Source organism: Sciurus carolinensis, chromosome 5, assembly GCF_902686445.1.
Source record: "Sciurus carolinensis chromosome 5, mSciCar1.2, whole genome shotgun sequence".
Taxonomy (NCBI): Eukaryota; Metazoa; Chordata; class Mammalia; order Rodentia; family Sciuridae; genus Sciurus; species Sciurus carolinensis.
This window is the reverse complement of record NC_062217.1, coordinates 120,716,458-120,788,222: the sequence shown is the minus strand read 5'-3', so window position 1 is coordinate 120,788,222 and position 71,765 is coordinate 120,716,458. Positions and strand designations below refer to the sequence as shown.

The 71,765-nt window shown below is 43.8% G+C and overlaps 1 protein-coding gene, 3 non-coding genes and 2 pseudogenes across 4 annotated transcripts in view; 2 read left to right on the top strand and 4 right to left on the bottom strand.

Annotated features, from left to right (window-relative positions):
- Window positions 1-7,387, bottom strand: part of Srgn (serglycin) — a 13,266-nt gene extending 5,879 nt beyond the window's left edge. Inside the window, exon 1 of the mRNA XM_047554075.1 lies at window positions 7,232-7,387. Within this exon, the coding sequence (XP_047410031.1) occupies window positions 7,232-7,310 (79 nt within the window). The 5' untranslated portion in view covers window positions 7,311-7,387. The remainder of the gene's footprint in view (window positions 1-7,231) is intronic.
- Window positions 7,388-44,442: 37,055 nt separating this feature from the next.
- Trnaa-cgc (transfer RNA alanine (anticodon CGC)) lies at window positions 44,443-44,516 on the bottom strand. Its single transcript has one exon. It is a non-coding gene; the product is annotated as a tRNA-Ala (tRNA).
- A 2,661-nt stretch (window positions 44,517-47,177) lies between these two features.
- On the bottom strand, window positions 47,178-47,251 carry Trnat-ugu (transfer RNA threonine (anticodon UGU)). The gene has a single exon. It is a non-coding gene; the product is annotated as a tRNA-Thr (tRNA).
- Window positions 47,252-52,667: 5,416 nt separating this feature from the next.
- Window positions 52,668-52,741, top strand: Trnag-ccc (transfer RNA glycine (anticodon CCC)). The gene has a single exon. It is a non-coding gene; the product is annotated as a tRNA-Gly (tRNA).
- Window positions 52,742-67,049: 14,308 nt separating this feature from the next.
- Window positions 67,050-67,612, bottom strand: LOC124985723 (protein MIS12 homolog; annotated as a pseudogene).
- A 45-nt stretch (window positions 67,613-67,657) lies between these two features.
- Window positions 67,658-71,185, top strand: LOC124985722 (eukaryotic translation initiation factor 2 subunit 2-like; annotated as a pseudogene).
- Window positions 71,186-71,765: the final 580 nt, after the last annotated feature.

The window sequence follows — 71,765 nt, the reverse complement described above, 5'->3', positions numbered from 1 at the left end:
TGGCCTCCCAAGTTGCTGGGATTACAGGCGTGCACCACCAAACGCAGCTAAGACTCAACTATTCACAGAGGAACAGAGAGGTTGGAATGGTTAAGTATCACTGCTTCTTTTGAATTTAATTTCAATAGAAAAGTCTTCAAATTTGGTATTCTAAGGCTATATGAGACCCTTTATTAGTTCATGAAATACTTTCTTCATGACTCAGTTTAGCAAGGACAGAAACTTGGTGGTGAGAAATACTGCACCACCCTTCAAATAGTTCATGTCCTCCCCCCAAGCACATATTTTATTCAAACAAGTGCTTCAAGCACTAGTAACCACCTAGCAAGAAGAAGCTTGTCTGCAATTCCTGCCAAGCAGAGAAGCCCAGCACAAAACAATATAAACCCTTGGAAAAATGACAAGGTACCCTTTCGAGAGAAGATATTAACCAAACAGTTAAAAAGTAGTTGTTGCCAGATGCCCAGGTGCCCATAATCCCAGCAACTCAGGAGGCTGAAGCAAGAGGATCGTAAGTTCAAAACCACCCTTGGCAATTTAGCAAGACCCACAGCAACTTAGTGAGACACCGTCTCAAAATAAAAATAAGAAGGGCTGTGGATGTGGCTCAGTAAACCCAGGTAAAGCACCCCTGGGTTCAATTCCCAGTACCAAAATAAATAAGTGAGCAAATAAATAAATAAAAATGTGTGAAAATATGTTGGGGGAAATGGGAGAAATTGCACAAAAATGACTGGTGGTAGAGTCTTTGGTGATTTTTTTCCCTAACTTGCCATAACAGACAACATTACTCTAAAATATAAACATTTAAAAGACTGATTTGGAAAGAAAATAAATATTCCACTTTTAGCCAGCCAGTTTGTCCCTTTCTCTTTTTTAGGTTTGCTATTCTATCAGTCTTCCCTACGGTTCCTGAGTAAAGCTTACAGCGTCTCGTGTGGGAACTAGTTATCCAAAGTGTTCTGGGAACGAGGCAGGCAAGATGGCATCACAAGATCTGCCCATTACCAGCTGTGTGACTTTGGCTGACTTAACCTCTCCATACTTCGACTTCCTCATCTGTAAAATGGGCACCATCGTGGATGTAAACATTAGGTTCTTAGAATGATACCTAGCACCATGGCAGAGCCCTTCGAATGCTAGTTTCTCTGATGAAAATGAAAACAAACTACCTCCAATAGTAGAAAACGTGTAGAGACACCAGAATTTAAAAATCTTAGTTGTCATTCTGCTATTTAGTACCTTTCTGATTCTCAAATTATCATCTTTCAAACAGATATTGGGGAAAATGGGAAAAATTACACAAAAATATGAGAAATACTACAGTAAAGAATTCCCAGTTAATTGGGCATGGTGGTACACACCTGTAATCCCAGCTACTCAGGAGGCTGAGGCAGGAGGATCGCAAGTTAAGGCCAGCCTCAGCAATTTAGCAAGATACTGACTCAAAATAAAAACAAAGGGGGCTGCAGATGTTGCTCCAGGGTAAAGCATCCCTGAATTCAATCCTCAATACCAAAAATAAATGAAAAAATAAAAATACGAGTTCCTGTTTAGGTGCAATAAAAGTATGTGAAGCATCTAGCACAAAATTTTACACATGGTAGATATCAACTACATTTTATCTCCTTTTCCGATTCTTTCCTGAGGCAGTAATAATTTGGTATCTAATTACTGCTTAGGAAACTCTGTTGGTAAAACGAAAATCCAACATCTCCTCCAGCAGAGGGCGATGTCTTCACACCTATGGGATCCAGACAGCGCTGTCCAATAGAAACATGAAATCAACTAAAGCGGTGTGAGATGTGTTAGCAGGCATATTTCAAAAAATAAAAAGAAGCAGGTAAAATTAATTTTAATAGTCTTTTTAACTCGCTATTCTAGGATATCACTTAACACATAATCAATATAAAAGTTTGTGGGGTTTTCTTTTTTTTTTTCATTACTGGAGGCTGAACCCAAGGCCTCGAATATGCTAAGCCAGTGCTGAACCACCAAGCTATACCGGAGGACAAGACAATAGTTATTAATGGGGAATTTTATATTCTTATTTTTCAAACTAAGTCTTCAAATTAAAATATATTTCACATTCACAGCATGTGTCAATTTGGAGTTTCATATTTCAAGAGTTTGGTAGTCACAGGTGGCTCCTGGTTACAGTATTGGACAAATTAGTCTAGACAGTTGCCTCTACATGTAGCTGATGCACTGAATATAAAGGTGAGAAAATGTTTTATTGGATGGGAAATTTAACAGAAAAATTGAAAAATTAAATAATGCTATTTGTTTGTTTGTTTATTTATTTTTCTAGTGCTAGGGATCAAACCCCAGGCCTTTTGCATGTGAGGCAAGCACTCTACTCCTGGGCTACACCCCCAGCCCTAAATGAATGCTTTATGAGGGGGCACCCCAGTGAAAGACTGCATCTTTTCACTAGTAGGACAACTACAAGTTTGACAAATTAACAACATATATTCCCAAAATACAAAACTACCCCCCAAGTTCAGAATCTCAGTTTTTAAAATTTATAAAGAGGAGTTTCTTTTGGGAGGGTTAGAAGATGTTTGTATTTTTTGTTTTTGTTGTTTGCTTGTTTTTTTGGTATCAGGGATTGAACCCCCAGGGGTGCTTAACCACTGAGCCCCATCCCCAGCCCTTTTTTATATTTGTTTTAGAGACAGGGTCTCGCTGAGTTGCTTAGGGCCTCGCTAAGTTGCTGAGGTTGGCTTTGAACTCGCGATCCTCCTGCCTCCTGGGATTACAGGCGTGTGCCACCATGCCCAGCTTAGAAGATGTTCTAAAAGCAACTATGATGATGGTTGCACAATTCTGTGAATGTACTAAAAACAACTGAATTATATCTTACTTTTTTCCCCCCAGTACTGGGGATTGGACACAGGGCTTCTGTATGCTGGGCAAGTGTTCTACCTCTGAGACACGAACCCCAGGTCAAACCATATACTCCAAAATGTGAACTGTATGGTATGTGAACTCCCTCTTAATAAAGCTGTTAAAAATCAGAGATAGAAATCCTCCCACTCCAAAAGTCTATTGAATTTGTTGAAGATATTTTAAAATAATGAACATAGTTTCAGACACAAAATTCCTGACATAGCTATCTACAGGTGCTGGCAGGATGTGAAAATTCAAGGTTCTAACTCCTGAAGTTGTGAGAGTATCTTGACTTTCTTATGTTTGAGGTAAACGTCTTATGATTATCATAATTTTAAAAATAAAAGGGAATGCCCTCATGGTCAGAAACATCTTCATAAAAGGCCCCAATGACAGAGGATCTGCTGGGTCACTGTGTAATGGATTCCAGGAGAAAGGATGATTTTTATTAAGAATCCCTTCCAGGGCTGGGGAGATAGCTCAGCTGGTAGAGTGCTTGCCTTGCAAGCACAAGGCCCTGAGTTCAATCCCCAGCACCCAAAAAAAAAAAAAAAAAAAAAGAAGAATCCCTTCCAACTGGGCAAGGTGGGGCACATCTCTAATCCCAGCAACTCAGGAGGCTGAGGAAGGAGGATTGCAAGTTTGAGGCCAGCCTCAGCAACTTAATGAGATCTGTCTCAAAATAAAAAATAAAAAGGGAAAAGGGCCAGGGGTGTAACTCAGTGGTAAAGTGTCCCTGGGTTCAATCCCCAGTGCCCCAAAAAGAAAAAAATCCCTTCCCTCACCACCCTCTACTTCCCCTGTACCCACACACATATTTTCACCGGTTCTGTTTTATCAACACACTTTCTATGAGTAAATGTTACCAAACAACTTTCTCCACTAGATCTTTGTATTTCTTTTATGTAATGCTACCATTTTTTTCCCTAACATAATCACAATTTACTAACTTCTTATTCTTAATGGAAACTTATTGCAGGTGTGTAACAGAAGTTTAAGCAGAAACTGTCATAGAGAGAAAAAAAGACCATTTGATTCATTCAAAATGGGAGTGTTTAAGCAACTGTCATTATCTAAGTGGAAGTTACTTCCTACTGGTGTACCAATTCCACAAGCTGGATAAGCTTCTCCGACTCTTGCATGGTTTTTCAAGTTATAAAAAGCTCCAAGTTTAGTTTCAATTTCTCCCTCAAGTCAGTAGTAAATATAGCCAGGCTATAGTCAGAGGAAGGGCTTTGGTGTTGTTTTTTTGTTTTTGTTTTTGTTTTGTTTTGGTACCAGGGATTGAACCCAGGGACACAGAACCACTGAGCCACATTCACAGCTCTTTTTTATTTAGAGGCAGGTTTTCACTAAGTTGCTTAGGATCTCACTAAATGGCTGAGGCTGGCTTTGAACTTTTGATCCTCCTGCCTCAGCCTCCCAAGTTGCCAGGATGATAGGCATGTGCCATTGCGCCCTGAGATGTTTTTGTTTTAAATTTTAAAAAACCTCTTAGCCACAACTTGTAGTAGAAAGTCAAGGCTGGACTTGACGTTGGATGACTAGTTTTGCCATGAGTTAGTTGTAATGGGCCTTGGGCAAAACCCATGCATAGTTTGCAAAAGGCTCATATAAAGAGCAAAAGAGATGATGAATTTTAGATCCAGTTTTTCCCTCTATCAATTGGTGCTATTTCCTCCTCCTAGCGAATGCGATCATTACCAGAGAATCGGTGTGAATTCCCTTTACAAACAGCTGCCCGTGTGGGTGGGATCAGTGCTGTGATCTAGGAGACAATATGGTGTGAGCACACGGGCTGGCCCTGGCCCCTTGGTCACACCTGCTCATGGATTTTCCATTTTCTCTATTTATGGGCATCTTTGAAAAGAAAGGGATAACACACTGCTGGAATTCAGACCTCATCAATAATGCCCTGGAGCCTCCAGGACATAGACACCCATCTGCTCTCTCCATCCTCTGTCACACGTCACTGCCCTTTCATTTCTTTCCACTCAGCAGACAGTTTTACATCACTTGTATATTTGGGTGTTGAGAAATAATCATGCTGTAGCTGAATGATATCCCTTGCAAAATTCACATGTTGAAGTCCTAACCTCATAATGTGACATGATTTGGAAAGAGGGTCATTGCAGATGCGGTTCAGATGAAGTCATTAGGGTGTCCCTAATCTGACATGACAGGTGTCCTTATCAGAATAGAATAATAGAACACAGATCAAGAGAGGCCACTTGAGGACCAAGGAAAAAGGCATCAGAAGGAAACCAACCTGGCAACACCTTGATCTTGGATGTTAGACTCCAGAAGAGAGAGGAAATGAATTTCTGTTGTTTAAGCCACCTGGTCTGTGGTACTTTGTTTATGGTGGGCCAAGCAAACTAATGCAGGAACCTAAGAGGGCTTGAATGTGCTCAACAAAACACACCAAAAGCCTTGTTAATCTGAAACCAATAAGTTCAGTAAAGTGTTTTTTTATTTTGGTGGGGTTTTTGTTGTTGTTGTTGTTGTTGGTACCAGGGATTGAGCCCAGGGACCCTTAACTACCGAACCACATCCCCAGTCCTTTTTATATTTTTAAATTTTGAGACAGGGTGTCACTAAATTGCTTAGGTTCTCACTAAATTGTTGAGGCTGGCCTTGAACTTGCGATCCTCCTGCCTCAGCCTCCCAACACTGGGATTACAGGCATGTGCCATCACGCAGGGCTTGGTAACTTTTTTTTTTTTAAAGGTGGGAGAGAATGTTATCCCATTGTATCTGGCATCGCGTGGGACTGAGATGGAGTCCTGGCTCTGCCCCTCAGCCTCTTACTGCATCACTAACGCAGGCAAGGCATCTCTTTTCCCCTCATGTTCAATGTGAGCACTAGTCCTTGAGCCCAAGCCCAAGTTCCCTTTGGAAACACCCTAGTTTTTCAGTTCATTCATTTGTCTCCTTCTTGGTTTCCTTTTCCACCAAAGAGTGAAATCTACATAAATGTTAGTACCTTCAATACTTTCATGATGGTTTCTTTCTTCTGAATACATATAAAAGGAAAGGTTTTATTTTTCATTCTGGACTTACCTATTGAGTCAGTGCAAAAATGTGACATTTCTGGGAAATTTTGAAAATATAAAAACTTAGATGACTCTGGTAGGAATATACCCAGCACCAACTGGTCACTCACGTCTGTGCCACAAATATGTGCTTCGCTACTTTTAACCTTGTCAAAGCACATGGTTATTAGGGAATTATTACATCAGGCTGTAGATTCTCCCCAAAGGATCCAAGAAAAGCTCATTCTGTACATTTACACTTTAAAAATAAGTAGATTAATGGAAATGTTTCAGTAACATTACTTGCTGTTTTTCCTCCAATGCATAACTAGATGATTTTACGAATTTCCAATATATGAGGAATTTCTCTGAGATCATCTGTAAGATTTCATTTCCACAGGAAGTAAGAACATGACAGTTAGAAGTCACTTCGAAGAAGCAAATCCAGGACATGTGTGTCACTGTGACTCAACATTTCCTTTACCATTTGAGGGAACTTAATGTTTTTCTACTATAAGTTCTGCCTTCTACTTATTAGGCTGGGGTCTTCTGCCTTATTTAGACAAGATTCCTTATTTACCGAAGGAAAAGAAATTGCATTTTTCTTATAAACTGAGCATTTTCATTTTCTTAGTCATTAAAGATTTCAAGTTGTTTCGGTCCAACAAAACAACCTAAATCATAGACCAAGCTAAGAAGATATTTTCAAATGTGATGTTTATCTGAGTAAGAGCACAAATCCTAACATTCTTTGGGCTTTCCTTAAAATCTGAGATTTGCATTAACTATGTCTAACCATAATTGAATTTACAATGACAACTGAAATAGAAAAAGAAAAAAATACACTTCCAAATTCACCCTAATTAAAAAATAGCATCTCCCAGTGTCGAAATAATGACACCTCCACAATGCTTTCAAACTTGGAGTTGGTATAGATATCCAGGAATAGGTAGAAATTCCAGAACATTCCAAGGTGCCATCTCCATGGAGCAGGCACATGGGTCCTTTTCCTAATTCCTTTCCTGGCTTCAAAAATTAATAAATTGCACATTTTCATCCAAAAATAAACAACACATCTCAATCACTGTAAGAATTGACATGGCTGCACCTGCCTCAGAGTTTAATTTTTCTTGGTACCAGATGCAACTGAACCCACACAAAGGAGTTTGGCCACATTCATTAAATCCTTCATCTTTGCTCCTTTCCTACAATATGATAGTCTGCCTGTACCTTGTATTAAAATAGTTACAATAATTTGCGGCCTCGGGGGCTTACAGAAAATGTTACAGTTTCCTGAGTCTTACCTTGGACTGGAGATTCCAAAACCAGGATGAGAGTGAGAGCCAGGACCAGGCTACTACACTTGAGAACCTTCTGCATCATGACCAGCTCACTCCAGCACGCCAGCCCACAATTAGGAAATGCAGCAGGGTGCTCTCTGTCCCTTTTAGAAAAGGTTCCAAAACCTCAAACCCTGCCCAGAACACACGTCACAGTTTCCTGAACAAATAGAAAAAGATCCACATCAAAACCCAGAAAGAAAGAAAAGGAAAGCAGCAAAAATAACTATTCATACCCATTATGAAACTGCACTGGACTCTCCCCAGGCCTGCTTTTTCTAAAGTACTGTTGTTTGCCATTTGCCTATTAGAAAAAAAAAAATTTTTTTTTTTCTTTTTTCCATCAAAACAGCAGAATCAACATTCAGGACAGTTTGTTTTTCCTTTCTTCAGGTGACAATCTCAACACAGGTTGGTGACTGTAAGAGCGTACCACACCACTAATGAGAACAGAGGGCCAGGTGTCACCTTCTCATCTCTAAGCACCTTCCACACAAAAGTTCTCGATTTTCTTTTCATCAAGGAGCAGCCTAACTCATGAACCAAGCTCGAGAAGTGGAACTTCCACACTGAGTCTTCGTCCACCAGAATGAGTCGTCTCATTTCAGATAAACAGTCTCTTCTTCACTCAGTTTTTGCATTGGCTTCCCTTCTGCCCCAAAAGTATGGAGAGGATTTTTGATTTAAAAAAAAAAAAACAAAACCAACTTAGTTAAACAAACAAATTATCTTGCATTCCTCTGCTCCTTTATACCAACTATTATGATTTGGTTCCACGCATACTTTTATCTTTTCTCCAAGTAAAAATCATCAACTTGCCTTTGGGTCACCTGGCCTTGAATAACCAGAAATCAGGAACAAGGGGTGGTTTTCCTCCCATGGGGGCTGTAAGTAAAAACATGTAAGCCACTGCTCCCACCCCTGCCCTGGGCACAGAGGAGCAGCCTTTTTCCCTGGTCCTGGGGATGCTGTGCAGAGTTCTGGAAGACTGAGCCTCCTTATTACAGCCACAGTGATTTCTGACATATTGTCTCCCTGGGAGCATGTGCCCTGTCCCTAACACTCCCCAGACACTTTAGAGCACATGTTCCACTTTCCATTTCATGTTCACCCTTGCCTGTCCTTTGACAGAGGGAGGAGTTTCCCTTCCCTTGTTTTGAGTTTCCTGCTGATTCCTTCCCATTTCCTGCTAAGGACTGGGCCTTGGAATCTAATCTCTGAATAGCTGGGGTTCACGAACAAAAGCCTGCCCGTCATACTCCCTCAGAAGCCCCTCAGAATCAGCCAGAAGTGGGTCCTGCGCCCGGACTCCTCTTTGGAATGCAGGAATCAGCCCCCAAACTCACAAACCCAGCAAGTTCTTCACCAGGGAATACTGGTTTCAGCCTGAAATTTTAGTCCTCCTCTTTGCTCCCTTTTCATCCTAATCCCCAATTTAAAAACCCTGGCACCAAAACAATAGTTCTGTCAATAGCTTCAATAAGTTTTCTGCAGAGTCTCAGAGTGGTATTAGAATTTGTGCCTGAAAATGGTAATTTGGGGGCTTTTTCTCATTTGGATACTCACTTTTCCCTTTCTGGGCCATGGTGATTTTAAAAAAGCCATTTGCAATGTTCATAAGCATTTGTTCTTCTGGTACATGGCAACCAACAGTTCCTTTCTCCAACAAGCCTTCCTCCAGCCTCATCTCCCTAGTCCTCTTTTCAGGCTATAGACAGGACCATGAGAAATACTCAGGTCCCCATCCACCAGCTGAGCGACGCTGGTCACTTACTCTTTCTCTTTGTGTCTCTATGGTTTGTTCTTCCCCCTCCCCCTGCTCCCAGGACTGGAGACTGAAATCAGGGGCACTCTACCACGGACATGTGGCTCCAGCCTTTTTTTTTTTTTTTTTTTTTTTTTGGTACCAGGGATTGAACCCAAAGGCGCCTAACCACTGAGTCACATCCCCAGTCCTTCTTTTTTATGTTTTATTTAGAGACAGAGGAGTCTCGCTGAGTTGCTTAGGGCCTCGCTAAATTGCTGAGGCTGGCTTTGAACTTGCGATCCTCCTGCCTCAGCCTCCCAAGCCGCTGGGATTCTAGGCGTGTGCCACTGCACCTGGCCCTTTTTTATTTGTATTTTTTTTAAGTTTGAGACAAGGTCTAGCTAAATTGCCCAGGTTGGCCTTGAACTTAGGAGTCCTCCTGCCTCAGCCGGCTGAGTAGAATCATTTGAGTTCTGGGGACAGTGTGGGCAACCAATCAGAGGACAACCATCAGAGCACGTGGTTCACACTGTGGGGGTGGGGGTTGCGCTAACAGTGCTTCTGTGGGTCATTCTGGGCCGGGCGGGGGCATCTTCTTGTCTGAAACTTCGTCCATTAACTAAGGAGGACCTGTGCCTTTTCCTAAACCTTAACTTCTACATTAAGCATGTTTATTTAAAAAGGCAAAAGGTACTCCAAACTTAATCCTTTTTTGGTACTGGGTATTGAACCCAAGGGCACTCTACCACTGAGCTATATCCTCAGCCCTTTTTTATTTTGAGACAGAGTTTCACTCAGTTGCTGAGACTGGCCTCAAACTTGTGAGCTTCCTGTCTCAGCCTCCTGAGTCACTGAGATTATATACATGCAATGTTGAGCCTGGCTCAGGCCATTTTTTTCGATTGGGACTGGGGGCTACTGTGGACTGAACCCAGGGCCTCTGACATGCCAGGCAATTGCTCTGCCACTGAGCTACATCCCCAGTCCTTGATTTTGTTATTGTTTTATTTTGAGACATGGTCTTTCTCAATTGCCTAGCCTGGCCTCAAACTTGAGATCCTCCTGCCTCAGCATCTTAAGTAGCTGGGATTACAGGTGTGTGCCACTATGCCCAGCATTTACCAGGCAATCTTACTTTATTTCACAGGTGGTTGAGTTCCATATAAAATAGGTGGCCTTATTCCTCAACAAGCACCCTGTGCTGTGGTTCGAATGTGTCCCCCAAAAGTTCATGTGTTGGAAACTTTGCTCTCTGAAGTCATAGTCAAAGTATGTACAGATGGGCTCTTTGGGAAATTAATTAGGATTAAATAACATTGTGAGTGTGAGGTACCAACATGGCATTGGTGATTTGATCAGAAGAGGAAGAGAGATCCAAGCCAGCATGCTTGCTCTGTCTCACCACGTGCTGCCCGCTCCCATGTTGTGATGCAGCACAAGGCCCTCACAGATGCCGAGCAGATGCCAGTTCCATTTCTCAACTTTCCAACCTCCAGAACTATAAGAAATAAACTTATTTTCCTATACCCAATCTTAGGATGTCAATTACAGCAGCAGAATACAAACTAAGACATCCTGAACATGACAAATTAATTCTTGATTATCTAAGAAAATAACTCTCAAAAGCAAAATAAGCCTTACTTTTTACTATATTCATTTCAGGGTGGTCTTACGAGGGGAAGCTGAGCCAGGCATGGTGGCTCATATCTGCATTTCCAGTGACTTGAAAGACTGAAGCAAGAGGATCACAAGTCCAAAGCTAGTCTCAGCAACCTGGTGAGACCCCGTCTCAAAATAAAAGAGAAAAAGAACTAGGGATATAGCTTAGTGGTAGAGCCCTGCTGGGTTCAATCTCCAGTATCATAAAAATATAAATAAATAAATAAATAAATAAATAAATAAATAAAGATCATATTATAAAAAGGTATTCTTATTTAGAGTCCACATAAATATGAAAACATCTCCTGATTAGCAGGGCATTAGGGAAAATAAAGAAGACATCATCTTTTAAAAAGTGACTCATCTATTAATGGATCTCAGGCACCTTGAAGTTTCCCATTCTTTCGATTCTCCCCTCTTTCCCATCCCCTCTCCCTGAGTGTATCGGGAGGCCACAGCCAAGACAGAAAAGTGTCTTCATGCCTCTTGTCCCAAAGGGACAGCTCCCATGGTGTCCACGGCCTCCTCACCAAGTAACAGTTAATAGGCACCATAGAGGGGTCCCCTGGGAGAGGACACATGCTCAAGGGCATCCCCTGCTCGGCCATGTAGCTCCTTGAAAACTGCTATTTAAAATAAAAATTTTTTAAGTCAAAAAAATAAATAAATAAAGGCATAGCTGGGTACAGTGGCACATGCCTGTAACACCAGTGGTTTGGGAGGCTGAGGCAGAAAGATCACAAGTTCAAAGCCAGCCTCAGCAACCTAGCAAGACCCGCAGCAACCTAGTGAAGAATTGTATCTAAATAAAAAATGAAAAAAGGGGGCTGGGGAGATAGCTCAGCTGGTAGAGTGCTTGCCTCACAAGCACAAGGTCCTGAGTTCGATCCCCAGTACCGGGGGGAAAAAAAAAAAAAAGGGCTGAGGATGTGGCTCAGTGGTTAAAGTTCACTGAGATCAATTCTTGGTACAAGAAAAGAGAGGAAGAACAAAAGAGAGAGAGAGAGAGAGGAAGAAAAGTGTTTTTAAAAAAAACTTGAGTCTACTAGAATATGAAATCACAATTCCAAAATCATAGGGATTTGAAGCTAAACGTTAGAATGAGTCAATTGCTGAATATTAATGATGTAAAAAAACTGGAAACAGAGCAATATACAACTTCTCTTGGGAACATTTTCACAGGGGTCAAATATATTGGAAACAAATCTCTAAGAGGAAGTTTCAGACCTAAGAGAACAGGAGTGAATGTGGAGTGAGGGAAAACCAGGTCATTAGAAAAGAAACCAAGAAAAGTGGTCTTTATTTGGCTTCTTAAACCTTACCTTTTTCCTGGGACACACCACCAGTGCTATTCTACAATAATTTTTATATAACTAGTTAATTATCTTCTTTTAATCAAAAAATTAGTAAGGGCAACTAGGAAATTGCAAGGAGAAACTTAAAGAAAGAATCAATTCCTTATCACTTTGTCGCGGCTGTTGGGCAACCATGTCCTGCCTTTGGCAATTCAAAGTAGCACACATTACTCCCTTTATCTCCCTTTGTGGCTTTTTTTTTTTTTTTTTTTTTTTTTTTGCACTCTACCAACTGAGCTATCTCCCCAGCCCTGTGGCTTTTATTTTATAACCTGCCTGTGATACTATGTGGCCCATTGATGCCCCCAGAACTAACTTGGTTTTTGCAACCCAGGGGACTGAGCAAATCCTATAGCTCATCCATCAATTCTACCACCTCAATACTGTAATCTACCTTTGGAGCAAAATAATCTGTCCCAAATTCCCAAACTAATGGACAACGTTTCCTAGGCTACTTCCTTCCCACCATTATATTTGAGATTATCACTCACTAGGGAAGAGCGAAGTTCTTGCCCTTTCATTTGTAACCACAGACCATCCACACAGGTCTTCAACGGCCTCTTCATTTCCATCTCCAGATCTCCAGGGAGCGATCACGTTGACCAATTAAGTTACTACATATTTGTTGGTTCTTTTTCTTTTTTCTTCTTCCTTTTCCTTTCTTTTCTTTCTTTCTTTTTTTTTTTTTTTTTTTTTTTTTTTTTGGTACTGGAGATTAAACCCAGGGCATTTAACCGCTGAGCCACATCCCCAGATCTTTTTTTTATTTTGAGACACGGTCTTGCTAAGTTGCTTAGGGCCTTGATAAGTAGCTGAGGCTGGTTTTGAACTTGCAATCCTCCTGCCTCGGCCTCCCAAACCACTGGGATTACAAGTATGAGCCACTGCACTGGGTTGTTGGTTCTTATTTTTTGTCAAACTGTAGGCACTTTTTTTGAGGAAGGACTTGGTCAAAACATGAATAATGAATAGAATCACTTAGGGAAATGCTATTTTGAAGCTTCATGGCATTGAGATGCTAAAAGTTTTTCTCCTGGTAAATTTTAATTTTAATACTCCCCCACACACACACACATGCACACACACACACACACAAAATGAGAAAACAGAAACTACTCTCTATCCAAAACCATAGTGTCTACTGCTGGAATCAATTGCTTCTCTTCTGACTTTAATGAAATGCTCTACACTTGGAAAACTTTCATTGGACCATGTTTCCAAATAGACTAAACCTCTACGTTATCTTAGCATGCTCCTGCACACCCCACCAGCACAATGAATGAATGAATAAATGAATACATTGTGTACTGAATACTTCCTTTTTCCATGTGCCAGTCTTGGCTTCACACCAAGATCATACAAAGGATGTAGTTTTGACTGTTACAGAATATGATGGGCTCACATAACTGTTGATGACCAAAAAGTTAGCAGTGGTTATTTTTCTAAACACAAGGATGACAAATGTTTCTTCCTCATCCTTTCTAAACCATTCCAAACTTTGTAGAACAAAACTATGTATCATATTAGTAATCAGGAAAATAACACTCGGCACAAATATTTTGATGGTTGACAAAAAAAAATAACTTTTAAAAAATCTGTTAATAATAAATTTGGGATAACCTCCTGTAGGGCACAATGAGACTAAAGAAGTTGGGTCAGTGATCAGCACCCAAGGACCAGCTGATCAAAGGTATTTCCCTTGGGGCTAGAGATGTAGGTAGTGGTAGAGCACAATGCCCTAGGTTCCAATCCCCAGCACCAAAAAAAGAGTACTTCCCTCAAAACAATGTAGCTGGAATACTGTAGATTGAAAAACAAAACAAAAATAATGAATATACTGTAATCAGCAAAGTTGGAGAGAAAGGACACTTAGGGGTTAAGTAGATAACCCAAATCTCATCACAAAAGAAATAAGTGTTTCTTTTCAGATTATAAAGCATAAATGGAAGCGATACTACCAGCTCATGGGGGTGGAAGGAGCCCCTTCTCTTTCAGAGAATTTGGGAATAGGGAAATTAGATCCCCTTCAAAGAAATTTGCCAAACTTCCCAAGGCACATCCTACCTCAACCAAGACCAAGGGAAATTCTCTAGGGGCAAAGAGAGGAGTGACCTCTCCTTTTGGACTGGTGGGAATAGATGGGTAGAATTTCTCCTTCAAAAGACCGGATGTTATTTTTAGGTTCAGATTCATTCACAGAGAAAATATGGATCCAACCTGCCCAGAATGCTAAGTCTGCTCTGTCCCTTCTAGCTGCTGCCTTTGGCCCCACAGACGCCTTCCTACTAGAGCTAAGTGACTTGGACAGAAAAGGTTCATTAAAGACCAGACCCTGGATAATCTGGATAATCTGGATAATCGATAGGAAGGGCTTTCCTATCAATACTGGTTTCTGGGCATGGTGGCACATGTCTATAATCCCAGTGACTCAGGATTAAGCAGAAGAGTTGAAAATTCAAGGCCAACCTCAGCAATTTAGCAAGACCCTCAGCAATTTGGCAAGACCTAAGTAATTTGGCAAGACCCTGTCTCAAAAATAAAAAATAAAAAGGTTATGGGTATGGCCCAGTAGTCAAGCACCCCTGGATTGAATCTCTGGTACAAAACAAAATAAAACTAGATTTTAGGCAATGCCACTTGTAAGAGTTTCCAAAGAGAACCCCAAAAGACATTTGCTTTCCATCCCAGTCTCTACCTCAACTACCTTAATCTTGGCTGATTCAATGAGGGTATGATCCCAACATCTGTATCATCTTTCTTTTTTTAACAGACAAAAATTGTATATATTTATCATGTACAACATGATGCTTTGAAATTTGTTTACATTGTGGAATGACTAAATGAAGCTAGGTAATATGCATAACTTCACCTTTTTTTTTTTTTTTTCTGCACTGGAGATTGGACTCAGGACCTTGCACTTGCTGGGCAAATGCTCTACAGCTGACCTCCACTCCCAACCCCTACATACCTATCAAATTTTTTTTTTTTTTTTTTTTTTTTTTTTTTTTGTGGTGCTGGGGATTGAACCCAGGGCCTTGTGCATTCAAGGCAAGCACTCTACCAACTGAGCTATATCCCTAGCCCACCTATCAATTTTTTAAGATGAGAATATTTAATATCTACTCATGATTTCTAAGAATACACTACAGATGATCCCCAATTTACAGTGATTTCACTTATGACTTTTCAACTTTGTGATGCTTTGGAAGTAATACACATACAGTAGAGATCATTCTTCAAATTTTGAATTTTGGTCTTTTCCCAAGCAAAGATCCCAGTCAGTTATGAGATCACAAGGGGAAAACGACCCAACGCCCATGGTATACTGTGTTGTTAAGCCAGGATGTGCAGTAGGTTAGATGTATTAAGTGCATTTTTGATTTATGATATTTTCCACTTCTCATGGGTTCTTTGGGACATAGCCCCATTGTAAGTCAAGAAGCACCTGTACTGTCACCATATTGCACAACAGATCTCTTGAACTTATTGCTCTTATCTAACTGAAATTTTGTCCAACATTTATACCTTAATAGAAGATGATCATCATTAGAAGATGAGTGATCATTTTATAATTTAATCCTCAAGACAAATCAAGGGCTTCAATGGCAGAGTGCTTGTCCTGGGTTCAATCCCCAGTCCCACAAAGAAAAATAATATTAATAAAGACAGGCTGAGGTTGGAAGGCTGGGGTTAGTAGGAAGGAAAAGACCGTTAGGGTTAGCAAGAGCTTGCTCAATGTATCTTAGTTCCAAACCGAACTCTTGGAATTACAGGGCTTGCATAACGATCCTCCTTGATCCCCGTATGAACACAAGACTCATCTCAGAGGCCTTTCTGGGTACCAGAGTGTGATTAAGGGAGACTCAGGGAACAGCCTGAGCAATTCATCAAACTCACTGCCAAGAAGCATCCTCCCAGCACTTAAAATTGCACTGTTCAGTGTAATAGCATAAGTGGCTATTAAGCAGTTGAGATGTGGCTAGTTCAAATTAAAATATGTTGTTTTTGTCAAATAAAACGTTGGGTTTCAAACCCAGATGCAGTGGATAGGAATTTAGCAAGACCCTGCCTCCAAAAAAAAAAAAAAAGAGAGAGGACTAGAGATGTAGCTCTATGGCAGAGCACTCTTGGGTTCAGTCCCTAGTACTGCAAAAAATAATAATAATACTAATAATAATAACACTGGGTTTCAAAATAGTAAGGAGAAAAGAATGTCAAGTTGCATTAATATTTTTGTATGTTGAAATGATATATTAAATATACTAAGCTATAATATTTTTAAAATTTTTTATTTAGCTTCATTGATGTAAAAATGTATTGATAAAATTAATTTCACCTGTTTCATTGTACTTTTTTAAATATAGTTACTAAAAATTTTGAAATTAAATATGGCAGTTATACGAAATATTTGAAATTACATTTGTGGTTTGCATTGTTTCTATTGGACAGTATTAGTTAGAAAATGGTGGTTCTTTCAAAATTAAAGAAAATCTTAGTTAGAAGAGAGGTAAATGACTTAAAAGTGTTCCTGTGCTGAAAAATGTCCCCCGAATACACTGTCCTCAATAAAAACACTATTATTTGGAAGAATCCAAGTAATCCCAAATCAAAAGCTCCCACGGGTGGCTATTCACTGTGACTTTCCAGATACCCCTCTGAGGACTTCTTGTGTATTAATTCAGTTACCCATCAAAACTACCCTGGGAGATAAGCGCCATTTTTTATACCTATTATACAGATGAGAAAACTAAGGCATGGAGATGTTTAAATGCAGGTGGGATTTGATTTTTGGTACTCTGACTGCAGACCTGGACTCTTGCCTGTTCTGTGACACCTTGTGCATGTCCATGGAAGGAATTTTTTTTTCAGTCTGGTTACCCCAACAAGACCATTCCACCTCTGCCCTGGTGTAAAAACCCAAACACTCCTATCTGCAGTGGATAGGAAAAGCTATTCCCTGGAGTCACAGAGCCTGACCCCTGCAGACTGTGGGCAAAACCACGTGTGCGACAACACGATACTCTCACGTCCCTCCTTTTAACAACTCAGGGGACTGAGCACACAATTTTGCAATTCTGACCATAAAGGCTAGGACACTCTGCCAATTTTTGTTTTTTGTTTTTTTTTTGTTTTTTTTTAAATTTGTCTAAGACTGGTTTCTTCACAATTTTCATAATACTTTCCAAACCTTCCTAACGGACTGACAGTTGGCTGCTTGAGGATGTTCTGCACCTCAGCCGAGGAACCGGCTCAGGGAGCTTCCTGCAGACCACAGTTCCACAAAGCAGACATCCACAGCACTGGTGAGAGGAACTTTTGTCTTTTTCACTTTTTGACCAAAGACCATATTTTGCCTTCTTTTTCCTCAGAAACACTGAAGTCAGGTGGTTTTGCTTTTGATGTTAAAAAACTTCAACAGTGCCGGGTGCAGTGGCCCACACCTGTGAACTCAGTGGCTTGGGAGGCTGAGGCAGGAGGATCGCAAGTTCAAAGCCAGTTTCAGCAAAAATGAGGTGCTAAGCAACTCAGTGAGACCCTGTCTCTAAATAAAATACAAAATAGGGCTGGGGATGCAGCTCAATGGTCAAGTGCCCCTGAGTTCAACCCCCAGTCCCTCCCCCACCCCAAAATAATCCCTTAATAGTAAGAATAATTAACTTCTTCACCCTGGAAAGATGCTGCATGGCCATCTTATGGATAACGCCATCAATATCACCATCACCATCGCCATCAAGTACTCTAAGGGGTCACAAGCATGAGACCAGGGAGCAGCTGCATGTTGGCCATCTCCTTTTACTCTTTTTTTTTCAGTTGTAGAAGGACACAATACCTTTATTTTACTTATTCATTTTTATGTGGTGCTGAGGATGGAACCCGGTGCCTCACACTGCTAGGCAAGCGCTCTGCCACTGAGCCCCAGCCCCAGCCGCTCCTTTAACTCTTGAGCTCAATGGGGTCCAGGTTAGAGTAAGAGGTTTATCCAGGCCATGTCCAGGTGGTGAAAGCGCCTCCGTCTAAGCTATTTCCAGCAGCCCCAGTTGTCTGATTTGGGATGGACCAGGGGGTCAGGCAGAGGCACCCCGTGGGGTGGATCACCCCACCCTCAGGGCAGCCACAATGCAATTAGCATAGGCACGCAAGCCGCCTTCCTCCCTTCCCCTGGCCCTTCCTCAGGCGCCTTATCTTTTGGGTGGCCCCTTCCTGCTGTTTGTATTGGATTTTGTTCTTTTAGGCTCTAGCGGTTCCCTGGGCCTGAAACGCTCCAGTTCTATTCCCACGTATCCCTCTCCTCCCAGTCTTGGCTTAAATCTCACTCTGTGTGTGTGTGTGTGTGTGTGTGTTACTGACGATTGCATCCAGGGCCTGGCACGGGCTAGGCAAGTGCTCTACCACGGAGTTACATCTCCAGTCCTTTTGATCTTCAGTCTCACCAAGTTTCCCAGGCTGGCCTCGAACTTGCAATCCTCCTGCCTCAGCCTCTCCAGCAGCTGGGATTACAGGCGTGATTGCTCTTGGCAAATCTCACCCCAGACTTCTCACTTAATACCCAGCATCCCCGCACACACCCAGTACCAAACTGCAGCCCCCTAACTTTCCTCCCCCAACCTCCCAGTAGCATTAACTCATTGTTTGCCTTTCCCCACTAGGAAAAAAAAAAGCTTAACAAGGACAGGTACACTTTGCTCACTGATGTATCCCCAAGTGTTTGGAAGAGTCCCTGCCCACAATAGATGATCAATAAATACTGATTGAAATGGAAATTGTTATTCTTTTCTTCTCTTTTTTGGTACCTTGAACTGAACCCAGAGGTACTTAACCACTTAGCCATATCCCCAGCCCTTTCTTATATATATTTTGAGACAGGGTCTCACTGAGTTACTTAGGGCCTCACTAAGTTTCTGAGGCTGACCTCAAACTTGTGATCCTCCTGCCTCAGCCTCCCCAGTTGCTGGGACTATAGGCATCATCCCACCCAGTTTAGAGGCATTCTTGATACTCACAAATTTAGATCCTAAGGATCTCAGGGCAAGGACCAAAGAGGGTATCCCTGCAATACCCCTGCAGTACCTGGCATAAAGGCCCTCCGGTTCAAAGTAAACTGTAATCTGTATAAAAATGTCAAGGGAGGAAGAATTAAGGATATTGTTTTTCCCCCTACATAATTATACTTCAATTTATTACAAAATGTTCTGGAATATAAAAATAACAAAGTAAGCTGGGCCATATGACAGCCTGTAATTCCAGCAATTCAGGAGGTTCGGGCAGGAGGATCTCAAGTTTGAGCCCAGTCTGAACAACAAAGCAAGACCCCAACTCCCATCTCAAACAAAACAGGGAAAAAAAAATTAAAGTAATAAAAATAACAAAGTAAGCTTAAATAAAATTCCGAGCAGGGGCAGAGGACCCCAGTGTGGCTTCCTCTGGATCCTGTGTGTCCCCTAAGCATTACCACATTTCCCAGAGAAGCCAGGGAGAGAAAAGAACCCGGGAAATGCCTGACACTTTTCAGGGCTGGTCTGGAAAACCAGCCTAGTAGAAAGAAGTCAGGTTCCTCTTGCTTCAAAGCAGAGTGAGCTCCAATGGACTTCAAGTCGGGTAACACTATCCGCAAGCCTTGAAAAGAATGTGCTGATTAGCTGTTTTCCCTCGCCACAGGTGATGAAGAAAGAGAAAATATGCTTTTTTTTGGAACCCAGGGACTCATGCATGCTAAGCAAGCCCTCTATCACTGAGCTACGCCCTCAGCCCAAATATACCTTTATTTCTGAGCACAAGCAAATGTAGAAAGAATGCCTTATTTAGAAGGAGATTAAATACCAGCAGAATATAACCAGGAGAGATTTGGAATTTTCAACTCCAGAGTAAAATACCTTCTAAGAAAATGGAAAAAAAAAAGTAAGCAAAGAGCGCAAGATCACATTCCTTTTCCAAATCACTATGGACTGTAAACATTAGGGCTCTATGGCGGCAATAAAAAGGTGTGGGTGGGAGATGGGGTTGGAGTCAGACTGGGGGTTCAAACTGCCACTTCCCAGCTGTGACTGCAGGCAAGTTATTTAATGTCCTTGCACCTCAGTTTTCCCATCTTTTAAATGGGGATAATTGCACTGTCCTCATGGATCAAGCAAGTGCTGAGGAGAGCTGGCCTATGGTAATCGCGAACAATGCCTGTCACACGGAGCGCAGCCAGCGAGCGCTGTTTACTCAGAGCGTGGTACAGTTCGAGGACCTGGAAGGTAGACATCCTTTCCCAAGGTGAAGGACTGGGAAAGGACCAAACAGGCAATCCTTGGAAGCTGCAAGGAGGCACACCAGACCCGGAAACTGAAGGATGGGAAGTCTGGGGTAGATGGCGACCACAGGGCAAAAATGATAAGTCAGAAAGGAAAAACAGAAGAAGCAAAATCTTCCTGAGGAATTTTTTTATTTTCCTGCTACTGGGAATTGAACTGAGTTGCTTTGCCACTGAGCTACATCCCCAGTTTTTTTTTTTTTTTTTTTTTTTTTTTTTTTTTTGTAGTGCTGGGGATTGAACCCAGGGCCTATGTGCTTATAAGGCAAGCACTCTACCAACTGAGCTATATCCCCAGCCCCTCCCCAGTTCTTTTTAAAAGATATTTTCATAATGACTGGATATGGTACTGCATGTGCATAATCTCAATAACTGGGGGTTCCGACAGGAGAATTATAAGTTGAGGCCGGCCTCAGCAACTTAGCAAGACCCTGTCTTAAAATTTAAAAGGTCTGGGAATGTAGCTCAGTGGTGAAGCACCCCGGGTTCAATCCCTAGTACCAAACAAGTAATTTTTTATTTTTTTTTTTTAAGAACAGAGTCTCATTAAATTGCCCAGTCTGGCCTCAAACTGTGATCGTCCTGCCTCAGGTTACCAGATTGTCAGGATTACAGGTGAGCAACACTGGGCCCAGCAATGAGGAAACTTAAACCCATTTTCTTTGACCATTTTGAGGTGAGGTGAGGCCTAGTGCATGTGAGGCAGGGGGTGGGTGTGAGGCCACACAACTCCGCCATGTCCCTACCTGCAGATGAGAATGGAGGCCCAAGGCTGGCTGATAGGAGAGGGAGTCAGGCGGGACTCAGGTCTCTGCTTATCTCTTCCTGATCTGAGGCCAGGTATAATTAAAATATAATCACTTGCATGTAAAATAAGGGCAGGCTTCACTCTATGCATTTTCTACAAATGAAAGCATTTAAACCTTTTTAAAATCCCAAGCATCCTACTGATGAGGAAGCTGAGAATATTTGCTAAGCAGAGGCTGGAAACCAGAGGGTAGAGGTTTTGGTTGGGGTGTCTCTGAACCAGGGCAAGTCTTCAGAGCTCCAGCTGAGGTGCAAGGAGAGAATCCAGACCCCTGTCAACCCTATCACTACCCAGCAGCCAGAATTGGCTTGTTAAAATACAAATCAGCCAGAGGTGGTGGCACACACCTGTAATTCCAGCAGCTCAGGAGGCTGAGGCAGGAGGATTGTGAGTTCAAAGCCAAGCTCAGCAACTTAATGAGACCCTAAACAACTCAGGGTTGTTAAATAAAACTTAATAAAGGACTGCGAATGTGGCTCAGTGGTTAAGTGCCCCTGGGTTCAATTCCCCTAAAAAAAAAAAAAAAAAAAGAAAGAAAGAAAGAAAGAAAGAAAAAAAAGAAAGAAAGGAAGAAAGAAAAAGAAAGAGAAAAGAAAAACACAAATCAGATCCTATCTTGTACGGGACTCTCCACAGGCAGGGCCACCTAGTCAAAACACAATTGCTCTCAGCAGAAATTTCCACTTAAGGCCTCAATCCTGGCCTCAAAATCTCCTTGGGAGGGACTTCTGATAGGATCCTGCCCGGCATCTCCCACTCTGTGGTGTGTGTGGAACAGAGATAGGGAAAGCCCCACAGTGGGTATGTGACACAAGGGCCCACAAAGGTCCAAGTCCGGAGATAAGGAGGCCCTTGAGATGCCTGACGCTTGCTTCAGAACCCAAAGAGGGTAATCATCACCTCAGGTCGCCACGTGGATGAGGCTGGGGTCCTTCCTGCTGGGGCCCAGCGTCCTCTGCTTGTCCTGACTCTTTCCTTACTCTGGCCCACCTTCACCCCATGCTGCTGCGATGAGGCCAGCATGGGCGCCCCACGAGGACAAGGACAGGCTGAACCCAGGGCAACTGCATGTGCGTGACACACAGTGGGCTCTGAGTGGCCATTTGTGACAGAGATTCGAGGCCAGCATAGACAGCATGGCAGGAATCGCTGGGTGGAGTGCCTTGAGGAGTCTACAGAACCTTCCTGTACTCCAGCTTCCACAGCTGTTTTAGTGGGGATTTCAGGTCCTCCTCAAGGACACTTGAGAAACTGTTGGGGAAACTGCAAGAGTATCCTGTGTAGAGAGCTCAGTGCACTGCTTAGAAAGCAATGGTCAAAAGCCAACATTTTGCCAAGTACGGTGGCACACACCTGTAATCCCAGCAGCTCAGGAGGCTGAGGCAGGAGGATCATGAGTTCAAAGTCAGCCTCAGCAACTTAGTGAGGCCCTAAGCTACTCAGTGAGACCCTGTCTCTAAATAAAACAAAAAACGGTTGGGGATGTGGCTCAGTGGTCGAGTGCCCCTGGGTTCAATTCCCCAAACCAAAAAAAAAAAAAAGCCAACACTCTCAGCTGTATGTCATTTTCTCAGGGGCTTTCAAGTTGAGTGACCAACCAGCTGCGTATATTAATTAATATTAGTAGGTCCAGGTAGATTCTCTAGGCAAGAAAGTATTGCTGTGGGTTGCTCTAGCTAGGGGCACAATCTGGATAGCTCCCAGCTACAATTCCTCCAACTTGCTTATTGTCACCAGGGTAGTATCACCTTCTGGTTCTTTTTCCATTGCAGAAATGGCTCAGAGAAGCTCCCTTTTCCAGACCAGTGCCTAAGAAGGAGGTTTCAGTGACTCCTGGAGGCATTGTAGACACTGGGGGTGATTGGTGAGAATATTTGAATGAAGGACCTTTACAGTTAGCAGTTACAAACCAAAAATATCCTACTTGCCCCTCCTCCCTGACAAGCTGAGTCCTTCCATGTCACTATGTAAAGTCCCTGAGGAGGCTGGCATGGCACGAACCTAAGGCAAGGAAAAATGGCAGGGAATGTCCTGCTGCACAGCCCACCCTGAGGGAGGGAAGGAGTGAGAAGCCAACTTGCAGCCTTGGCTACTGATTCTGGGTCCTGGGTGGAAGGGGACAGTTAGGCAGGTGGTCTCCTAGAGGACAGGGCTTTATCACTTTCTCTGGACTCCGATCCCAGAACGAGGCCCCATGGTCGACAAAGGATTTTGTCTCCTTCTTTTGTGATTTTTATTTACATGTGGAGAAGCCTAGAGATATAAATAAATAATTTGGTTATACATTGACTAAAAGACCACTTGAAAAGACCTGATATCTGCAAACAAGATGAGAGATTTCTGGTTCATCTACCAAAATTACAGAAGTGTTCTCCCATCATTGGTCTTATATGATCTGGCTTTTTTGTTAGTTGTAAAAAACTGAAGTGCTCATGGACCCAGCGATACCTATGGAGCGCCTACTCTGTCCAGATCCTGGACCCAAACTTGTGATCTCCCACCTCAGCCTCAGCCTGCCTGGGATTACAGGCATGTGTATTTATTTCTAAATGGCAACTCTTGTGATCTCATTGGCACCAAGGGAAAACCCACCTCTATTTCCCTGGGATCCACCAAGTAGCCACAGTGGTTCACAGAACTTAAGGTCCCACTGGGCCCAAAAGACCCCAGAAAGACCAGCAAACCATTTCAGTACGAAGTGGAGACACAGTGAAAGACATGACATGAATCACACCAAAAGGCCCAGCTTAGAGGGACTCCAGTCTAAGGGACCCGAACAAGGCATACATTTGATTGAGGAAGTCCCAGCCACCAGACACCAGCTGTGTTGAAACTACCTCCATACAAGTCCATCATTCATTCTTTCTTTCTTTCTTTCTTTCTTTCTTTCTTTCTTTCTTTCTTTCTTTCTTTTCTTTTCTTTTCTTTTTCTTTCTCTCTCTCTCTCTCTTTCTATCTCTCTCTCCTCTCTCTCTCTTCTTTTTCCTTTCTTTTCTGTGGTACTAAGGACTGAATGTAGGCATGCTTTACCACTAAGCTACACCCCCAGTCCTTTCTATTTTTTATTTTATTTATTTATTTATTTATTTGGTACTGTGTATTAAACCCAAGAGTGCTTAACCACTGAGCTCCAGTCCCAGCCCCTTTTTAATATTTTATTTAGAGACAGTTTCTGGCTGAGTCGCTTAGGGCCTCGCTAAGTTGCTGAGGCTGGCCTTGAACTCATGACCCTCCTGCCTCAGCCTCCTGAGTCACTGGGGTAACAGACATAGGCCACAACACAGCCCAGCCAAGATTGAATTTCTAAATGGCAATTCTTGCCATCGCATTGGCACTGAGGGGAAAGCCCACCTTAATTTCAGACCAAATTCTCTCTAACCCTATTGACCAGTCAGGAAATCCCAGATTCTCTTCTGCCCACAGGAATTGCAAATTCAGGCTTGTGCCCAACTTAGGAGGCCACTGCAAGGACTGGCCTCTTCAGGAACTTTCCTTCTCCTCTCTATCTCACAATCCAAACAGGGTGGGAATGAAGCCCTAAAAGACACTCGTGGCTTATAGTTTCTCGTTAAAACAATTTTTCCAGTTTCCTTTGAAAGAGAAACAAGAACTCACTCACTCCACCCACCAAGACCGTCTCTGTAAAATGCAATTCTCTGGTCCCTCTCTCTCCCCGCTCCAGCTGCCAAAATATGATATAGAAGAAAAACCAAAGGTGGTCAGCTAGAAACAGCCTAGAGCAAGTTTGTGGTGGGGGGGGGAGGGGTTCTGCCTCTTCCTCTCCTCTCCGAGGCCCATAGCACCAGCTGTGTGCCCAGTAGCACAGTGGAGGCAGGGTTGGATGGCTGTGGGTCAGATTTGCCCTTCTGGAGGCTTCCACACAGCAGACCCCTTATTCTTTTTCTCCAGAACCGGCTCCAAAGGCTATCTCCAGGGCTCTGCAGGCCTTGGGAGACTTGCCAGGGCACTTATCACGTAGGGATCACACAGTATTGTGAAGGGCACTTTACTTAACCCTAGGAGACCTTGCGCTCCAGGGTCAGGATACAGAGCCCAGTCACAGCATGGTCAGTGTCCTAGAATCAGTGAATAGAGGGTCGCTCTGGAAGCTTCATCCCCATGTCATCTTTATTAGATAGGGGATGCGGGACAAATCACATCCAGCTCCGGTCAGGCAGTGGTGATAGCGAAACACCACAGAGTCATACGCTAAGTACATTTTATCCTGGGTCTGAAGTTGTCTGACTTGAAAACATCCCAGGGGCTGGGGGTATAGTTCAGCCGCCAAACATATGCTCAGCCTGATCCCCAACACAAAAAAACAAAAACAAAACATTCCAGAAGACAAAATCTCCCTCCCACTTGACTCAGCTCAAGGGAAGGGGATCCCCAGTGGTCCCCAGCAGGTGCTGAATAAGTAAGTGCATGTCTTCCTTTTTGATAAAGCACAGGGGACAGGGAAGGCATCTCCAGAAAACCCCAGATCATAACCAGAAACTCTAGTTTCTGGTTCTCATGCTTGGTTGAATATTAAGGAACTCAGGACTTTAAAAAATCCTGCCAGGCATAGTGGCACAGTCTGTAATCTCAGTGACTCGGGAGGCTGAGGCAGGAGGATTGCAAGTTTGAGGCCAACCTCAGTAACTTATGGAGGCCCTAAGCAACTCAGCAAGACCCTGTCTCAAAATAGAAAACGAACAGGGCTGGAGATGTAGCTCAGTGATAGAGCACCCCTGGGTTCAATCCCCAGTACCAAACAAGAAAAAGAAATCCTGATGACAGGGAAATGACAAGGGTGACAGGGGAATGGATAGAGGGATATTTGACAAAGCAAGAGTAGCCAAGTGTCCACAGCAGAATCTAGGTGGCAGATACACAGCTGCCCACCATAAAATTCTTTACATTTTGCTAGATATTGAAACATTTTCATCATGAAATATTGGGGGAAAAAAAATCCTGAGACTTGGTTCCACCCCAGAGATTCTGATTAATTGATGTGTCCTGTGCAACGAGTCGTAAGAGCTCTAAGTGAGTCTGCTGTCCAGCCAAGGGTGAACGCCAGTGCTGCAGTTTGTCTCAGTACCGGCCCAGCCACCTCCTTGACATCATCCAGGAACTTATTAGAAATAAAGGTTCTCAGACCCCAGCCCAAGTTTACAGTCTGCAACTCTTGGTGGGGAGCCCACAACTGGTGTTGGAATAGAAAAACGTCTTCGAGTGATTCGGATGCACTCTGGCTATGTTACTGGAATCACTTGAGGAACTTTGGGGACAGAATGGACAAGATCCAGGATGAGGTCAGACCTCCTAAATCAGGCCCCAATTATCTGCATTCTCCGCCTCCCCCCGCCCCCACCACCATCCCAGTGCTGAGGATCAAATCCACGGCCTCAGACATGTTAGGAAAGAGCTCTATCGCCAGCACATCCCCAAGCCCTCTGCATTCTTTTTTATAAGTTCTCTGATGATTCTTGGCTAACACTTATATTTGGGCCCAGGTTCCTCCTCAGGTCAGTCAGAAACTGAGCTCCTAAGAGCGCTGTGCCTTCACCAAGACTGCACAGTATCCATAAAAGAAGTGGGAGAGTTGGGCGCAGTGGCGAGTGCCTGTAATCCCAGCAATTCAGGAGGCTGAGGCAGGAGGATTACAAGTTTGAGGCCAGCCTCAGCAACTTAGTGAAACCCCAAGTAACTTAGCAAGACCCTGTCACAAAATAAAAAGGAAAAGGAAAAATAAATAAAAGGGACTGGAGACATAGCTCAGTAGTTAAGTGAGCCTGGGCTCAATCCCTGGTACCAAAAAAAAAGGAATGGGAGTAGGACCAAGTCCTTGGCTCCCCCTTCCCTCTTCCTTAGCCTCACCCATTTATGTTGATCAGGTAGTCTGTGGGAGCCCCCTTACTCTGGCTTCTTGTTCCCAAACTTAGTGCACATCGGGAACACCAAGGAACATTATTTATTGATTACAATTCTGGGAACTGAACTCAGGACCTTGCACATGCTACGTAATTGCTCCATTACTGAGCTAAGTTCCCAGCCATTTTTTGAGACATGGACTCACTAAATTACCCAGGCTGACCTCGAACTTACAATCCTCCTGCCTCAGCCTCCCAAGTAGCTGGGATTAATTACAGGCATGCACCACGGCGTCCAATGCACCTAGCAACTTTAAACCATACAAAAGGCTTTCATTGAAGTAGGAGGGTACAAGAAACAGCCTTTGGCATCATTTCATCTCAACTGCAACCCTCTCTTGCAGCTGGCAGTGGGTAGCTTGTTCCTTGAGTGACAGGGATTTCTAGCTGTCTGGTAGTCACTAATTTTGCTAAATCCCAAAATAACCGCATTTATGGACCAACGGCATTTGTGGAATCCCAGCATGAGACATGGAGCTCCCTGCTGTGCCCCTGAATCATTAGGGGTCCCTCGGAACCTGGAGCAGTAATGAACACGTGTGGCTTGCATAAACACCTTCTCACCTTCTTGTTAGAAAGCCTCCATAAACAGTATCCTGAAGTAGTACTGTGAAGAACAACCCAAGAAAGGGGAAGAAAATGAGGCAGGAAGGCCCAAAGGCTGTGGGTGGGGGTGTACATTCAGCATTTCACTTTCCTGCAGCACTAGGTGGGTCCCATGCCAGAAGGTCTCAACATAAAAAGAAAGTCCCCCACCTAATCCAAAGCAATCAAGGGCATCTGCTGCCCTCTGGTCAATCCAGTGGAACTAGGGACATTCCCTTCTCCCAGCGTGCCATCAAGTGAATATGGCATGAATAGGATGGCGGGCTCTAGGTGGATCAGGGTCTCCCTTTAACAGGTAAGGAAACTGAGACTCCAACAATGGAGCACCTAGGCAAGGGGAGGGCCGGGCTTCAAGCCAGCTGGGTCTGCAAAGCCCAGGCCCTCCAGCCCAAGAGCTGCCAAGCCAAGACTCAGATCCAGGCTTCCAGACTCCAAGTCCAATGCCTTTTTCTCACAGCCAGTGTTAGATAATACAGGAAGGTTTCAAAGGAAAGTCACAACCAAGGTCTCTTCAGAATAGGGAAGGTGACAGTGAAAGACAGCAGCCCCAAACAAAACTAACAATGCCTGAGTGACCCTTCCACTCCCCTCGCACCCCTGACCTCCCCTGCCTGCCCGGCCTTGGGTCCAACCCTTCCTTTCTCCATTTGTTTCCCAGATCTAGTCTGGATATTTCTCTGACAAAGTGACCGAGATATTAAACACAAAGACCTGCCTGATGGTTTTTTTTTAATAGAAACGGACCTTAGAAATGGACCCCTCCCCTAGGAGAATCACCAGATCATGACCAGAAAAGCCAGGAAGTTCAAACTTCCATTCACTCACCTCTCACAAGAGCTGAGGAGCGCTAGGCTTGCTAGGGGTCCTGGCCTTCCAGAGAAAGAGGTTGGGTTACTCAACACCTCGCAGAGTCAGTGAGAGTGAGCGTTTAAGAGTCTTTTACATACAATAGGGTCATCTTCAGATCAGCTGGCAATCTGATCCAACAAAGGGGCTCAGAGATTGCTTCTCAAGGTCTGCCCAACCCAGAAGATAGGGACCTGGAGATCCTCCTGGAGGGGAGGACTGTCATCAACAGATCCAAGATCCCCAATCCTTTATGGATGAGGGTACACTTCTTGAATTAGTGACTTGTTAAAAAGAGTGCTGGAAGAACTGGGGAAGTGGGTCAGTGGTAGAGCGCCTGCGTGGCAGGTGCTAGGCCCTGGGCTCAGTCCCCAGAACAACAAAAGGGGGGAAAAAGAAGAGGAGAAAACCCTCTGGAAATAAATGCACGAGATGATTTCATTTATTAATGCATTCATCTCTTCATTTTGTTTTTGTTCACTCACTAGACAGGTTTGGTTGTATTGTTTTGTTTTCTGTGGCACTGGGGATCAAACCCAGGGGTGCTCTACCACTGAGCTACATCCTCAGTCCCTTTTTATTTATTTACTTTTCATTTTGAGACAAAGTCTTGCTACGTTGCCCAGGCTGGCCTCAAACTGGCCATCTTCCTGCCTCAGCCTCCCCAACAGCTGGGAATACAGGCTTGTGCCAGGGCACCAGGACAACAGACAGGTTTGAGCATTTGCTATGACCCCAGCACCACTAGGCCTAGGGAAAGAATAGGAACATGACACCCCACGCAGTTCAATCACTTTCAAAGTGTTCTTATCCCCCAAAGACATTACAAAACGACCATTGAGATACTGATGGAGCTGGACACAGTGGCACACACCTATAATCTGGAAGCTGAGGCAGGAGGGTGGCAAGTTCAAAGCCAGCCTCAGAAATTCAGTAAGGCCCTGAGCAACTCAGCAAGACCCTGTGTCTAAATCAAATATAAAAAAGGGCTGGGGATGGGGCTCAGTGGTTAAGCCCCCCCCGGGTTAAATCCCCAGTACAAAAACAAAAAAACAAAAAAACAAAAAAACAAAAAAAAAAAAAACGACACTGATGAGCAGCCGGGGGTGTAGCTCAGGGTTAAAAATGCTTGTCTCACATGCACAAGGTCCTTAGTTTGATCCTTAGTACTACAGAAAAAACAAAATACTGATGAAATCTCTTCTCAGAAAACTGACTGTAACCATAAAATTATTCATGTAATTGTAACAGTTTGAGTGAAACTCCAGAGCTACACTTCCCAATCCGATGACTTTTACCAGGAATCTACCACCAATTGTCATGGATACATTCTTGCCCTGGCCTAGGCCTCAAATTCCCCATCTGTAATATGAACCTGTAAACTTACTTGACCAGAAGGTCCCTGAAGCTTCACAAACCTCAGAGATCATGACTCCCAAATCCCCTCCCCAGGACACGCCCACAGTTCTGAGATTAAGTTCGGAAGAAAGCGCAAGTGAAAGAAAGCGCACGTAGCCGGACCAGTGGTAGCCGGACCAGTGGCGTAGTCTGTGATCCTGGTGACGCAGGAGGCGGAGGCAGGAGATTACAAGTTCCAGGCTAGCCTCAGCAACTTAGCAATACCCTCAGCAACTTAGCCAAAACCCTATCTCAAAACTTAAAAAAAATAAATAAAAAGGGCTGGGGATGTGGCTCAGTAGTGGAGTGCCCCTGGGTTTAATCCCCAGTACTGAAGAAAAGAAAAAGAAAATAAAAGAAAGCATGCACGCAAGCACACACGCACATGTGTGACCTTGGAAGTACTTAAGGGGGAGCACATGGAAGGCACAAGGCAATGTCCTTGGGAGAGATAGAGGAAAGAATGCTTGTCCTAGCCCAAGATACAATCGGTCTTCCCCTGAGACAAAGGCTGACTGGATAAGGTGGTCTGAGCCCCTCTGGAAGGCCTATGTCTACGGTGATACCCAGAAGCCACCCCTGTAATCAGAGGCACCCCAGGAGGATGAAACCAGAGAAGTCCTCATCCAATCAGCAAATGTGAACGAGGTGGAGGACACCTCGGGTCTCATGGAGGAGCACAACCACCGCTCACATGTGACACAAGCAAGATCATTTAGATATTCAAGAATTGAGAAAAGGATAAATCAGGTAATGGAATAGAAGTCACAGGGTGGAGCCGAAAAGGCGGTACTTGAGATCAGACCTGAATGACAAAACTAAGCCAGTCGGAGAAGATGGGAGAGGGCTTTCCAGGCAGAGAACAGGAGGGACAGGGGGAAAAAAAAAAAAGGTCCTGAGATAGGAAGAGCTTGGCAAAGAGACGGGAGAGTGGGAGGGACAGGGATCTGAGAGGCAGGTGGGGCCGCACCGTGTGGAGCCTTCCCTGGGGTCCAGAAGGGGCGGGAAGCCACTGGAGGATTTTTCAGAAAGAATGTGTGCCTGTGTGATCACCCCGGTGGATCCTGCCTGTCCTTGCCCTCTTTAACCTCATGGTCCCCCTGTCCCCCCAGCCGCACTGGCCGCCACGCTCTTCACAGACAAGACCACTCCAGGCCACCCTTACCTTGAGCCCTTCTCACAACTAGAACGTCTTTCCTGCAGATATCCACCCGGCCCGCTGGCTCACCAGCTTCTGCCTGGACTCAGGACACCCTTCCCAGGAGGTCTTCCCCCTACCACTGAATTCTCAATTGCAACCCCTCCCCCCGCACGCCCTGCTCCCCCGGTGCCTCATTCACCCAGGTCCTAACAATCCCATCATTTGCATATTCATTTGTGTATTGTTTCTTCTCCTGGAATGTCAGCTCCTGGAGGCTTTTGGTCTGTTTTGTTCACAGTGGAAACCCAGTACCCAAAACAGTGACCCAACACTTGCAAGATGCTCAGCAAATATTTCTGGAATGAATGAAGCCGTGAAGAGGCTGCTGCGGTAGTTCAGACAGAAGATTCTGGTGACAGAGGAGGTGGGTCCAAGGCAGTGAGAAGCCTGGCCGTTAGGCTGAGCTGGTCTAGAGCTGGCTGGTCCCCAGCGCAAGTCCTTTGCGCTTCCCTCTACCTAGAAGGCCTGCAGAGCTGCCAGCCCTGGAGCCCCGGGCTCAGGCCTCCCTCCTCCTCCTGCCTTCTTCCCTTTGATTAGGCATCATCACCTGAAATAGGTCAGAGAGAAAGAAGTCACTTGTAAGGTTATGCCCAGACCCCCAAATTCAATTATGTAAGTAAGTAATCAGCCAAAATTAACCTGGAACTTAGTATTTTGTTTTCACTTCCATTATTATTACTATTATTATTTTTTTTTATTTTTATTTTTTTGCGGTGCTGGGGATCGAATGCAGGGCCCTGTGCTTATGAGGCAAGCACTTTACCAACTGAGCTATCTCCCCAGGCCTCACTTTCATTATTTTTTGAGACATAATTTACATATATGTCCACCCTTTTAAGATATGTCACTAAGTGGTTTTTTATTTATTTATTTATTTGTGTGTGTGTGTCTGTGTGTGTGTGTGTTTTACTGGGGATGAAATTCAGGGGGTGCTCTACCACTGTCCTGCATCCCTAGACCTCTTTGTTTTTTGTTGTGAGATACAGTCTTGCTAAATTGCCCAGGCTAGCCTTAGCTTCCTGAGTACAGCACCACACCTGGATTTATTTATCATTTTTATTTATTATTATTATTATTATTATTTTACAGTTGCTAGGGATTGAACCCAGGGCCTCCTGTATGCTAAGCAAATGCTCTACCGTTGAGCTACATCCCCAGCTCCTAAGTGGTTTTTAGTATATTTATAACTATCACCTCTATCTAATCCAGAATTAGCACTCCAAAAAGAAATCCTGAGTCAAGCGCAGTGGCACACAGCTGCCAAGGCAAGAGGATAGCAAGTTTGAAGCCAGTCTTGCCATTTCAGTGTCTCAAACATTTTTTTTAAATGTATAAAGGCCTGGGGATGGAGCTCAGTGATAGAGCACCCCCAGGGCTCAATCCCCAGAATGGAGGGGCACAGGGGCTGGGGGGCCAGCAGCTCCCTCAACCACTAATCCATTTTGGCCTCTGTGGGCTTGTGTGTTCTGAACATTTCATATCAATGGAATCACACACTCTCCGGGCTTTGTGTCTACTTTTTAGCATAATGTGTTTGAAGTTCACCCTTGTGGCATGGTACATCTGTTCCAGCACTTCATTCCTTTCCAGGGCCAAGTATCCTGCCATGTGGATAGACCACATTTTTACTTTTTATTTATTTATTTATTTATTTTTGGTACCAGGGATCCAACCCAGGAGTGCTTAACCACTAACCACATCCCCAACCCTTTTTTATATTTTATTTAGAGACAGGGTCTCTCTGAGTTGCTTAGTGCCTCTCTAAGTGACTGAGGCTGGCTTTGAACTCACAATCCTCCTGTCTCAGCCTCCCAAGCCGCTGGGGTTAGAGGCACGGGCCACACCACCTGGCTGATAGATCACATTTTATTTACCCGTTCATCCATTGATGGACATTTGAGTTGTTTCCACTTTTGAGTTATTATGTATAATACTGCTATGACATTCTTGCACGAGTTTTGTGTAGACACACCGTATTTGCAATTCTGATGGGTATATGCCCAGGAGTGAAACTGCTGGGTCATTTTGGTAGCTCTATATTTAACTTTTTGAGGAACTGCTTGACTGTTTTCTAAAGCCTCACGTCCACCTCCGTTATCCTTCTCTTTTTGCTGGTGGGAAAACTGGCAGGGCTGGAGAGGAGAGAAACTTGGTCATTAGCTGAGACTCCCTGGCTCCTGCATGGTCCACCCAGAGGCTGGCGGGGTGGCTCAAGAAAAGGAATCATCTACTTCCCTCCATGCATTTTATCTATTCTGCAAAACTAGTGACTTCTCTGTGAGCCACTGGTCTGGGTGCTTAATTGCCTCTGAGAACAGAACAAACAGCCATAGTCCCTGTTCTCCTGGCATCAGTTTACAGGGGGAAAACAGACAGTAAGCAAAGGTGAGGTCTAAGAGGGCTTATGCTGATTTATCCTGTCCTTTGTATAGAGATTAAGCACTGGAGCTTGGAACCAGTCCTCCTGGGTTCAAATCCCCACTCCCCATTCCTAGCTGGGGCACCCAGGCAACTTTTCCCCAACCTCCCTACCTCTCCATTTCTTTTTCTTCTTTTCTTGCAATGGGCTGGGGAGATAGTTCAATTGGTAAAGTGCTTGCCTTGCAAGTACAGAGTCCTGGGTTCAATCCCCAGCACCGCAAAAAAACAAAAAAGTTTCTCTTGCAGATGGACACAGTACCTTTATTTTTATTTTATTTATTTTTTTAATGTGGTGTTGAGGATTGAATCCAGTGCCTCACACATGCTAGGCAAGTGCTCTGCCACTGAGCCACCACCCCAGACTCCTCTCTGTTTCTTACATGGAAAATGAGCAGAGTCGTGCCGCCTAATTTGAAAGTGGTTAGTGAATTCAAGCACCAAACCCTACAAAACACTTAAAACGAGTAAGGCCTGAAGGAGTACTAGCTGCTGAGGTGGCTGTTACACTGTCTACTCCTTACCCAAGGTTCAAGGTTCAAGGTTCAAGATTCAAGTTCTGGTGCCTTCTACTTCCAGCCCCCTTCCCGTCCCCTACAATTCTGGACACTAACAGGGATTCCCACTGCAGCTGTCCAACAACCTGCAGGTTAACACATCTGGTTTGATGGTCCAGTGAGAATCTCCAAATGCCAGGTTCCTCTTTGCACAGAGAAGGAGACATTTTTTTAAAAAATAAAATTTTTGTTAGTTGTCAATGGTCCTTTCGTTTATTTATATGCGGTGCTGAGAATCGAACCCAGTGCACATTAGGCATGCTAGGCAAGCGCTCTACTACTGAGCTACAACCTCAGCCCCAAGGAGACACTTTTTATATATTTGTATATATTTTTATATAACTTTTATATTTTTAATATATAAAATAATATAACTTTTATATATATTTTAATATATAAAATAATATATTTTTATATATTTATATATATTAAATTTTTATATAATTGTCTTTATATATATATTTTTTTTTTTTTTAAGTCATCAATGGATCTTTTATTTTATTTATTTCTATGTGGTGCTGAGTATGGAACCCAGGGCCTCGCACATGCCAGGCAAGCACTCTACCACTGAGCCACAACCCCAGCCCCTATCTGTCTTTTCTCAACTAGACCGTGAGCTACTTGGAGCCAGGCCTTCTCACTCCTGTACTGCTGCAAAATTTTAGCAGAAAAAGAAGTAGAGGTAAAGGTGAGCTGAACACACGCGGGCTCTGGAGCCAGAAAGCCCTGGGGCCGCTGCCCCCACTCCGCTGTCTGTAGCTGCCTGACCTGGACAGGTTCCTGAGACAGTCCGAGCCTCTTTTCATCATCTGTGAAATGCAGTAGGAGCAGTGACTTGCAGAAGGTGCCGGTGCATGGTGGGCAGTGCCTCAAGGAGCCCAAGCCGGCTTGGACAGCCCCACAGCACAGGGAAGTGCAGGAAGTACACGAGGTCAAAAGGAAAAGTTCTCCAGAGTTACCTTCTGATCAGGGTCATGAACAGCGGGTTGAATGGAATGGAATTTGCTCTTCGGTGGGAAAAGGAACAGAAAGTATTCATTTAACTGTATGCAGTGAATGAAAAAGAAAGGCTTATGAGTTAAAGTTGTGTAATTCCCAGGCTGTGTGCCTTGTCATCAACTCTTGAGTCCAAGAAAGACTATCTTCTAAGCTGCCCTCTGTTCCTAAGAAATTTCCTGAGTTCGTTTTAATGCATTATTTGAGACCTATAACAGAGGATATTTTCAAAATTCCTAGTCTTTTTTTTATCGAACTCAGGGCCTTGTGCTTGGGAGGCAAGCACTCTATCAGCTGAGCTATCTCCCCAGCCCCAAAATTCCTGCTACTCAGTGATACCCTGCAAAGGCAAACACACGTCAGTAATATACATCACACATTTAATTTTCACAAGGAAGTTGGGTATGGTGGTGCACGCCCATAGCCTAGTGACTCAGGAGGCTGAGGCAGGAAGATTGCAAGTTGGAGATCAGCCTCAGGATCACAACTTAGCAAGAACTTGTCTCAAAATTTAAAAATAAATAAAAAGTTCTGAGGATGTAGCTCAGTTGTAAAGCGCCCTGGATTTAATCCTCAATCCGAGGGGGGAAAAAAAGTTGCTTAGATCCTCCTTAAATTTCTGAAGCTGGCCTTGAATTTGCAATCCTCTTGCCTTAGCCTCCCAAATTGCTGGGATTACAGGAATACAGTATCATGCCCAGTGTTTGCTTACATCTGAAGGTTTTTTTTCTTTAGGTGAACATCAATAAGGACCAGTTGCTTATTTGTATTAAAAGAAGATCACAAATTTTTTCTGCTGTGATGAGCAAGATTCTTCTTTTAGATTAAAAAGTTGTGTATGTATATATATATATATACATATATATATATTCAAATATACTTTCAATTTTTTCTGCAGCAATTTTTTTTTTCTTTTTGCGGTGCTGGGGATCGAACCAGGGCCTTATGCTTGCAAGGCAAGCACTCTACCAACTGAGCTATCTCCCCAACCCTCTGTAGCAATTTTAAGTGGCAGAGAGGATCATTGTGTCTGAACTTCTTGGGATATTGAAAAGTGGGGCCTGCTCCACCTCTGGTTTATATTTTAGAGACTGTTAACCCAGGAGAATTCTGTGCAGAAGAACCAAACCGGGTCGGATAGTACATGCCTGTAATCTCAGCGGCTCGGGAGGCTGATGCAAGAGGATCCTTCGTTCAAAGCCTGCCTCAGCAAAAGGGAGGCACTAAGCAACTCAACAAGACCCTGTCTCTAAATAAAATACAAAATAGGGCTGGGGATGTGGCTCTCTGGTTGAGTGCCCCTGAGTTCAAACCCCGGTACCAAAAAAAAAAAAAAAAAAAAAAAAAAAAGCCTCAACTAGGAGTCCAGACTCAGGGCAATTACACCCATTAGGTAGGGGTGGAGCTGAAACTGACTTTCACTTAGGAAACTCCTTCTGAAACAGAACTAATCATGCAAACAAGATGAAGGCAGGGGCGGGTGTAGGGTGCCTAATGACTTAAGGGAACTTAAGAGAACAAATTCTTCACTAATCAGTCTGTATTTTGGCCCAAATTGGTAAAAATTTGACCATGAAATGAAAAATGGTTTGAAGGCAGGAAGAAAGAGCCAGCTTCCCTTTGGTGGTGTCTAACATTGGGCAATAAGAAGAAAAGGCGAGAAGGATGACAGAAAACAGAAGAGGATTGACCTGGTCCAGACGGAGCAGATATTTAACAGAAACCAGTGAGGCCCGAGAGGGAAGACTGGCGATGGAAGTCTCTAGACCACACGCAAACTCCCAAGGACGCCACCAAGGCCAGCCTATAAAGACACCCCAGAACTTTGTCCAGAGCTTAATGACAAACTTTCTAAATCAATAACGGAGTGGTAAGAGCACAAGAGAAATGACCTCTGACTCAGAAAACCCAGGGCCTCCAGGCAGAGTTCCCTGGAAGCCTCCCCTGCCACTCCAGCCTGAGTCACTCTTGAGCCCTTTGGGGATGTGGGTCAGCCCTGCTCTGACGGGATTCAGACAACAGTAACATTCCCATTTACTTGGAGGTGGAGGAAGTTTGGGGGTTGTACACCATCCTCCACGGATTTCCAGTGAATTCCTTGTGTTACCTGCTGCCTCTCCACTAAAGCTGAGAGGAGTCCTGGGAGGGAACTGGGCTGTCCTGGGCTGCTTGACTTGGACTGAGAAGACACCACGTCCAGGCCACCCAGTGCAAAGCCTCTGATCCACCCTCCTTTCAGATTTCAGCAAGATGGACACTCTGGGGTCACTGTGGTTTTGTTCTTATTCAAATCCTGACACTTTCTCCGGTGTGAGGGGGATGCCTTAGATACAGAAGAGGCCTGGGGACACTAACTTCCCCAGGAGGAGTAGGGCCCTGTTAGGCCTCAGGGAGGAAATCTGCTGGTCGGGCCCTGGAATCTTGAATTCCGGGGTGGGGCACAGGAGGTAGCTCAGTGGGAGAGTGCTGCCCTAGCATGTCCCCTAAGGTCCTAGGTTTAAAACACCAGCACTGGAAAAAAAATCAAGAAGTCAGAAGGTCGCAGGGGTGTGGCTCAGTGGCAGAGCACAGTATGCACAAGGTCCTGGGTTCCATCCCCAGGACCACAAAAATAGAGTCAGCAGAAAGATGAAGCTGGAGGAACCAGGCTTCTGTCACCATTTGACCCATGGTGACCTGTGTTCATTTCCACCAGTCAGTTTCCCCAGAATGGAGTGGAAGAAGAACCGGAAGTGTGGGCTACCCCTGCACATCCCACTTCCTCCTCTCCAAAGGAGACACTGAAGGAGAGGGGAAAGAGGCAGAGGAGCCACCCGGGACCTGGGGTCCTGGCTCTGCCACCGGCAGGCCACCAATAGGAGATGGGGACTTCTCTCCACCTGCCTAGTTTTGCTTCTTCCTCCACCACAGAGGGGGTTTTACACCCTTTGGAGTAGAACCTGTGTTCTCCCCTCTGGGTACCAGAGATTGAACCCAGGGGTCCTTAACCACTGAGCCACATCCCCAGCCCTTTTTTATATTTTATTTAGAGGCAGGTCTCTCTGAGTTGCTTAGAGCCTCGCTAAGTTGCTGAGGCTGGCCTCATGCTCCTAATTCTCCTGCCTCAGTTTCCCAAATCACAGGGATCACAGATGTGCACCTCTGCACCTGACAAACCAGAGGCGTTTGTACTGGGCTACCTGGAAGTGGTGTTTTCCCAGCAGGAGCCAAGCAGCACAGGACAACTGCTGTCCCCACCTCTCCCTGGCCCTCTGCTTCTGTTCCCACTAAGCAGTTTCTTGGCCCCACTGGGGCACAGCAGTGGGCATGTGGAGGGTAGTGGCCTTGGAAGGGACCCATCTGTCGGACTTGCACTGCACAGCTGCACAGCCCCCAGCTGCAGGCTCTGAGAAGTTGATCCCCCCTCCCAAAGCAGCTCCCTGAGGCCAGGATGAGTCTGGGTCAGGCTTGGAGCCCCTGTGTCTGCACAAGCCAAGCATCTGCTGAACCAAAGGAAGGTTCCAAAGGAGTACCAGTGGGAACCCTGGTCTCCCTCCTCTTTCCTCTGGTCCAAATACTGCTAATAAGGAGAAGGCAGAACAATGAGGGGCAGCAGGGAGCCAGCAGTGACATGTGCCCTTAGGCTCAGAGACCAAAGGGCTCCCCCAGGTCAAGCTCTGCTTTTCTTGCTGTTTGGGTGGCCTCCACCCTGGTCAATGTGGCCGAAAGGAAGACCTCATCCGGGCCTCCTCCAGGGCTGTCATAGTAGGCCAAGGGACACTTCTAAGAAATGAGAATGAAGCCGGGCGCAGAGGTGCACGCCTGTAACCCCAGTGGCTGTCAGCCTCAGCAAGTTAGTGAGGCCCTGTCTCTAAATAAAATGTTTTTAAAAAGGGCTGGGATGTGGCTCAGTGGTGGAGTGGCTCTGAGTTCCATCCCCAGTACCAGGAAGGAAGGAAGGAAGAAAGGAGAGAGAATGAGAGTGAGTGAGAGGTGTCCTTCCTGCAGGGAAGGACAGACAGCCATATGGTGTGATTCTGCCTGCAGTCTGCACAGAGCAAGACAGGTGACTCTTTCTACCATGTCCCATTTTGCCTTCTCTGGGGCAACAGGAGCCTCCTTTTGAAGCTTCCTCATCTTCTGGAGCTCTTTGCCTAGACCAGGACCCCTTGGAGAAGTCTATGAACCCATTCTCAGAAGAGTTTCTGAGAGGATTGTTGGTGCAGGGGTTGAGCTCAGGACCTTGCACAAGCTAAGCACACCCTACCACCCAGCCACATTCCCAGTTTCTGTAATCCTAGGGACTTGGGAGGCTGAGGCAGGAGGATAGCAAGTTTGAGGTCAGCCTTGGCAACTTAGTGAGACCCTCAGCAAGTAGTGAGACCCTGTCTCAAAAAGTAAAAAAGGCTAGGGATGTGGCTCAGTGGTAGAGCCCTTGCCTAGCATGTATAAGATCCCAGTTCAATCACCAGTACTGCAAAATATAAAAATAAAAAAATAAAAAGACATAAAAGATACAAAGCCAGCTATAGTGACCCAAGCCTATAGTCAGTCCCAACTCCCTAGGAGTTTAAGACAGAAGAATCTGAACCCAGGACTTCAGGGTCAGTCTGAGCAACCTAGCAAGATCCATCTCTTAGGCAGGCACAGTGGCACACAACTATAATCCCAGTGGCTCGGGAGGCTGAGGCAGGAGGATTGCAAGTTCAAAGACAGCCTCAGCAACTTAGTGAGGCCCTAAGCAACTCAGTGAGACCCTGTCTCTAAATGAAATATAAAATAGGGTTGGGGATGTGGCTCAGTGGTCAAGTGCCCCTGAGTTCAATTCCCAGTAACACCCTCCCCTCCAAAAAAGACCTATCTCTTAAAAACAAGAAAAAAAATACTAAGATATTTAAATAAACACATAAGATTTCAATCAAAACAATGATATTGAACACCAGTAACTACATTTTTGAGTGGTGATATCGTGATATATGTGCATCTTTATTAATGTATTAAATAACAAAATTAGGAGCAAGGCTGACGACTTTTTGTTTTCTTTTGTTGCTGGGGACTGAACCCAGGCCTTGCACCTGCTAAGCATACACTCTACCACTGAACTATAATCCAAGCCTAATTGCCTTAATTTTGAAGTAGGGATGAGCTTAAATGATATTTCCAGATGCCCACAATAACTATGAAGTGGTATGGAAATATCTGTAATTTCGATGACTGACAAAGTCACTGGCACTGTTGACATTGCCATCATTCATAGTAAAAAAAAAAAAAAAAAATGCTCGATTTCAGTTGGAGGTTAGTGAAAATTAAGGTGTAATTTATTCACATTTGAATTCATGGATTCCTTTGATTTTTTTTTTTTTTTGTGCTGGGGATCTAACCCAGGGGCACTTTGCCACTGAGATACCTCCCCAGCCCTTTTTATTTATTATTTTTTAAAATTTTGAGACAGGGTCTCACTAAGTTCCTGAGGCTGACCTCGAACTTGCAATCCTCCTGTCTCAACCTCCCTAGTCCCTAGGATGACAGGTGTGGGCGGTTGGTTCCTTTGAATTTTATCTGCGGAGCTCCATGATTGAGAACCCTGAACCTGGGTCCTTCCAGTCCTGGGACAACTTCTAGCAGTGCTGTTCTCAAACCTGGTTCACATTAGAATCACCCGGTAGAGGGATGCCTGGGCCACTCTCAGTCACTAGGATCCGGGGCACCACAATCCAGTGTGTTTTAAAATCCCCCAGGGGACTTGAGATCCTCCCACGCAGCCAGAGAGAAGGGCCAGGAGCTAGAGGAACAGTCGAGAGCAGTGAGCGCTCGGCTTGGAGGGTGGCGCTTCAGCCCGCCTCACGTCTGCTGCAGGACTGGGCCTGGGCCTGGCTGCCCACTCACAGAGGCTCCACCCGCTGGGAGTCCGTGAGGGCCAGGCCTCCAGCTCAGTATAGGAACCCCCGCCGAGGCCATCCTCTGCCCCTGCTCCTCCTGGCCCCCCGTTGCTGGTGCTTTTCCTGGGGTTGGCCCTCCACCTGTCACCCTGGGTTGTGGTGTTCGCTCTCTTCTGAGCCTCACACCAAGCTCTGCCCACAGCCTCACCCCAGGCACGGTTCCAGGGCACCAAGTACGCTGTGCTCTAAGAACGGTGCCCCTGGACTTGTGCAAGCAGAGGTCGCTGCCCACTCCCCCTGGAGGACAAGCTCTGGGTCCAGCTCCACTCCCCTGCCTCGCTGAAGAATTCCCTTCCATTCTCTGCATCTCAGTTCCTCGGTTGCGGGGGAGTGATCCTGAGCTCTCCCAGTTTGGCCTTCCAGGATTCTCCAGAACCCATTCACCTGCTTACTCATTTCAGTTCACAAAAAAAGAAATAGAAAAAAGAAATTTTTTTTATTATTATTATTTGTACTTACAATGTGCCAGGCACGGTTCTAAGTGCATGGGCTCTGTCAGTGAATACCAGGCAAGATCTCTGCCCTCGTGGAGCTTACAATTTGGTAGAATGGGAATGGCGGTTGAGGAGAAATGAAGAAACATGAGATGCTTAAGGAAATGGTACAGTGTGCTAATGGAGGAACTGAACAAGGCAAAATGGACAGGCAGTGGGTATGGCGGTGCACGCCTGTAATCCCAGCAGCTCAGGAGGCTGAGGCAGGAGGATCACAAGTTTGAGGCCAGCCTCAGCAACTTATTGAGAACCTAAGCAATTTAGCAAGACCCTATCTCAAAATAAAAGAAATAAGAAAGGGCTGGAGATGTGGCTCAATGTTTAAGTTCAATGGTTAAGTATCCCTGGGTTCAGTTCCCAGTACCACCACCAAAAAAAAAAAAGGATGGACAAGCATTTGGGAATGGGCAGAGGACCCTCTTCTCAAAGAAGGAGGTCAGGGAAGCCCCTGCAGAAGGTTACATCTGAGTGAAGTCTTAAAGTAATGGAGTGAGCTGGGTGGAGAGCTACCGTCCTGCCACCAACGGGCAGGAGCCTGGGGCTGTACTTGCCTCCTTCCTGGGGAAAGCAGAAGCCAGTCTCAAACCCTGGGGAGGCAGAGTGAAAGGCCTCAGGCATATCCCTGTTAGTAACAAGAAGGAACCGGAAGGCGTGGCAGACCTTGAGCCTCAAGAGCCAGTAGCAGAGAAAAGACCCACTTCAACTCCTTTCTGGGGGAGAGAGCGTACTGGGAAGTGAATCTAAGGGTGCTTAACCACTGAGCCCCATCCCCGGCCCCTTTACTATTCTATTTAGAGACAGGGTCTTGCTGAGTTGCTTCGGGCCTGGCTAAGTGGCCGAGCCAGGCTTGGAACTGGTGATTCCTGCCTCAGCCTCCCGAGCTGCTGGGATGACAGGGCGCACCACCGTGCTCAGCCCACTTCCACTCTTATTGTCCAAAAAAGACAAGGAGACTGGCATGGGGCTCCAGTGCTCAGCAGGAGCCACAGGTGACCAGCCTTCATCCCAGCCAAACAACGGGGCAAGTGGAACTAGAAGATGTGACCCATCAGCCCAGCATTGACTGAGGCCATCTCACCTCTCCACCCTGGCCTTGGCCCCCTTTGTTGGGTGACCCACATCGCCTGTACTCTTCCAGAGTTTTTGGTTTTTGTTTTTTGGTACTGGGGATTGAACTTAACCCTTTCTAAAATATTTTATTTTAAGCTGTTTAGGGCCTCACTAAATTGCTAAGGCTGGCCTCAAACTTGCAGTTCTCCTGCCTCAACCTCCTGAGCCCCTCGGATTACAGGTATGTCCAGAGTTCTTTGAATTTATCAGGCATGTTTCTGTGCTGGGGACTTTGCACTTGCTCTTGTCTCTGCCCCAGATCCTTCTGCATTCACTTGTTATGTCCATCTGTTCTATTCTCATCTCACCTCAGAGTAATCTTCCCCACCTCTTCTATCCTTTCAAAAATAACTCACCACCTCTATCACCCAGTTCCCCTCTGTCCTCATGTCCTGCCTCCCACAACCCAGCAGACAGATTGATAGTCTGCTTCCATCACCAGAAAACACTCCATGGGGCAAAGACTGTGCGGTGCTAGAGACACATGTTATTGTGTCCCTAGAGTCTAGACTAGCACCAGGCATATGCTACCCACTCTGTTCTGCTCCTTCTTTGGATTAGAAAATGCTGAGGAAATTATCCAAACACTACCCAAATTCTTGGAAATATCTTTCTCACGAAAGATACTCACCAGTTGTAGTGAATGGTAGGGTGTCTCCCAAAATCCTGGTCCCCTGCAACCCCAGGATGTGACTTTACTTTGGAAATAAGTGTTTTTATTATTTGGTTGTTCGACAATGTAATTAAGTTAAAATGAAGGAATACTGGATTTGTAGGGGTCCTAATCCAACGACTGGTGTCTATACGAAGAAAATTTGAACAGAGAAAGAAGAGGATGTGAGACGAGGGAGAACGCCACATGCCAGGGGGGCAGAGACTGGCCATGTGCCTGCAAGACAGGGGACATGGAGGATTGCCAGCAACCCCAGAGGCGAGGAGGAGGGGAGACAGGCTCTTCCCCCAGGGCCTTCAGGGGGAGCATGCATAGCCCTGCCAAAACTTTGATTTTAGACTCTGGCCTTCAGAACAGTAAGGGAACTAATTTCTACAAGTCATCTAGCTTGTGGTACTTTGTTGGGACAGCCCTAGGAAACTAATACATCAATGATGCCAGCACTCTAGTCTCATAAGTGGCCAAAGAGGGATCACTCCACGGCCTGGGTGTCCATCTCTGGAGGATCCACAGCCTGACACGTGCTCTCTCGGAAGGGGCTTTCCATGGGGCTGGCAGAGCAAGGCTTACAGCTGCTGCGTACAAGGATTTCCCCACCCATTCTCGAAACCATGTCTTCCAGAAAGAGGAAGCAACAGGCTTGCAGTGATGTGCACATGGTGACCAAGGGGAAAGGGTGGCCAGTCCCTGCCAGCAAGACGTCATCACAGAGCAGCACCGTCCAGCTGATCCACGATGCCCGTCACAGGCTGCATTTCAAAGCATAGTCACTCAGGGCACTATGGTGAGCACCTGTCACCCCAGCAACCTACAAGGCTGAGGTAGGAGGATTACAAATTCGAGGCCAGTCTCGGCAACTTAGGGAGGCTCTAAGCAACCTAGTGAGACCCTGACTCAAAATAAAAAATATAAAGGACTAAAGATGTAGCCCAGTAGTTAAATAACCCTGGGTTCAATCCTCAGCACCAAAAAGAAAAAAAGTAAAAAGAAAAAGAAAACAGCATACATTATACAAAACATTAAAAGAAACAGATATATATATACATATATGTTGTTGTTGTTTTTTTCCTTGTGCTGGGGATCAAACCCAGGATCTCATCCATGCTAGGGCAAGTGCTCTACCACTGAGTTATATACCCAGCCCTTTTGTATTTTGTTTTCTTTCTTTCTTTCTTTCTTTTTTGTGGTGCTGGGGATTGAACCCAGGGCCTTGTGCATGCGAGGCACACACTCTACCAACTGAGCTATATCCCCAGTCTCCTGGTTTTTGTTTGTTTGTTTGTTTGTTTTTAATTTTTATTTTGAGACAGTGTCTTCCTAAATTGCTGAGGTTGGCCTCAAATGTACAATCCTCTTGCCTCAGCCTCCTGAGTAGCTGGGATACAGGCACACACCCCCATATCCCAACTTCATTCCTCTTTCACACCAAATTTTCAAATCCACTTTGTGTTCACAGCACCATTTAGTTCAGACCAGCCACATTTCAAGTGTTCAAGGCTTCGTGTGGTTGTAGAGATAGACAGACTGGATCATAATGAAATAGAGGCTTCCAGATGGAGTACCTTCCTGTGAGCTCATGGGTCCCTATACTTCATGACTGAGTTTTGGGAAGCCCATGAATTTCCCTGATGTTGTCAGCCAGAGTTTGCTGTTTTCTCAGGGAATGATTTTATTATTTATGAGATTTATATTTTATTATGAGATTTTTATTATGAATAAAGATATTAGATTTTCAAAGGAGTCTGGTCCCCCAGACGTTAAAAACCCTGCCATGGGTATGATTCATAGGCTGAAGATTGAGTCTTCATTTGCAGAGTAAAGGAGTCTGTGGTCAGAGAAGGGGGGTCCCCTACTGAGGGGATCCCAGTTGCTTCGGATGGTCAGTTCCCCGCACTGCCCCTGCCCGAGCCCTGGAGGACCGCTGGGATTCTTGTGATGTCAGCAGCCGGGAGTGGGTGGGAGGGAAGCAGTGTCCACAGCTTCTTGCACCTACAAGAGTGACACATTCTGTGCTTCACTGATCTCACAGAAAGTGTCCCCAGAAAGGACACCATTTCCTCTTCTTTGCTTTCCCTGATCTGACTCATCAAGAGTGTGCCATCTGATCTGTGGGAATGTCCCCCTGCCACTCCAAGGAGTGTCCCCCCTCTCTCTCACCCCTGGGTCAACCTACAATGAAGGTTCTCAGCAATGAGGTCCCCAAATCTGGCTAGTCTTCAGAAACACCAGGGGAACCCAAGAATCCTAGGCTGAGAATGAGCTCTCCTGGAGATTCTGTTTGTGTGAGGGTTTGGTTTTTGTTTTTATTTTTCTTTTCCTAAAGAAGGTGGCATGGCTGAGTGACAGCTGGGCTTTGCTGTCCCCTGAATGGGTGTGTGGTTCTGGGGATTGAGCCCAGGGCCTCACACATGCTAGGCCAGCACTCTATCACTGAGCTACATTCCCAGCCCTGTATTTTAAATTTTATTTTGAGATGGGGCCTCCCTACATTGTCCAGGCTGGCCTCCAATTTGCAATCCTCCTGCTCCAGCCTCCCAGGTAACTGGTACTACAGGAGAAAGCTACCATGCCTGACCTGCAGTCATGAATTTTGATGCCAGACTCCTGAATCTTTCTAGTTCTGTAACCCTGGGCAAGTTTTCCTTTACCTATTGGTTCTTTATTTCTTTTCATACAGAATGGTGATAATTTGAGATGAAATTATTCACAGCTGTAAGGATGTGGCAAATGCCAGCCCCCAGCGCCCGCCCTCCCCTCCTGACCCCAGCATCTCCTCCCCAGTCTCTTCCATATAACAGGGAAGTGTATTTTTGTGGTTTGAACAGTAACCAAATGTGTCACAGACTGGCATATTTTGGGTCAAGGTTCTTCCTTGACTTTTCTCCAAGATGCCAAAATAAAGATAACTAGAGTCATTTTCCTCAAAGAAAGAAAAAGAATATTTCTGCATCCAGGGTCCTGTCGTGATTCCTAGCAAAGATCACTGTCCAGTTCCTCTTGCATTAAAAACAAACACAGGCATTTAATGTCAGCCCGGCAGGTGTCCCAGAGCCAAGACTGGGATCCTGCAATTTGCACTCGACAGAAATGTGAAGGTCAACCTCAGCTACTAAGAGATGGTGACGATGATGATGGGGTGGGGGATACTGGGGAGCAAACCCAGGGCTACTCTACACCCACCGACCTCCTTTTCTATTTTTTTAAATTTTTTTCCTTTTTTTAGTTGTAGATGGACATAGTACCTTTATTGTATTTACTTTCTTTTCTGTGGTGTGGAGGATCGAACCCAGTGCCTCATACATGCCAGGCAAGCACTCTACCACTGAGCCACAACCCCAGCCCTATTTTTTTTTTTTTTTTTTTTTTTTTTTTTTGAGACAAGGCCTCACTAAATTGCTGAGGCCCACCTGCAACTCGTGATCCTCTTGCCCCAGCCTCCCGAGTCGCTCGGATCATAGGTGTGCAAGACCAATGCTGGAAAGATGACCTATTTTTTTAAAGTCCATAAATTTCTAAGTAACAAATAGTTTCAGAAAGTCCCATATTGGATTATTCCCAAAGATCCCCTGAGGGGGAAACACGAGAAACAAGCATGGATTTCCCCGATTCCCCATGCCAGGGAGTTGACGGGCAGTGGGCAGGGAACAGCTGGCCTCCAAGGGTGCAGTGACACCCACCTTCTCCCCCTCCTCCCCTCTGGGGACCTCCACTCCAAGCAGGCCTAGCTCCTCCTGGTGCCTAACACCACTGGGCCCTGCCAGCCTGAGTCTTTATCATCACAGGCGGCCTCTGGTCCCACGCCCCTGCCCCTCTTTTGATTTTTGGTACCGGGGATTGAACACTGGACCACTGAGCCACACCCCAGCCCTATTTTCTATTTTATTTTTTTAATTTAATTTTATTTATTTTTTTTTTTTGGGGGGTGCTGGGGATCGAACCCAGGGCCTTGTGCTTACAAGGCAAGCACTCTACCGACTGAGCTATCTCCCCAGCCCCTATTTTCTATTTTATTTAGAGACAGGGTCTCATTGAGTTGCTTAGTGCCTTGTTTTTGCTGAGGCTGGCTTTGAACTTGTGATCCTCCTGCCTCAGCCTCCTGAGCCCCTGAGATTATAGGCATGAGCCACTGTGCCTGGCCACCCCTGCCCCTCTTAGCCTTAAAGTCCCACTTCCTCTATGGAGTTTCCATGCTTCTCCAGCCTCCTGAGTTTGAAGGCTTCCTCCTCCAAGCTGCCGAAGGCTGGGTTACTTGCACCTCTTCCTTGGCCCTCACTATTGGAAACTGGCAGCATGGGTTCCCAGGCGGGGCCCTGTGCATGGGTCTTGCACAAAAGAAATGCTCAAGAAAGCTTTGCTGATTGCTGGCTTGGATAAGCTGCACCAAGGAGTGGAGGTGGACATTGATATCAGCTCTGGGCCTAGACATAAGTTAGATCAGCCAGAGCCCCAGGCCTGCACATCTCACGTTTACGCCAAGTTCCACTAAACCTGAAATTGCAAAACAGAGGAAACAAGTGTTGCTACAAAACGGCCTAACCACAGTGCGGCACATCTTGTTTGTTATCTGAGTGTGACGCTTTTTGGTTTCAGAAACAGTCCTATTGCAAGGTTAGTTCTCTAAGCCAGAAACTAGGTCTTTACTGGATCAGCTGGAGACTGGGAGGGATGGGCCTCTACCAAGGGTCAGGACCTCCGTCATGTTCAGAAACAATTTCCCACGGGTGGTCTTCCCTTCAGTAAAATGAATCACAAGGTCAAGAAGGAAGCATAACAAGCAGAAAAAAAAAATCCTTCCCAGACGTGTTTCTCCTGAGCCATTAGCTTGTTTTATTTTGTGGACAACAGTGCTGAACTGTATAACCTGTGCAGTTTCCCTCTTCTCATTTGGCACCAAGAAGCTTAGACTTGATCCTGTGACCCATCAAAGTAAGGGTGTCAGCTGGGCGTGGTGGTGCACACCCATAATCCCAGTGGCTCAGGAAGCTGAGGCAGGAGGATCGCAAGTTCAAAGCCAGCCTCAGCAAAAGCAGGCACTAAGCAACTCAGTGAGACCCTGTCTCTAAATAAAATACAAAATAGGGCTGGGCTGGGAAAGTGACTCAGTGGTTAAGTCCCTCTGAGTTTAATCCTCAGTACTCCCCACCCTAAAAAAGTAAGGGTGTCTATTTCTATATGAGTCCCTGTGTTGACTCCATTCATATATTTGTTTTTCCTCCATCTCTCATATTAACCAGCTGGAATTTGCCTTATGTTCTATTTGGAAGGAGCAAGGGAAGAGGAGAAGGGGGGAATGATCTTGCCCTTGAGTAATCAATAAAAGATAAGCAAGGAGATAAGTAACAGTAATGAAAATATTATAGAGGTGAACATTTCCTTGGCACTCATGCAAGCCTCTGTGTCGTGTGTCATCACACTAAATTCCCCAACAGCCCCCCGCAATGAAAGGGCAGAACGATTATTTCCCACGTTCACTTTACAGATGAGGAAAGGGAAGCTGAGAAATTAAGTCATGAGGCCAGGATCACAGTTGGCGGATGGCGTGGCTGGGACCCAGACCCAATCTAGATGGTGCTGAGACTCCGGCTTGTGGGCACCCATCATTCAAACCACATATGAGGGGCAGAAAGTGAAGGTGCCAGAAGGGGATTCACAGAGGGTCTGTGGAGTTGGTGGATGGAGAGCTCACTTCCTGCTGGCCTGCTCTGAAAAAGACAAATGTGTTTTACTCAAACAGGACGTTACCAGGTTTGCAGTTCCTCGGTTGTAATGATCAGTAGGTAATACAGCAAAGAGCCTCTGGGTCCCAGTCTAACGCTCCTCATTTCCCCTCAGACCCAGGGAAGACGCTTGGACTGCACACTCCTTGAGGGTAGTGGCTGTGCCTCATCCCCTGTTGGGTCCCCAGGGCTCAGTACTGTATGTGGCACAAAGAAGGTCCTGCCTGTATGTGTTGAATTCGGAAAGGAATAAACAGGTTCACCAATGCTTCCCGATCATTACTGACACTGCAGATGAAGGAAGTGAGACACAAAGCCACACAGAGGTACCCTGATCACACACCTAATGCGGACCCACAGAAGCAAGGTTCCCAGAGGCAACTGCTTTTCCATGATGACACTGCTCACATCGGGGGTGTTCCAGTTGTCCAAATTTCAATGAAAAGGAAAATAAAAGTAGCTTGGATATATTATATTCAGAAATAACAAAATGAAACCAGATCTGCATCCAGGGCAGGGAAGAAGATTCAAGGAGCCAAAGAAGAGAGTTTACACTTCAATGGCTGAAAGACTGGTTTCTGCATCAGGAAACCAGTGTTGATGTAGAATCAGGGAGGGTCAGGCGGGGCCCTGGGAGTGCCCCTCAGCAGGAGAGGCCCTGTGAGTCTCCAGACTTGTCATCCCCGATGCTTTGCTTAGTCCAGCCCCGGATTATCCTTCTGGTCAAACAAGCACTATCAGCAGATGGAAGGTGGCGGTGGAGTGGGGTCATCATGTCCCATTACGTCCCATCTCAGGCATTAGTCAGTGTGTTCCAGATAAACAGAACACGCACACACACACACACACACACACACTACAATCATGCACCACATAACATTTTGGTCAACAATGGTCCACACAGATGACAGTGGTCCTGTAAGATCATGATAAAGCTGAAAATTTTCTTTTTCTTTCTTTCTTTTTTTTTTTTTTACTATTAGAGTTTGAACCCAGGAGCACCCAACTGATCCACATTCCCAGTTCTTTTTATATTTTATTTAGCAATAGGATCTTGCTGAGTTGCTTAGGGCCTTGCTAAATTGCTGAGGCTGGCCTTGAATTTGTGATCCTCCTGCCTCAGCCTCCTGATAACTGGGAATACAGGTGTGTGCCATTGTACCTGGCTGGAGCTGAAAATTTTCTGTCACCTAATGATGTCACAACCGTCATAACCATCATAGCACAATGTATTACATGTGTTATGGTGATGCTGGTATAAACAAACCTACTGTGCTGACAGTCATGTAAGAGTACAACACATAGGATTATGTGCAGTACGTAACACTTGGTATACATAATGAACAACCATGTTGCTGGTTTATTTATTTACTGTGTTATACTTCTTATTGTTATTTTAGTGTACCTCTTGTACTTAGAAAAGAGGGGCACTGGGGGTGTAGATCAGTGGTTGAGCCCTTATCTAGCATGCACAAGGCCCTGGGTACAATCCAACAGCACTCCAAATTTTTAAAAAAATTCACTCTAAAACAGTATGCCATGTGTCAGCCTCATACAGCTGGTGTTTACTGCGTCTTTTGATTTCATCAAGAGGCCAGGTCGAGTGACAGACCTTTTCCATCTAAATCTTGGTAAGTACACTCTACAATGTCAGCACAATGACAAAATCACCTAACAAACATGGAGTGGCAGTGCACGCCTGTAATGCCAGTGACTTGGGAGGCTGAGGCAGGAGGATCTCAAGTTCGAGGCCAGTCTTGTCAACTGAGTGAGACCCTATCAAAATAAAAATTTAAATAAAGGACTGGAGATGTAGCTTCATAGGAGAGCTCCCTGCCTTGTTTTAATTCCCAGCTATCCCTCCCCTCAAAATAAAAAGAAATCACCTAACAGACACATTTCTCAGAATGTATCTCCATCTTTAATCAATAGACTTTTAATTTTAAGGGACTGGCTGATGACATTGTGGGGCTGGCAAGTCTGAAATTTTCAGGGAGTCTGAGAGACTGGAAATCCTAGCAGGAGTTAAAACTGTAGTCTTGAGTTCAAAAGCAGTCTGGAGACAAAATCCCTTCCTCTTTTAAGGCCTTCAACTTATTGGATGAGGGCCACCACATTATGGAATGTAATCTGCTTTACTCAAAGCATTTAACTGATTTAAAAGTTAATCTCTTCCCCAAAATATCTTCACAGAAACATCTAGAACAACGTTTGACCAAAACCTGGCACCATAGCCTAGCCAAGCTGACCCAAAAAGTTAACCAAAAGTCACCTACTAGTTTAGGACTGGGCCTCCTGATGATAGGTGCTTCATAGAGGTGTTGGAGGATGGGCCCAGTGGTGGACCCTGCCATCCCAGCGACTGGGAGACAGGCAGGAGGACAATGGCAAGTTCAAGGCCAGTCTCAGCAACTTAGGGAGGCCCTAGGAAACTTAGCAAGATATGTCTTAAAATTAAAAATAAAGTAGACCTGGGGAGGGAGGGAGGGATGGAGGGGGGAAGGAAGGAAGAAAAGAGTATTGGAGAGCGACACACAGGGGCACTCCACACAGGTCTGCCTTATGGTGAACTGGCTCAGATCTACGTGGGACTCTGGCTAGGAAGCAAGAAAGGGACCCAGACCTCTGTAGTCCCACACGTGCCTCAATAGCAACTGAGTCAGCCTCCAAGTCAGGGGCCCACGTGTTCCACCAGGGCCCAGCCTCTGCCCTCCTCCCTGCGGGTCAGCAGCCGCTCTCCTCCTGATGAGCTGGAGTTGCTCTTGAGCGCCACCCTGAGGGCAGGGCAGCTAATGCACTCTCCGAAGGAAGCCTGGATTGTATCAGTGACCTGTGTCCTTTGACAATTTAAAGGAAAGATCAGGGTCATCAAATGCAGCCATCCAAGTAAGTCCTGCAGAAAGACCTTCAACGGAGAGTTCATATTACATGACGAGGTTTGATCCACAAAAGCACAGTTATAGCAAAACCACCTGTGAGAGAAAAATTTTTCCCTAGGAATTAACAGTCCAGCCTGGCCCGCGGGGCCTGCCTGTAATCCCAGCTGCGAGGCAAGCTAAGGCAGGAGGATAAAAACTTCCAGGCCAATCTGGGAAACTTAGCAAGACTCTGTTTTATAAAGTTTTAAAACATGACTGTGGATGTAGTTCAGTAGTAGAGCACTCATCTAGCCTGTGTGAGACCCTGGGTTCCATCCCCAGCAGTGGAGGGGGAGGGGCGAACAAAAAAACAAGCAATTTACCTTCCAAAGTCTGCATAGGTTCCCAGATCTCCATTGTCTAGTAGTTTCCAGCTATTGACTCTGCCCTAAAATGCCTGCAATAAAATTTAAAATTAAGAAAGGATGACTGTTGAAATACTGACCTTAAGAATGTCCATTCCAAGTCTGAAAGAAGAGGGCAGGGAATGAGCTCAGTGGTAGAGTGCTTGCCTCCCAAAAAACTAGACCTCCAGGAAAGAAGTACAGGGACATGCAGCTGCGGCCCTTAGGTCCATGGCCTGCATGCACTGTCATTCACAAGCATATCTATTAGTTTGGAATGACATAAAACTGATAATAACCTGAATGTTCATCATAGGAAATAGTCAAATAAATAAGCTCTATCCAACCTAGGGAATCTAAGAACTAACAGGCCAGCCTGGCCCGTGGGGCATGCCTGTAATTCCACTAAAAAATTCCATCCCGGGCTGGGGATGTAGCTCAGTCGGTAGAGTGCTTGCCTCCCAAGCACAAGGCCCTGGGTTCAATCCCCACCACCGCCCAAAAAAAAAAAAAAAAAAAAAAATTCCATCCATTTGCATCAAGCTGAAGAAAAGTTTGTGTTAAATTACTAAGCGGGGGAGCAAGTTGCAGAGTAAGAGGTATAGTTAAAGAACAAAGAAAAGGGACCTACATACATGTTATATGTTTGAATGTGTATGTATCTCGGCATAATGGTAGGGAAGGAAGGGCACCCACCACACCACGAACGTGGGCTACCTCAGGGGTGCAAGTTAGAGAAGAATGAGGGGAGATTTTCATATATCTCTGGACTTGAAGCATTACAAGTACATAATATTTTTAGAGTTTTTTCTTTTTTTTTTTCAATATTTGAGAATGAACCCAGGGCCTTTCACATGCTAGGCAAGTCCTCTACCACTTTACCACTTAGTTACATCCACAGCCCTTTTTATTTTTTAAGGCAAGGTCTCACTAAATTGCCCAGGCTGGCCTCAAACTTGCAATCCTCCTGCCCCAGCCTCTGGGGTAGATGGGATTACAGGTGTGCAGCACCAGGCTGGGCTAATGAAAATTCTACTAAATCAAGGAAAAGAGATAGAGGATCAAAGAAATAGTGGTAACACTCTGGAAGAGCAGTGACAGGAAGTCCCAGGGTGAGAGCTAAATATTGGCCCAGAGAACAATCAGTCCAGACGGGAAGAAGGAGGGCGCCTGGAGGGAGGTCTTCCGGGAGAAAATAGATGATGGTGATGGTGAGCCTGCCAATCAGAACACGTCAAGGGCAAATAGTGAAGAAGAAAGAAAGGCAGTGGGAACTCCAGGAAGAACGCAGGTTTGTACAGGAAAGCAATATGATCCTAGCACATTTTACATAATTCTGCAGCGGGCAATATTTGTACAATCACTGTAATGTCGCTACTGTTTATTGATAACTTAGAATCTCCCTGTAGGCAGATGCCAGAACTTAATTATGACTGTGTTATAGAATGCATATTTATCAACCTCTGACAATGTGTAAATGAAAGTAGAGATGATTTGCTAGGTTGATGAAGAAAAGAAAAAAAATTTTTTTTTTTTTTTTTGGAGACAGGGTCTCGCTAAGTTGCTCAGGGCCTCACTAAATTGCTGAGGCTGGCTTTGAACCCGTGATCTTCTCCCTCAGCCTCCTGAACCACTGGGATAACAGGTGTGCACCACTGCCCAGCACCGAAAAGAAAGTTAAAAGGGAAGGGTAGGGGGACTTTTATCCTTATCTTAGTGGATGGTCAAGAAATGGAATCACACATGTACACACATGACACATAAAACATATCTAGTTTAATCAAAACATGTTAAACTGTACTGGGACATCTATCGCGAGAGGGAGGAGAGGTGGGGAGTTGGAAGTGAACTATACTCTCACTGGAGAAGTCAATAGTTTTGTGTTTTCTTTCTTTCTTTTGTGGTGCTGAGGAGTAAAACCGGGCCCTGTGTATGCAAAGCAAGCACTCTACCACTGACCTACATCCTCAGCCCTAGATAATGTTTCAAATTGATAAGTCAAAAAAATAGTGATTTGAGAACAGAATTACAACATATCTGGGTAGCCACTAGAAGACAGTTAAACAGGTTCCTTCTGGGAGTGGTTGAGAGGAGCAGGAAAGGAGAGTACTAGGGATGGTTACTTTTTATTTCAAACTCCTTGAAACTATATATATATATGTATATATGTATGTATATATATATATATATATATATATATATATATACATATATATGCCAGCACACCTGGCAAAACTATATTTTTTTAATTAAGGGTATTTCTTAAATTGATAAGTAATATTATTTAGGATAAAATAACTTTTGGGGGGTACTGGGGACCAAATCCAGGGGTGCTTTACCATTGAGCTACATCCCTAATCTTTTTACTTTTTATTTCAAGACAGGGTCTCACTAAGTTGCTTAGAACCTTGCTAAATTGCCAAGACTGGCCTCAACTTGGAATTCTCCTGCCTCAGCCTCCTGAATCACTGGGATTATAGGTGTGTGCTACTATGCCTGGACAAAATAAAGTAACATTTAAAAAAGGGAATGAAGCTTGTGCATGAGAGAGAAAGAGAGAGAGAGAAGCATTCAACAAATTCTAATTGGAGAAAGATGAACTTAAACGATTAAGAAGTAGGTATAAAAGGAATCTAATGTTTTTAAGAATGCAGACGTTACCCTGGGGAACCTGGATAGATTAAGAACACAGGAAACCCAGGCTGAGGGTACAGCTTAGTGGAAGAGCTCTTGCACAGTGTGCACAAGGCCCTGGGTTTCATGTCTGACACCACCAAAAAGCAAGCAACCAACCAAACCAAACCAACCAAACACACACACACACTCACACACACACACACAAAGCTCCCTAGGCCAGGCATGGTGGTGCACGCCTGTAATCCCAATAACTGAGGAGGCTGAGGCAGGAGGATCGCAAGTTTGAGGCCAGCCCCAGCAATTTAGCAAGGTTCTCATCAACTGAGACCCTGTCTCAAAAAATAAAAAGGGTTAGAGATGTAGCACAGTAAAGGGTCTGTGGGTTTAATCCTCAGTACCAAAAAACGAACAAACAAAAAATCCTTGGGACTGAGGGTTTAACTCAGTGGGAGAACATTCGCTTATAGCATACTCCAGGCCCAGGGCTCAATCCCCACTGCAAAACAAACAAAAATGAAACACAGGTCAAAATCCTAGGACCATCATAATTACGTGACAGATTGCAAATGCTCTTGGAGGAAACAAGAAAGAGCCGGTGAGGTAGAACAACAGTGGGAAAGCGCAGGGTTGTGGATGGAAAAGGAGGAAAGAGCTTCAGGGAGGGAGCAAATGCCACGTTATAAGAAGTCAAGAGTGATAAGGAGTGCAAAGTTGCCACTGGGCTCAGCAGCAAGGTGGTGCCTGACCCATATGCCGTACGTAGGCTCCGTATGTGTGGATACTGACATACTGGACAACCTGGCTGCAGAGCTGTGAGGGAAGAACTCCATTTTTGCATGCTCACATTCAAGCTCTCATCCACCTGGGTGTGACTTGTGTGCACACTACAGGCAGGTCAAAACATCTGTCTCCATCCTGCAATTGGGGGATTTTTTTTTTTTTTTTTTTTTTTTTTTAATACAGGAGTACTTAAACTCTCAGCCACATCCCCAGCCTCCCCTTTATATATATATAAGACAGAGTCTCACTGAGTTGCTTAGGGTCTTGCTAAGTTGCTGAGGCTGGCTTTGAACTCGTGATCCTCCTGCCTCAGCCTCCTGAGCTGCTGGGATTATAGGCGTGCGCCACTGCACCTGGCTTCGATTTGGGGATTTCCCCCAGGGAACGAGAGGGTCTGTCTGCTACTGAAGAAAGCATTGCTTTCCCAGAAGCAGGGACTGTTTTCTGTTTTAGTCAGAGGTCATCAGAATTCAGCTCTTCTTGGGATGTGGAAGTTGGGGGATTCCGAGTATTTACTCTACTCCAAACTTGACAAGGTCCTGGGGGGAAATGGTCCTGGCTGTGTCCTGTAGAGTCAGTAGTTGATCCCACACCATGGGCAGCTGTTTGGGTTTTTCCGTTCAAATCCCCCAAGAATTGCTGCTTGCCTACTCTGTGTTCCTAAGCAAAGGACCTCTTTCTCTTTCCTCACCTCCCTTGAGGCAATCTAGAATATTCATCAGGAGTTATTAGAGAGTGCCTACTTTCATCCAGGAGACCTCCCCTGGGGCACTGAGTGCTGTGGTCACCAGCCTCAGCGCCAGGTGCGAGGCCTGCAGAACGCTCCCGCCAGTAAGGGGAGCCACGAGCACCAGGAAGGGGAGAACTGAAGCTCCTGGGAATGTTCACTCTGTCCCTCTGTTTCCAGGCTGGGGTCCCCTTGGGAACCAAAGCACAGAATAACTTTCTGGTTCAGGATGGCTGCTTCTATGAAAGCTGCCCCGGTACACTCAACCTCCAGCTTCCTTGACTCCAAGAGCAGGGATTCTAGCATCCAGATGTACACAAGAATTGCAGGGGCTGGGTGTGGCAGCACACACCTCAGCGGCTGGGGAGGCTGAGGCAGGAGGATTGCAACATTCAAACCAGGCTCAGCAACTTATCAAGGCCCTAAGCAACTCAGCCACACCCTGTCTCTAAAATATTAAAAAAAAAAAAAAAAGAGGGCTGGGATGTGGCTCAGTGGTTAAGTGTCCCTGAGTTCAATCTCCTGTACCAAAGAAAGAAAGAAAGAAAGAAAGAAGAATCACATGGGGTCCTGCTAAAAATGCAGATTCCAAGATCCCCATCCCCAGAGTTTCTTATTAGGTCTGGGCAAGAACCTGGGAATCTGCATTTAAAGATGTATCTCTAAATGATTCTGATGCAGATACTCCTGGGACTTGACTCTAGGAAATAATATCTTATTGCTTGGGCTAATAAAAAACCTATTGCTAAAAATATGATCTTTGCATAATTATCCCCATTATTCACTAGTTGTCTTTAAATAGTTATATAGACAAATCTCTGCTGCTGAGCCTGGAACACAGTTGCCTATGCTAAAGCAGCTTCATTAGCAATCAGTAGTTGAATTTGGGGTTCATATTTGTAGCATGTTTGCTTTTTCTGTCTATGGCAATTTACACCATCTCCGCTGAACAGCACTCATCCAGGTCTCTCAAGTGACCTTATTATCAGCTGCTCTCGAGGTTGACTGCTTGGTTCTCTAACCACTCAGGAGGAATTCGTTTAAAATGGATAACCAGCATCTGCCTGGCATGTGCAAGGACCTGGGTTTGATTTCCAGCACTGCAAAAAAAAAGCATAACCAGCCACGAATGGTGGTGCACACCTGTAATTTCCAACCACTTAGAGGCTGAGGCAGGAGAATCGAAAGTTCAAGGCCAGGCTCAGCAACTTATTGGTATTATCATTCATTGCCTGCATTTGCTCTCTTATCTCATCCTTTGCTTCGCGAATCATCTTAGTCATGTATAATCTGAAGTCCTTTTCAGACATTTTTTCTAACATACTGTCATTGGATTCTATTAATATAGAATCTAGATTTGTTTGGATCATTTTCTTCCCTTGTTTTTTCATGTTGTTCATGTATCTTCCCCTCTAGCAGGGCAGATCTGGGGTATTGCAGATTTCCCCCTATAGGCTTATAGTGGCCCTATAGGTTTCCAAAACCCTTTCTTTAAGGGGAGATCAATATTAGCAGTGCCCAATTCAGACCAAAATAGCCCCTATGAGGACAAAATTGTCATAATAAACAGAATGAGTTAAAATATTATCTTCAATAAAACAAACAGATTTGCAATAAGGTCTGCAGTTTCTAATGGAGGACAAAGAGGATGCAGAGGGATGTAGAATTTGGCTGTTAATGGGATAAGAAAAGAATATACAGAAGTTCTAGATAATAGAAAGGGTGAGAGTGTAATCAAAAGAAATTGGATGTTAGCATGCAAAAAAGGGAGAAAGCGACTCTGAGGGAACAGGTAAACAAAAGGAAAAGAGAGCAAGAAAAGTAAAGAAATAAAAACTTAAATTTTTCTATAAGGAGAAAAAAGAAAATCTACAGTATAAAGTCATATAGTAATGAAACCTCCCAGTGTTCAGTAGCCTGATGCATGAGAGGTACCTGACAGTGAGCTTCAAGCCTCCAGCAGGTGTCTCAGGATGGGATTTGCCCCACCTAAAAATTGAAGCTACGGCTTCCAGGATTATCCAAGATGGCCGCTCTGGCTTCGAAATGTGTTGGCAAATGGGGAGCTGCAGCTCGGGGTGTGGACGTGGTCAGCTGGAGGTCCTGGAGGCGGGATGCGGTTGGTCAAGCAGGGGTCCTGGAGGTCTGGTGTGTTTGGTGTGGTTGTGGGATCCTGGAGGCCGGGTGCAATCAGTTGGTCTGGGGTCCCGGTGATAGGGTGCAGTCAGTTGGTCTGGAAGTCCTGGTGGCAGGGAGCAGTCAGTCGATGTGAGGGCCAGAGGCCGGGAGTGATCGGTGGGGCTGAGGGATCCTGGAGACGGGGCTCAGTCAGTCCGGTCAGGGGTCCTACGGGGACTGGCTGTTGTCTCAAAAAATCCAGGCTCAGCAACTTAGCAAGGCCGTCTTGAAATAAAAAACTAAAAAGGACCAGGGATGGTAGCTCAGTGTAATGCACCCCTGAGCTCAATGCCCAGTACCACAAAAATAAGTAAAATAAAATATATAACCATATTTCAAGTCAGATCATTCTACACATACTCTCTATTTTTGGTATGCATGCTGGGTCGAATTCATGTGATAATATATATACATATACATTTTGGGGGGATAGGTACTGGGGATTGAACTCAGGAGTGCTTTACCACTAAGCTACATCTCTAGCCCTTCTTATTTTTATTATTTTGAAACAGGGTCTTGCTAAATTATTGCAGGTCTAAGTTGCTGAGGCTGGCCTTAAACTTGCAATCCTACCTCGGCCTGCAGGGTTGCTTGGATTAAAGGCCTCTGCCACCACCTCTGGTAATAAGATGCATATTTTTTAATGAAAAAGGCAAAAAGAGGGGCTGGGTTGTGGTTCAGTGGTACAGCGCTTGCCTAGCACGTGTGAGGCACTGGTAGATCCTCAGCACCACATAAAAATAAATAATTAAAAGAATATATAAATTTAATGTACAGGACTTGATAATAAAACACAAGTTTTCTAAATCTATGAATATTTAGTTGTATATGGATATATGTGTGTGTGTGTATATATATATATTATTATTATTATTTTTTTTTATATTAGGAATTGAACCCAGGGGTCTTTAACCACTGAGCCACATCCCCAGGTGCATATATATATATATATATATATTTTTTTTTTAATTAAAATCTTTCTTATTTTTACAGACTGCATGTTGATTCATTGTACACAAATGGGGTACAACTTTTCATTTCTATGGTTGTGCACGATGTAGATTCACACCATTCATGTAATCATACATATACATGGTGTAATGCTGTCTGTTTCATTCTACTCTCTTTCTGTCCCCCACCCCATCCCACCCCATTTTCCTCTATACCATCCAAACTTCCTTCATTCTTCTCTTTCCCACATCACCCCCTCGTTATATATTGTCATGCACTTATCAGAGAAAACATTCGGCCTTTGGTTTTTTGGGCTCGGCCTATTTCACTTAGCATGATATTTTCCAAATTCATCCATTTACCAGCAAATGCCATAATTTTATTTTTTTTATGACTGAGTAATATTCCATTGTGTGTGTGTGTGTATATATATATATATATATATATATATATATATATATATATAAAACACAGTTTCTTTATCCATTTGTCAATTGAAGGGCATCTAGGTTGGTTCCGCAATCCAGCTATTGTGAATTGAGCTTCTATGAACATTGATGTGGCTGCATCACTGTAGTATGCTGATTTTAAGTCCTTTGGGTATAAACTGAGGAGTGAGAGAGCTGGGTCAAATGGTGGGTCCATTCCAAGTTTTCTGAGGAATCTCCATACTGCTTTCCAGAGTGGTTGCACAAATTTGCAACTCTACCAGCAATGTATGAGAGTGCCTTTTTCCCCACATCTATGCCAACACTTATTATTGTTTGTGTTCTTGATAATAGCCATTCTAATTGGAGTTAGATGAAATCTTAGGGTGGTTTTAATTTGTATTTCTCTAATTACTAGGGATGATGAGCACTTTTTCATATATTTGTTGATCACCTGTATATCTTCTTCTGTGAAGTGTCTGCCCATTTCCTTAGCCCATTTATTGTTTGGGTTCTTTGTATTTTGGGTGTAAAGTTTTTTAAGTTCTTTATAAACTTTGGAGATGAGTGCTCTGTCTGAAGTGTGTATGGAAAAGATTTCCTCCCACTCCGTAGGCTCTCTTTTCACATTATTGATTGTTTCCTGTGCTGAGAAAAAAAAACCTTTTAGTTTGAATCTACCCCATTTATTGATTCTTGCTTTTATTTCTTGCACTATGGGGGTCTTGTTAAGGAAGTCTGGTCCTAAGCCAATGTGATGGAGATTCGGGCCTACTTTTTCTTCTATTTAGGGAAGGGTCTCAGGTCTAATTCCTAGATCCTTGATCCATTTTGAGTCAAGTTTTGTACAGGGTGAGAGATAGGAGTTTAGTTTCATTTTACTGCATATGGATTTCCAGTTTTGCCAGACCATTTGTTGAAGAGGCTATCTTTTCTCCATTGTTAGTTTTTGGTACCTTTGTCTAATATGAGGTTACTGTACTTATGTGGGTATGTCTCCGTGTCTTCTATTGTGTACCATTGGTCTACCTGTCTATTTTGGTGCCAATACCATGACATTTTTGTTACTATTGCTCTATAGTAGAGTTTAAGGTCTGGTATTGGATACCTCCTGCATCACTCTTCCTGCCCAGAGTTGCTTTGGCTATTCTTTTGTTCTTCCAGATGAATTTCATGATTGCTTTTTCTGTTTCTATGAGAAATGTCATAGGGACTTTAATTGGGATTGCGTTAAATCTGTATAGCATCTTTGGAAGTATGGCCATTTTGATAATATTAATTCTGCCTATCCAAGAACATGGGAGATCTTTCCATCTTCTAAGGTCTTCCTCAATTTCTTTCTTCAATGTTTTGTAGTTTTCATTGTAAAGATCTTTCACCTCTTTGGTTAGATTGACTCCCAAGTATTTTATTTTATTTATTTTTTTTTTGAGGCTATTGTGAATGCGAGGCTCATTTCCCTTTCAAATATTTCATCGCTTATGTATAAAAATACTTTAGATTTATGCATGTTGATTTTATATCCTGCTATTTTGCTGAATTCATTTATGAGGTCAGAAGTTTTCTGGTGGAGTTTTTTGGATCTTCTAAATGTAGAATCATGTCATCAGCAAATAATGACAGCTTGAGTTCCTCTTTTCCTATTTGTGTCCCTTTAATTTCTTTAGTCTAATTGCTCTGGCTAGTATTTCACGCATGATATTGAATAGAAGTGGTGAAAGAGGGCATCCCTGTCATGTTCCAGTTTTTAAAGGGAATGCTTTCAGTTTTTCTCCATTAAGAATGATGTTGACATTGGGCTTAGCATAAATAGCCTTTACAATGTTGAGGTATGTTCCTACTATCCCTATTTTTTCTAGTGTTTTGAGCATGAAGGGGTGTTGTATTTTGTCAAACGCTTTCTCTGTGTCAGTTGAAATAACCATACAATTCTTAACCTTAAGTCTATTGATGTGATGAATTACACTTATTGATTTCCGGATGTTGAAGCCATCTTGCACCCCCAGGATGAACCCCACTTGATCACGGTGCACTATCTTCTTAATATGTTTTTGTATGCGTTTTGCCAGAATTTCGTTAAGAATTTTTGCATCTATATTCATCAGAGATATTGGTCTAAAATTTTCTTTCCTTGATGTGTCTTTGTCTGGTTTGGGTATGAGGGTTATATTAACTTCATAGAATGAGTTTGATAGGGTTCCCTCCTTTTCTATTTCCTGGAATACTTTGAAAAATATTGGAATGAATTCTTCTTTGAAGGTCTAGTAGAACTCGGTTGAGAATCCATCTGGTCCTGGGCTTTTCTTGGTTGGTACATTTTTGATGGCTTCTTCTATTTCATTGCTTGATATTGATCTGTTAAAATTGTGTGTGTCCTTCTGATGCAGTTTGGGAGGAGCATATGTCTCTAGAAATTTGTCAGTGTCTTCAGTATTTTGTATTTTGTTCGAGTATAGATTTTCAAAGTAGTTTCTCTTTATGTTATGTATTTCAGTGGTGTCTGTCGTGATATTTCCCTTTTCATCATGAATTTTAGTAATGTTGAGTTTTCTCTCTCATTCTCTTTGTTAGTGTGGCTGAGGGTTTGTCTATTTTGTTTACTTTTTCAAAGAACTGACTTTTTGTTTTGTCAGTTTTTTGAATTGTTTCCTTTGTTTCAATTTCATTGATTTCAGTTCTGATTTTAATTATTTCCTATCTTCTACTACTTTTGGTGTTGTTCTGTTCTTCTTTTTCTGGGGCTTTGAGCTGTAATGTTAGGTCATTTAGTTGTTGACTTTTTATTCTTTTCTTGAATGCACTCCATGCAATGAATTTTCCTCTTAGTACTGCTTTTATAGTGTCTCAGAGATTTTGATATGTTGTATCGTCATTCTCATTTACTTCTAAGAATTTTTTTTTTAATCTCCTCCCTGATGTTTTCTGTTATCCATGCTTCATTCAATAGCATATTATTTAGTCTCCAGGTGTTGGAGTAATTTCTGTTTTTTATTTTGTCATTGATTTCTAGTTTCATTCTATTATGATCTGATAGAACACAAGATAGTATCTCTATTTTTTTGCATTTAGTAAGGGTTACTTTATGGCATCACATATGGTCTATTTTCGAGCGAATTCCATGTGCTGCTGAGAAGAAAGTGTATTCGCTCGTTGATGGATGGAATATTCTATATATGTCTGTTAAATCTAAATTATTAATTATGTTATTGAGTTATATGGTTTCTTTGTTTAGTTTTTGTTTGGAAGATCTATCCAGTGGTGACAGTGGTGTGTTAAAGTCACCCAGAATTATTGCGTTGTGGTCTATTTGATTCCTGGAATTGAGAAGGATTTGTTTGATGTACATGGATGCACTGTTGTTTGGGGCATAAATATTTATGATTGTTATGTCTTCCTGATTTATGGTTCCCTTAAGCAGTATGAAATGTCCTTCTTTATCCCTTCTGACTAACTTTGGCTTGAAGTCCACTTTATCTAAAATAAGGATGGAAACCCCCGCTTTTTTACTGAGTCCGTGTGCTTGGTAGGTTTTTTCCCATCCTTCCACCTTTAGTCTGTGGATGTCCTTATCTATGAGATGACTCTCTTGGAGGCAGCATATTGTTGGGTCTTTCTTTTTAATCCAATCTGCCAGTCTATGTCTTTGATTGATGAGTTTAGGCCATTAATGTTCAGGTTTATTATTGAGATAAGATTTGTATTTCCAGTCATTTGGGCTTATTTTTGGCTTTTAACTTGCCTTGGTTTCTCCTTTGATTGATTTTTCCTTTAAGGTAGTTCCTCCTTTTGTTGACCTAGATGGTCATTTTTCATTTCCTCCTTGTGTAATATTTTATGAGAATATTCTGTAGTGCAGGCTTTCTATTTGTAAATTCTTTTAACTTTTATTTATCATAGAAGGATTTTATTTCATCTTCAAATCTGAAGCTTAGTTTTGCTGGGTATAGGATTCTTGGTTGGCAACCATGTTCTTTCAGAGACTGAAATATGTTGTTCTAGGCCCTTCTAGCTTTTAGGGTCTGAGCTGAGAAATCTGCTGATATCTGTATTAGTTTCCCCCTATATGTAATCTGATGCTTTTCTCTTGTGGCCTTCAAAATCCTATCTTTATTTTGTATGTTAGGCATTTTCATTATAATGTGACTTGGTGTGGATCTGTTGTGATTTTGTGCATTTGGTGTTCTGTAAGCCTCTTGTATTTGATTTTCCATTTCATTCTTCAGGTTTGGGAAATTTTCTGATATTAGTTCATTGAATAGGTTGTTCATTCCTTTAGTTTGTATCTCCATGCCTTCCTCAATCCAGATAATTCTTAAATTTGATCTTTTCATGATGTCCTATAGTTCTTGGAGGTTCTGTTCATGATTTTGTACCATCTTCTCTGGGCAACTTTATTTTCAAGATTAAATATTTTGTCTTCATTGTCTGAGGTTCTGTCTTCCAAGTGGTCTAGTCTGTTGGTGATGCCTTCCATTGAGTTTTTTATTTGGCTTATTTTTTCCTTCATTTCAAGGATTTCCATTTGGTATTTTTTTGTGAATCTCCATCTCTCTGTTGAAATTTTCTTTTGCTTCCTGTAGTTGCTCTTCCAACTGCTTATTGGAATGATCATTCATTGCCTGCATTGCTCTCTTATCTCGTCCTTTGCTTCACAAATCATTTTAATTATGTATATTCCTAACTCCTTTTCTGACATTTCTTCTATCATGCTGTCACTGGATTCTATTAATATAGAATCTAGGTTTGTTTGGATCATTTTCTTCCCTTGTTTTTTTCATGTTGTCCATGAATCTTCCCCTCTAGCAGTGCAGATCTGGGGTATTGCAATGTTCCTCCTATAGGCTTATAGTGACCCTATAGGTTTCCAAAACCTCTTCTTTAAGTTTGCAATCAATATTAGCAGCGCCCAGTACATACAATGTTCAGCCCTGTACCAAATAGCCTCTATGAAGATGTTAACAATATTGTCATAATAAATAGAATGTGTTCAATTATTATCTACAGTATAACAAATAGATTTGCAATAAGGTTTGCAGTTTCTAATGGAGGACAAAGAGGATGGAAAGGGGTATAGGATGTAGCTGTTAATGGGATAAGAAAGGAGTATACAGAAGTTCTAGATCATAGAAAGAATGAAAGTGTAATCAAAAGAAGTTGGTTGTTAGCAAAAAGGGAGAAAGAGACTCTGAGGAAACAGGTAAACAAGGAAAATAGAGTGAGAAAAATAAAGAAATAAAAAATGAAAAATTTTCAAAAAGGAGGAAAAAGAAAAAGAAAAAAGAAAAAAAATCTACACTATAACAGTGATATAGTATTCAAACCTCCCAGTCTTCAGTAGCCTGATGCATGAGAGGTACCTGACAATGAGCCTCCAGTCTCCAGCAGGTGTCTCAGGATGGGATTTGCCCCCCCTGAAGATGGGAGTTACCGTTTCCAGGATAACCAAGATGACCACTCTGGCTTCCAAATGTGTTGGCAAATGGGGAGCTGCAGCTCGGGGTGTGGACGTAGTCGGCTGGAGGTCCTGGAGGCAGAGTGGTGTGGTCAGTCTGGGAGTCCTGGTGGTGGGAAGCAGTCAATCGGTCTGGGGGTCCCGGAGGCAGGGTGTGGTCGGTTGGGCTGAAGGGTCCTGGAGATGGGACTTGGTCTGTCTGGCCAGGGGTTCTACAGGTCCTGGCTGTTGTCTCAAAATGGTGGCAGCCATGTGTAACCAAACCTACAGGTACTGTGACAGTATACTTCCAGGCCACAGAAGGCAGCTGGCGATCCACTGGTCATCTGCAGTCGGTCTGCTGGCTACCGACTACCGATGGACAATCAGCAGGTGGACCTCAGCTGGTGGGTGATGGGTAGGTGAAAGGCAGGAGATGGACAGGCAAGAGGCAGTCAAATGGCGGATGACAGGCATCAGTCCTTTTTTATATTTTATTAAAGAAAGGATCTTGCTGAGTTGCTTAGGGCATCACTAAGTTGCTTAGGTTGGCTTTGAACTTGCGATTCTCCTGCCTCAGGCTCCCAAACTACTGGGATTACAGGCCTGTGTCATCAGGCTGCAAATAAATAACTCCTTCTATATACACATAAAAGAAAAACGCCAAATCCTGTTCTTTAGGAAGACATGGAGAACAAATAATACTTTAAGATCAACCATTAACATTTCTCCCCTTCCCTCAGGTGATCTGAGGGTACTAAACATTTGATGCTTAGTACCGTCAGATCACTGTGAAGAAAAAAGTTAATTAAATATTAGGTATAAGGCAGAATCCAAAACTAACTTTACTACAAAATAATTTTGGTATAAAACCTGAGTCAGTCAAATAAACTTCATTGTTGGGTATGTCCCATACTTCCTTTTCTGTTCCACTGGGATCTACTTTTTTGTCCAAGGTCATCTTCTGTGGGACCCTAAGGTAGTCAATTGTTTAACATCATCAGGGCCTTGCTTGTGGACAAGATTTATTTTGGAAACAAAAACAACTTCTTTCTTCTTAACCAAAGATCAGAGATGTCTTTTTTTGCCACTCGCTTCTTTCAATCAGGTATAAACACCTTCAGGGAAAGGAAAGTTACTGGGCAAGAGCAGGCATTCTGTGCAGGCCATCTCTGCAGTGTGATGACTAGTTCACTCATTTAACCCTTTCTCATCTGATATCATCCAAAGAATGAGCCAAAAGGATCAGGATCACCAAGAACTCCTAATCCAGGTACAACTTTAAAAATAGTTTTGGATGTATCTTTACTTCTTCAATCATGCCCCCAAAGGAGCCACTATTGAGTCAAGAATCCCTTCCCACTTACTAGAGGTCTCTAAGGAACAGATGCTTCATAAACTTGTTTAAGGTAGGAACTGGGATCAAAATCAAGGCCTTGCATATGTGAGGTAAGCACTTTGCCACTGAGCTATATCCCAGCCTGACTCTTTTTTTTTTTTTTTTTTAATGAATATTTTTACTTGTAGATGGACACAATACCTTTATTTCATTTATTTATTATGTGGTGCTGAGAGACTCAAACTCAGTGTCTCACACATGCTAGGCAAGCACTCTACCACTGAACTACAGCCCCAGCTGAGCTCTTTGTTTTTAGCTATTGAGAAATTAAGATATTTTCAGTCTTTTGCCTTCCTTTCCCCATTGTCTCTAATGTTCTGGAGCTTCCTGGAATTCTGGACCAGGGACCTCAAACTTTCCCTAAAATCACTAGTCCTGTGATCTCTCCCAACGTTTTTAAGCTCATCAAACAAAATCTAGGTTTAATTTGAGTTGGGCCTGAACAATATTTTGCTCTTCTAATTTAATTTAGTCTTATACTTTTCCTGTAACTTTTCCATTTCTTTTTGGAGAAGCTGAGATTCTTCTTCATTATAATGATGCATCTCCTGACACATATCTTCAGGAAGCAAGATATTTGGGGGGATACACAAAATCAAACTGCAAAAACAACTGCTCCATTTTGCCAAAAAGGTTAACAAAATGTTCTTTCATGAAGCAAAGAAACTTCTCTGGACACCTCACAGCCTGGGGTTCCCTCTGGTTTTTTCAGAATAACCTGTACAACAGCCTATGTCACTTCAAACAGGCAGTCTTGAAATGCAATGTAGATCCTTAATATGCAAGTTGATGGTGTGAAGCCAAAGAACAGGGCCTCATAGGTCATTGGATCCACTGACATCTTAGTTTACTTTTCTATCCTCAGTTATGAAAACTCGTAGTGACCATGGAGGTGATGAAGTCGACCACGTGCAGGTTTCCTGCCACCTCCTCTAAGGGACCACAAGCTGCCAAATATGAGCCACACCGCTGGCTCCTCAGTATTCCAACCTGAATTATTTAACTTTTTTACAACTTGGGATATTCTGGTTCATTCTCAATGAATGAAACCTAAACTATTTTTTCCCCTGAAAAGTTTGGGAATCATTTCTTTCATTTATAAGCAGAATGTAATTAGATCTTATGGCCTCCACATACAGGAAAAAAATAAAAATAAAAATAAAACCAGAAGAGAACTGGAGGCGGTAGTGCACGCCTATAATCCCAGCAGCCTGGGAGGCTGAGGTAGGAGGATCGTGAGTTCAAAGCCAGCCTCAGCAACTGTAAGGCACTAAGCAACCCAGGGAGACTGTCTCTAAATAAAATACAAAATAGGGCTGGGGAATGTGGCTCAGTGGCCAAGTGCCCCTGAGTTCAATCCCCAGTACCACCCCCACCCCACCCCTCAAAAAAAATCAAAAAGCCAAAAGAGTTCAAAACTCCTAAACCTGGGGCTGGGGCTGTAGCTCGTGGTACAGCACTTGCCTAGCACATGTGAGGCACTAGGTTTGATCCTCAGCACCATATTTAAAAAATAAATAAAGTTATGTCCATCTACAACTAAAAAAATTTTTAAAAAACCTCCTAAATCTAAAAGGGTAATATGTTCTTAATATAGGGCTGCATACAGAGCAAATAAGATCATTTGGTTTTCGTTGTTGAATTTTTTCACACGATTGTACCATTTTCTTAGTATTCAAGCAGCAGCCTCTGAGTGAATATTAAGAGTGTAAAATTCATCCATACAATTACAGATGATCACAGAGGGTGAGGAATCTTCTGATAACAAAAGCTGACTTAGGGTGGGAACAGGAAAGGCAATGTGATTAAGATAACCAGTGGAGAAAAAATGAGGGTGATGATTCAGAAGGAAGTGGGGAAGCTCAGGGCTGATAGAACTGGTGTGTGGCTGCTGCCGCTCAAGTCATACTCAGTAATTCACTGTCCTCCAGCATGTCTTCAGGTTTATTAAGTGTGTTTTTGAACCCCGCATCCACACAGAGCACATGGAAGGCCTTCTCGTCATCTCCCGTAGATACAAAAATTAATACTGGGTCGTGACCTTTCTGAGAATGAGGTTACTGGCTTTAAAAGTCTGGTTGGATTTTATGGTTACATGGGGGAGATTTTATGAGAGCTAGAGGTTTTCTGGTACTTCTCCTTGGTATGTGGTTCCTGATTGTTTTCTTAGAAAGTTTTTTTTTTTTTCCTATCCTAGGTTTTTTATTTCAAAATCTAATAATAAGGGTTGGGTGTAGTTCAGCAGCAGACCACATGCAGTGACAGACCACATGCTTAGTAAGTGCAAGGGCCTGGGTTCCATCCCAGCACTGAAAACAAAACAAAAAACGAAAGAATGAAAAAACTATCCAATGATCATGATGAAAAATGATAATAAAAACAATAGGTGGCATACTCTTGTAATCCCAAGGACTTAGGAGGCTGAGGTAGGAGGATTGTAAATTTGAGGCCAGTCTTGACAACTTTGAGAGACCCAAATTTGGGCCAGGAATGTAGCTCAGTTGGATTCAATCCTAGTAACACACACACACACACACACACGCATGCTCACACACACACATACACCCCACACAACAACAACAACAAAAATGAATAAAAAAATTGGATATAATGCTTCCAAATTAAATTTTCTCAAAGAGATTATTACATTTCTCTGAATTTCAGAATGGCCAAAAGGCCTATTTGGGGGCTGGGGCTGTAGCTCAGTGGTAGAGTGCTTGCCTTGCATATGTGAGGCACTGGGTTCAATCCTCAGCACCACAGAAAAATAAATGAATATAATAAAGGCATTGTGCTGGGCGTGGGGGCACATGCCTGTCATCCTAGTGGTTTAGGAGGCTGAGTAGGAGGATTGCAAGTTCAAAGCCAGACTCAGCAAAAGTGAGGCACTAAGAACCTCAGCAAGACTCTGTCTCTAAATAAAATACAAAATAGAGCTGGGGATGGGGCTCAGTGACCCAGTGCCCCTGAATTCCATCTCCGGAACCCAAAAATAAACAAACAAACAAACAAATAAATAAATAAATAAAGCCATTGTGTCCATCTACAACTAAAAATATCCTTTTAAAAAGGTTCATTTGTTTACTGTTATTACAATATGAATATATCCGTGTATATGTCCAATACCATAGACTGATAGAACCAGCAACTTAATTTTGTAACACTCTGTTGTTGCCCTAACATATTTTTCTGTCTTCATAACTCATGATTAGTAAGTGATAATGATAATCAAAAGCGATACTCAGGCAATAGGCTAGTGTGGTGCTGGGAGAGGCGTTGGCAGGAGCAGCGCTGCTGCCAAGGCCAGGGGCTGACCCGTCTGACTTCTCATTCATGCCGAGCCCACTTGAGCCACAGCCATGTCTGGGACAAGAAGATTTTTGATCCTACAATGAGTAAGAAGAAGAAGAAGAAGAAGCCCTTATGTTAGATGAGGAAGGGAATGCCCAGACTGAAGAAACCCAGCCCTCTGAACCAAAAGAAGTGGAACCAGAACCAACTGAGGGTAAGGATGTGGAAGTGAATGAAGGAGACAGTAGGAAAAAAGATGCTTCTGATGATCTAGATGACTTGAACTTCTTCAATCAAAAGAAAAACACGGGCTGGGGAGATAGCTCAGCTGGTAGAGTGCTTGCCTCGCAAACACAAGGCCCTGGGTTCGATCCCCAGTACCGCAAAAAAATAAAAAAAGATTTGATATTGATGAAGCTGAAAAAAAGTGTAAAGAATCTTAAGATTGAAAGTGATGTTCAAGAGCCAGCTGAACCAGAGGATGATCTTGATATTATGCTTGGCAATAAAAAGAAGAATGTCAAGTTCTCAGATGAGGATAAAATACTAGAGAAAGATGAAGCTTTAGAAGATGAAGATAGTAACAAAATGATGGGCTCTCATTCAGTAACCAGACAGGCCTTGCTCGGGCAGACTCAGAGACTACACCTCTGAGGAGCTGCTGAATCGGTGTTCAACATCATGAGGGAAAAGAATCATCTAGATATGGTTACTGGAGAGAAAATTTGTTATGAAACCTCTACAGGTTGTCCGAGTAGGAACCAAGAAAACTTCTTTTGTCAACTTTACAGATATCTGTAAACTATTACATTATCAACCCAAACATCTCCTTGCATTTTTATTGACAGAATTGGGTCCAAGTGGTTCTGAAGATGGTAATAACCAACTTGTAATCAAAGGAAGATCCGAATAGAAACAGACAGAAAATGTCTTGAGAAGATACATTAAGAAATTCGTCACTTGCTACACATGCCGCTCACCAGACACAATGCTGCAGAAGGACACCCGACTCTATTTCTTACAGTGTGGAACATGTCATTCTCTGATGCTGTTGTAGCCTGGCTTCCAGGCTGTCACGGGCAAGCAAGCACAGCTCCGAGCTAAACTAACTAATCACCACTGATTTCGCAAAGTATATTGTGGAGATTTGGCTGGACAGGTTTACCGTCAGAACGGATATGCCATTGTATTAAAAACAAGATAGAAAAGCTGCCAAGTTCTTTGGTGAGTGGTTGGTTGATCTGAAATCCTTGCAGGATGCCGAAGCTCAAGCTGTTGACATACTCATTGCCTAATTTAACAACTGTCAGAAAAACATGATGCGGTAAGGAGGTGCTTTTTCAAAATCGTAAAATGCAAGATAAATTAAGTTATTATAACAGTGAAAAAAAAAGATATTCATTGAAGGTGACTATGGAAAGAGCCAGGCACGGTGGCACATGCCTGGGAGCGGATTGGGAGGCTGAGGCAGGAGGATCGAGAGTTCAAAGCCAGTCTCAGCAAAAGCAAGGCGCTAAGCAACTCAATGAGACCCTGTTTCTAAATAAAATACAGAATAGGGCTGGGGATGTGGCTCAGTGGTAAAGCATCCCTGGGTTCAATTTCTGGTACCAAAGTTGGAGTGGGCGGAAAGAAGAAGCACTGCAACAGCTACTTAAAAAACAAAATGGATGAGCTTTTTAAAAAGATATATCTAGGGGCTG